General features: G+C 36.1%; 1 long non-coding RNA gene across 1 annotated transcript; it reads left to right on the top strand.

Moving 5' to 3' along the window:
• The first annotated feature begins 12,739 nt into the window (after positions 1-12,739).
• LOC119865136 lies at positions 12,740-69,620 on the top strand. Its single transcript, XR_005376027.1, has 3 exons — positions 12,740-12,958; positions 25,517-25,615; positions 67,250-69,620. It is a non-coding gene; the product is annotated as an uncharacterized LOC119865136 (long non-coding RNA).
• Positions 69,621-72,089: the final 2,469 nt, after the last annotated feature.

Raw genomic sequence — 72,089 nt, 5'->3', positions numbered from 1 at the left:
AGCATCTCTCCTGTGTTTATTATAACTTGCAAATATTTTCTGTGAACTATCTGCTCTTATCATTTACCTATTTTTCCCCAATAAATCATTTGAGTCCATCTACAGAAGCTCTGTTTTAGGAATATCCACAATTATTTTAAAAAATCAGTTATGTGGGGTATTCAATTTAAATTTGCGATATGCATCTCTGCATCTTGTATATGTAACTGTCCTGAGGTTGACACTCTTTCAATATGGCGAGGATACCCAAAATTTGCTATGAAGCTACTAGAGTTAATTATATTATCTCATCTTAATCACTATTGCTATTTCTCTCCATCTCTGCTGCTCACTGTTTATAAAAAGGAAGAGGAAAAGTAGGTAAAAGAACACAGAATGGAAAGATAAAAATTGTAGGCCTGTGGATATATGGATGACAGTTCATTGCTGATCCATATTACATCTCAGTCCTGTTTAATGTAAACTATCACTAAATTTAATCATCTGATGCATTTTATTAAAATCAAACATAATAAAGTCTTTTATTACAAAACATAAATTAGAAAGAATTATTCACATTGTACCAAGTATATACATCATTATGATGATGTTATAAGATACAATTTACTAGGGAATCACTATCAAGAGAGGTATGCCTATTGCAGAAGGTGATATGGAACTAAGATTAAGCATTAATTTTCCTTTACTTTAGGATACATTTTCACTGCAAAAAGTGGATAAGGATGGGTACATATTTCTTTATCCTTTCAACAACATATCTAAACATCTGGCTAAATTTTGTGTCTTTTGTGTAAATTCCTGGACTTGGGAAAAGAAGTTTAATTCTTTTCTCCCCCTCTAAAATAGCCATGCAGATATTTTGTTGGCTTTTACTACACTCTCCATAATTCTTGTTTACATTAGAGTGTCACTAGCATGCTCCTGATTCACAGATTCTATAATGATGGCATAATCTTCTGAATAATTCTCAACATTCTGTGGCAATAGTCTTATGCCTATTCATGACCACTGCCAGTTAAAACCATGGACTTATGATTTAAAGGAAATGTTCTAGTTTGAAAAAAAATATTGCCTTTTATTCTTGGGGGTAGTTTCCAAATAATGTGTTTAATCATGGCTCACATGGGTGAATCTCACATCAGTCACAACAGTACCATTAAGCATATCTGGAGTTATCCTAGAACACTGCCCATGTCAACTGGACAGCCAGTCCACAAAGCTTCTTCATTCTTATAATGAATAAAACGGAAGGCAGATAGAAAAACTGTTAGGACTGCAAAAAGAATTCTAATAAAGGGATGAAAAACGTCAGATGATAGTAGTAACCAATCATTGGCCCTATGAGGTAGATATTATTGGAGAGAATACAATTGTTAAGATAATCTTCCAAAGAAATAATTTGTTAAAGACCATGGAACTCAGAGGCGTCAGAGCCAGGATTCAAATCTCTGCTATTTCACCACCTGTCATGAATCCGGGTGTTAAGCTTTAAAAGATTCATTTCGGTTGTGCAAAAAGCACAAATTACAAAACAGATTGTTTTTTTTTTTTTCATTTTAATAGCGATATAAGGGAACAAGAAAGGATCTGAGAATGAAAAGATCTGAGCAGTGAGTCAGCATACTTGGATCATAGCGTTTCTACTGTGAATCAAGGAAAATAGATCTATGGAGATTAAGGTCTTGTGGGCTTCTCTCTACATCTGCTCATTTCCGACTTCAAAAATGATTGTGTTCTCTCATCTCATTAAGAGACCTAATTGGAACTTTGTGCTTATTATCGTTATATGCAGTCACTGACCTTCAAGCAACCAATATTTATTGAGCAACTATTATAAGTCAAACATTATTCAAATATACTTTAAGGAATTAATAGCTTCTCCGCATCAACAGATTAATATATTGTTTTCCATCATATTGAAAACTGAATCAATTCACTTCACAGGGAAATATGGGGAAGAAAAAATATATACTTATTCCTACCTCTGTAATCTTGAAACTGAAGTAAAAACCAAGACAATTTTTTCTCTTCTCTTCTTGTCAACCTATTTATAATATGGAGTTTTATAATATTTAGAAGGAGAAAGAAACATACAGGGATTGAGACCATAAGAATGAAGAGAAGAATCAGAATAAATTCTGTAAACTAGTTTTCACTTACTTAGATGGATCTAAATGGAACTTAAGTTACAAAAACCAAAAATGTTAATGACTATTTTCTTTTCTTCCTGTGTCTTCAGGACCACCAATACCATGTCCAACTTGACAGTGAAGATGATCTAAAATAATAGATGTACCCTAGTTGTGCCCAGTGTGTAAAAACATGTAAACACAGGCCGAGATAAGATGTAAGCAAATGTCTCCTCTCTTCTTTTTTCGTATCATGCACTGGGCATCACACTATGGGCTTTTCTGTTCATAGCCCTAGACTGAAGCCAGAGAAGGTGAAGAAATTGGATTAGAAACATGATTTCTCCACTGTCATATATGGAAAACACGAAGTAATGGAACCCATCTGGCCACATGAAAAGTTTTAAATCTCAAAAGGAAATGGAAAAATATTAGTTGGCAAAAGCAATGTTTTAACCAGTCCCAAAGCTTCCACTCAGGAAACAAAGAAGCAGCAGCCATTTCTTGTGTCAGTAAGTTTATTAAATGGGAAGACTGGCAATCTTGAGTAAAAGTAGACTGTCCATCCAATTAAATTACAGAATATTAAAAAGGTCAAAGCAATATAGAAGTCCTCTAATTCATAGAAAACACTAAAATTCTGATTTCTCATACTCCTGACAAAGATTGTAATTGCGATTTGAAAAGGGTAAAATATTTATCTAGTCCTTTGACAAAGATTGAAATGAGAATGTGACTGGTCACAAACGTAACCTCACCAATGTAATGTGAAAACTAATTTTTTTTAAACAAATAAGGCTGAAACAATATACCTATTTCTTTTGTCTTGCAAGGAAGATTACAAAAGTGGTTCTAACAAAATCATGTATTCTTTTAATCTTTTAATATAAGTTTAAAGTTATCTTGTTATGTAGGAAATGATTTATTTATCTAAAATATCCAGGAGTGTCTGTATCACATACGCATTAACTCTTCATCTATCTGTGGGTTGTTTTGTGGTTTTCAGCTAATATTAGGTTTCCTTCATACATTGTTAAAGACATCAAAGAAGGGGAGCCTGTGTGTGCACCAAATCTTTCTAATGGACACGGGATATAAACTGCAACGTGTGCACAATAATGGTGTGACTTTGTTTGCAATAAACATTTAAAATGACCGACTTTCTCATAAATACACTAAATAGGATGATCTATGAGATTTCTAATTTATTCTTGTTTAAAATTTAACCATGCTTTTTTAAAGCATATCAATTTTGTTAATACCATGTAATTAAAACATGTCAGTGCACAGCAAGTTTTAGTCTAAATTAATGACTATGAGAATTATTTTAATTAAATAACCAATTATAGAAAAATCACAAGCATGAGAGCTGACATTTAAATGAATTTCATTTAAATTGCTTCTTAACATTGTCCCATCTAGGACACTAATGCAGAATGAACTATTGTATCAACTTAGATTATCACTATTTTTGTATGCACATAATGTATTCATATTCAATCACTGGAACTGAGCAGAATATTTGGTATCGATCTAAAACTTCTATTAATAAAAACACAGCAGAATGAGCTAAATGAAAAACAAACCATCTTTCTTTTCTATTTCCTTTTTTAAAAAATATGGGCTTCTAAATGCTATTGTAATTCTCACAGAAAAAAAATGTTTATACACTTGGGAATTATTTAATATATTTAATTGTACCTAATTAAATCCGGAGACGTTTGAAATTCACTTTTAAGAGAATATACATATGTGACTTCAATGCCCTGCACATAGTGGGGCTCAATACTGCGGAATACATATATTTCTTTGTCTCTTTTTTCAAATGTGCTGTTGGTGCATTAGGCCTCCTCTTGGAAATTGGACATCTGAAGAACCTTAGCGGATTAGGTGGTTACCTACACTATGAAAATCCAGCTGGATATTTGTTTATATGTTTGCTCCTAAATAGCTCAAACAATACAGTGTCATTTTCTCTACTTTAATAAATTATTGCTATTATTTTTATATTATATAATTAAGTTTTTAATATTCATTTCATATTCATCCTTCCACAAAAAAATAGAATTTTCTTTTAGGAAAAAGCTAATTCATCTATTGTAACCACCCCCACTAAAATCTTTTAACTTTATAATACTATTTCTGGTAGATAAGAAGAATGCCTGAACACAAGGCAAATTTATCCCAATTGTGCTGTCTTATTAACACAAAATGTAAGTTGTAGAAGGAACTACCAAAAGAGCTGAAGTTTTATCCATATATGAATTGAAGTTGAACATATTTTGATTCATTGCCGAACTATCAATAAGTTTTTATTTTTATTTTTTAAATTAAAAAAAGTTTAATAAGGTTTTAAAAGAGGTATGCAATCCATATAAAGCAATTTCTCCTTTGTTTGCCGTCTAACTCAGTTTGATACAGAATTTATGATTTTAAATGGACAATTAATATTCTTTCAAATCATTTTTTCTAGGATGAATTTTATACATCCTTTTGGGGGGGAAATCTTATTTATTTAGTAGTTTGTAGTCTGTAATAAAAGGTGCTTTCACCACAGCTTGCTAGAAAAAATAGCAACCATATTTAGATTTGACTAGTTAATTGTTCTCCTTCATTAGAATGCACTAGGGCATGTGGTTTAATTATTATGTTCGTATTTGTAGACGTCACTTTTTTTAAAATCATCAAAGATTATTTAATATTGGAAAAATTGAATATTTTTCTGCATACTTCATCCTGCTATCACTTTAAAAATAAAGAGGAAAAGAAAAGGCTACTGCATTTGTTGTTCATTGATTAACCAGTAATGTTATGTATAAATAATGTATCTGACAGTATGGCAGCCCACTTGGGACATTATGCCATTTACTACAAAATAGGATGCAACATACAACTGAGCAGTGAGAACAAATTAAACATCTTTCCTTGGTAACTTTAGCATTTTTATTAGGTGATAAACATCACAGTGAGAGGAAAGCAGATGTAGTTATTTCAGTAATATTAAACTTAATCGAAAGCTAACTTGACATATAGCATAATACTTTTGCATTATAAAATTTTGTCCAATAGCAATAGAAACCAAAATTTCCAAGGTCATTATGAGATAATATCTGTATAAATTAATGGCTACCTTGTGTAAAATCTCATCTATAGCTACTGGATTGTATTATTAATATTGATGAAAAATTTTAAACATAAATCTAATGTCTTATAAGCATGAAAAATCCCCAAATATTTTTAATGTTGTATTATTTTTGCCTTAACAAATGTGTTCTATAGGGTTATTTGACTATGTGTGAATTTCCTTCCTCCAGGGCTGTGTTAATGTAATCTCAAAACTCTTCTAGAAGCATCCAAATAGTGAATAAAGTTAAGAGCAGTAATGTAATTAGCACTCAACATCCATCTTCCCTCCCTTCTCATTTTACTCCATCATTTACTCATGAGAATACAGAGATGAAATGCCCCTGTCCTTAAAGGAATTAACAATTGAGTAATTGAGAAAAACTATTAAAGTCCATTTAATATACAGGATGAATTGTTGTAACACATCCTTTTTTCCTTTCATTCAAAAATATTTATTGTGTCTTTACCATGTGTCAGGCACTGTCCTAGGATCTTTAGTGAACAAAACAAAGATTCTGCCCCATATCATTATTATATTCTAATGGGGGGAAATCATCCGCAAACAACAAACATTGTAAATACATAATTTGTGTTGCATGCTACAAGGTGAAAAGTGCTATAAAAGGGTGGGGGAGTAGATGAAAGTATAGAGAATGGTAGTCAGATGAGTGGTTGTCAGTGTAGGCCTTATAAATAAGAGGAGCAAAGGTTAAAGGTGAAAGCAGGTTAACTTCAGCTGGGAGAGTAGTAAATAAGAGGGAGCAACCAGTAAAATGCTCCTAAATTGGGACTCTGCCTGGCATACTCAGGAACTTCAAGCAAGTCGGTATATCTGGGATAGACAGAGTAAGGGAGGTCAGAGAAGAATTCGACAGGAACTGGGGTGCTAGATCATGTAGGTGTCATGGGCTACTGTAAGGAATTTGGCCTTTGTAAAAAAAAAAGGGGGGGGGGTGGGAGGAAAGGCCGTCATTGGAGGATGGTAAGCATGAGATTGACATGACCTGACTTATGTTTTATAGGATCACTCTGCCTTCTGTACTGGGAATTCACCATAGAAGATCAAGGGTAAAAGAAATGAGACCAAATAGGAGACTATTTAAGCAAATCAGGCAAGAAATGATGGTGGCTCACATCAGGATGGTATCAATGGAAAAAGTGACTTAATTCCAGAAATATTTTAAAGATAGACCCAAAGATTCCTGGGAAGGAAGGCATTGGGTATGAGAATGGAAGGATAATTCCAAGGTTTTGGGTCTGAGGTAAAACAAACAGAATTGCCACCACTTGGGATGGATTAAGCTGCTGAAGGAACAGATTTGGGATAAGAAGCAATCAAGAGTTCCAAACTGGACTTGTTGAGTTTAAAATGTTTATCATATAAAGCAGTGGAAATGTCAAGGAGGCAGTTGAATTTAATAGCATAGGGGAAGGTATGGAATGGAAGTAGAAATTTGGAAATATTCAACATCTAGATGGAATTTAAAACCATGAAATTGGAGATACCAAAGGAATGTGTATAGATGAAGAAGAGATATGTCCAAATACCTGTGCTCCACGATTAAGTGGTCTGGGAGGAAGAACCAGCAAAGAAGGCTGAGAAGGCAGAGGACCAGCAGAGTAGAAAGAAGACCAGTTCAGTGTACAAAAAAATCTAAGACAAGAAAGTATATCAAGAAAAAAGAGTGATCAATTGTTTCAAATGCCTCTAACAGTTCAGGGAGATGAGAGCTGAGAATTGACCCTTAGGTTTAGCAATGTGGCTTTTGACCAGAGCAGCTTCAGTAGATGCAAGTCAGATTAGAATGAGTTTAAGGCAGAATGGGAGCAGACAGTTGAGAGAAAATAAAAACAGATGACTTTTTCCAAAGAGTCTCGCCTCAAGTGGAGCAAAGACACAAGGTGGCTGCTGAGGGCAGGCAAGATGAAGAGAACAGTATAATCGTACAATAAGAGATTACATCAGGATGTTTACTTGCTGATGAGAATGATCAAGTAGAGAATGAAACATAAAGAGATAAAGAGAGGTGATAAAGATAAAGGGAGGGAGGACTCCCAGGGTGTTATTCTGGACAAGGGAAGAAGAGGTTGGATGTAGGCGTAAACTGCGGGGCTTGCTGTAGATAGAAGCAGAGACAGTTGGGTCTGTGGTAAGAAGCAGGAAGCAGATGTGGGTGCAGATACTGGTGGGTGGTCAATGTTGTAAAGTCTAAGAAGGTTTCCTTCCTATTGCTTCCATTTTCTCAGAAAAATAGGAAACTATGGGCATAGATTCTAGCCCTAACTATGGATGCTTTCCAAAGCACTTGACCTAAGGATTTAAAACAGTCTACTGGGGCTGGTCACGGATGTTAACAGCTAGAGAGAACATGCCTACAGAATGATAGTAACCTAGATTTGCATAGGATTTTGTATTCACAAAATACTTTAAAAAAAAATTTATTTATTTATTTATTTATTTATTTATTTATTTATTTATTTTACAGAGAGAGAAAGAGCGCAAGCAGGGGGAGGGACAGGCAGAGGGAGAGGGAGAAGCAAGCTCCCTGCTGAGCAAGGAGCCTGATGTGGGGCTAGATCTCAAGACCCTGGCATCACGACCTGAGCTGAAGGCAGACACTTAATCGACTGAGCCACCCAGGCACCCCACAAAAGACTTTTATATCCATTTTATCATTTACTCTCCACAACAGAAAAAAGTTATCAATGCTCCCATATTATAGAAGAAGACATTGAGCTTTAAGGAAAAAAATTCATTTGTTAGTAAGTAGGCCTCTGGAATCTGACCTTCTGGAAGGAATTCTTCCTAAAATACGTATTAAAGTTTTTTTTTTAGGTGGTAGTCAACCATACTCTTGTTTACCAGACAAGGTAATTTGGTATTCTGATAAAAACAGAACAAGTGTTACAAAATGGGAGGATATTTATTATTATTCATCATTATTATTACTATCTTACTAATAATTATTTCCTTGCCCAATATACTCTGACAGATCTTAGGAATTTTATTTCTCAGCAAAAGAAATGACAATCGTAAAAATGGCCATGGGGAGGCATTTTAAAGGTCTCTCCAGGAGATACCACGGAGCAATTAAATTCAAAAGTACAGGCTCTAAGGACTGAGAGAAAGCTGAGGAAGTGCCAGGGAAAAATAAAAAAATAAAGCCTGAGAAAGTGGCAAGGATGTGACTCATGTTCCTCCTGACTCTCTTTTGATTCAGTCATGATGATGAAACAGAGCATTTTTCAACTTTTCCTTCCGTTCCATTCCAGAACACCTTCTCCTTAAAGAAGAGAATGATAGCCACAACAATTTAGGGTGTAAATATTGATAACACAATCCTCACCAATAGGTGATAGGAAACAATTTAATAAATTTAATTCAGGACATCAGGGCAGTAAATAGTAACTAATGAGGCAGTGACTGGTGGTAACTGATCCCAGTCCCATCTAGGATTTTCTTTTCTATTAGCAATCCCCAAATACTGAGCATTCCCATTAGTGTAATGTTCCACAGGTTGTAAAGTGCATTCATACCCATTATCTCATTTCATTTTCCCTATAGGATGGTGAGTAACCACCAGTTTAATTGGTTAGATCCCCAGTTAGGATAGTTGGATGAGTACAGAAACTTACATCTATCCTGTTCATCAACACGCTGCTAGCACAAAGCCTGGGGTAGGGAGAGTTTCATCTGATAGTGAGAACAAGTAAACAGGCAAGTATCCTCCCCATTTCACAGATAACAAAACTAACAAAGCTTTATAACTGGTAAGTGGCAGTTTGAAGTAAGACCTACGAGTCTTAATCTAGTGTTATTTTCACATGTAGTGAGAATCAGCATCCCTAAGCCTCATATTTTCTGCAGAAGACTGCAAGATTGTGAGAAAGCAATAAGGAGAGAAGATATTCTTGGTTTACACTGTATTTAGAAATAAGGTAATGTGATGGGTTATGGTATCATACTATACATTACACGATTATACTCCCTCCTATGCTTCTTAAATGTATTTAAATAGATCTTTTTTTTTTTCTAGCAAAATGTGTATGTGTACACTGAGGGAAGAGTTAAATGGTTTATTACCCTTGGAAATTGTATGTATAGGTATGATGCTTTGAGAAATCATTTTATACAATTGACATAGTCTAAAGGAATCTTTTAAAACTTTTGTTTAATCTCACAAAACTAATAGGTATTTCTTTTGTTGATTAAAGTATAGAATAGTTTTGTACTAACTCTTCTTTAGATGCTTTTAAAAAGTGTGTTTATCCATGTTGGCCAGTGTGTGGAGAAAAGGGAACCCTCTTGCACTGTTGGTAGGAATGCAAACTGGTACAACCACTCTGGAAAACAGTATGGAGGTCTCTCCAAAAGTTAAAAATAGAAGTACCCTATTGCCCAGCAATTGCACTGTTAAATGTTTATCCAAAGGTTACAAAAATAGTGATTCAAAGGGGCACATGCATCCCAATGTTTGTAGCAGCAATGTCCACAATAGCCAAAATATGGAAAGAGCCCAGATGTGCATCAACAGAAGATATGATATATCTTTATTCTTCTATATTAGAATAAAGAAGATATGATATATATATATATATATATGTATATATATATGGGTATGTATATATATGTATATAATGGAATATTACTCAACCATCAAAAAGAACAAAATCGGGGATCCCTGGGTGGTGCAGCGGTTTAGCGCCTGCCTTTGGCCCAGGGTGCGATCCTGGAGACCCGGGATCAAGTCCCACGTCGGGCTCCCGGTGCATAGAGCCTACTTTTCCCTCTGCCTATGTCTCTGCCTCTCTCTCTCTCTCTCTCTGCGACTATCATACATAAATAAAAATTTAAAAAATATATTAAAAAAAACAAAATCTCACTATTTGGAGCAACTTGGATAGAACTAAAGGGTATTATGCTAAGTGAAATAAGTCAAAGAAAGACAAATACCATATTATTTCAATCATATGTGGAATTTGAGATACAAAGCAGATGATTATTAGAGAAGGGAAGGGGAAAGAAAATAAGAGGAAAACAGAGAAGGAGGCAAACCATAAGAGACTCTTAACTGTAGGAGACAAACTGAGGGTTACTGAAGGGGCAGTGGGTGGCAGGATGGGATAGCTGGGTGATGGCCATTAGGAGGGCACTTAATGTAACGAGCACTGGGTATTATATGAAACTGATGAATCACTAAATTCTATCCCTGAAACTAATAATACATTGTATGTTAACTAAATTGAATTTAACTAAAAATTTAAATAAATAAATAAATTATATCCCCTATATCTATAAAATTAAAAATAAGGAAATAGATGTAAAATATGTTTATCATTTTGTATGTTACCTTAGGATAAAAAAGCCAGCTAGTATCTAAAAGAAAGAATAATAATAATAAAAATATGTGAATTGTACTTATGTTTGTACTACTATTGACAAAGGTAAATCCTTGTTAATGTTTCCCACTGGAATATTTTGGGTATTGTGGACATTGCTGCTATAAACATTGGGATGCATGTGCCCCTTTGAATCACTAGTTTTGCATCCTTTGGATAAATATCTAGTAGTGCAATTGCTGGACACTAGGGTAGTTCTATTTTTAACTTTTGAAGATTAAGATCCTGATTGGGACTAATTACTAGCTAAGGTATATTGGACCCATGGAATTGAAATCTTTATGTTAAACACTCTTCTCAGGATAGAGATGTTCATGTTGGCAGTGTAACATTCTTTTTAAGGAACAGCTTGTCATCATTTTTACAGCTTTCCAGCTTGCATTCGCTGATCAATAATTGATCAGTTGCTGATACTGGGCAACATTTAAAAGGGCCCCCACATGTGTGTGTCATCCACATGGCCAATGTGACTTCTCCATATCAAGTTGTAGTTTCACAGCGTACCACTTGGTGGCAGATACAGTAAAAGTCATGCAAAGGGAGAAGCAAATCCAAAAGCACACAGCAGCCTTGTTGGAAATATGGAGTCCCCACACCTGTGGAGCTCTACAGCTTTCACTGTGGGGATTCAGAATTAATATGCCACCCAGAACACTGTGGGCCTGATGGGATAGGGGAGCAAGGCAGTGCCAGGAGGACCGGGAGGGAAGCAGAAAAGGGAGGAAGAAAAGGTGATGGAATTGGGAAGAATAGGTCTTGGATTTAGCCAGGGGTCATGGTATGAGATTCACAGTGAAATTATAACACTGGGCATCATCCTGTGTGCTGATATGTGTTATGATGGAGCATCTGTACATAGACAGGAGAAATAATTTAGCCTCTAAATATCTCTTTATAGAGCTTTCTCTCTGTATATAGTACTTCTCTTTCTCTATATCATATATATATGTAAAATACATAATGCATATATTATATATATATTATATATATAACAACGAATTACCACAAACTGGATAACCTAAAATAACAGAAATGTATATATGCTGTCACAGTTCTGGAAGCCAAAAATCCCCAATCAAGGTTTCCGCAGCATTGTTTTCTTCTGGAGTATCTGAGGGACAATCGATTACCTGCTTCTCTTCTGACTTCTGGTGGCTGCCAGCAGTCCTCAGGGACCTTGGCTTATAGGGACATCACTCCAGTCTCTAACTCTGTCTTCATATAAGCTTCTTCTTTCCACATCTCTCTGTGTCAGATTTCCCTCTTTCTCTTGTAAGGACACACGTCATTGGATTTAGGGCCCACCCTAAATCCTGAATGATCTCAAGATGTTTAACTTAATTACATCTGCAATTTTCCCAAATAAGGTCACATTCACAGATTCCAAGTCAAGGGCCACAGTTCAACCCATAACTCAACACACACACACACACACACACACACACACACACATGAAATCATGTACATACTATATACAATGTATATACTAATAGCACATATACATACATATATATATATAACATGTATACTTATGTATGCAAAAAAGATGGTTATACCTTTTTTATAAAGGATATTATAAATAGGTTTTACATGTTTTTAAAACAGTTTGTAACATATCATATCATAAAATTATTTTCGTGGCTAGATGTATTTACAGAGCTGCTTCATAAGTGAGAAAGTCTCTATTCCTTAAAGACTTTAATAGTCTTTGTTTTGTTGTTTCTCATGCCATTAGAATAACTTATACTCACTAAGATTAGAGAAAAATGAAATGGACATAAAAATATTTGAACTTGAGATTGTCTTATTTATTTAAGAGTCTTAAAAAAAATTTCCCCTATTCAGTTGTCAAAGGCAGCCTTGAAGATGTCCCCAAACTCCTTCTTCCTGCGGCCCTTACATGGTGTAATCCTGTCCCCTCGAGTGTGGGCTGGACTCAGTGGCTTACTTGTAACGAACAAAATGCAGCAGAAGATATGGAATGTCACTTCTGAGATTAGGTTTCAAAAAGACAATGGTTTCAGTCTTGCCAGTCTCTGGTGGTTCACACTTGCTCATTTTGGTATAATGCAGCTGCTCTTCAGAGAGCCTCAGCTAGTTAGGAACCAAAACATATCTTCCTCCAATAAGCAAAGGGTAACTCAGGCCCTCCTTCCAACAGCTGAGAGGAATTGAGCCCTCTCAACTCCCACAGGTAGAGCCCTACGAGGGGGATGAAATGGTTGGCCCATGGCTTGTAGCTTTGTGACAGACACTGAGCCAGAGTCGCCTAGCTCAGCCACACCTGACACCTGATTGAGAAGGTATGAGATTACAAATATTTGCAGTTCTAAGCTAAGTGATCTGTAATGTGAACTTTCCCACAATGTGAAGTATTTTAAGCATTTTGAAATTGAATCTTGTTTATTGATCATTTATTGTACTTCTCTGCAACAAGACTGTCTACAAATTTAAATTAATGTTACTTCTTAATTTTTGTGACCAGCTCTCAATATTTAAAATTATTTTGGATTGGATTAGCATTGTTTTTTGTATAATTACCCAAAACTATAAATTATATATCCTTAGAGGTAATTATTAAATACTCAAGGAAAATTTTTATTGAAAATGCAGCTCTTAAAGAGGAGAATGGTGCTATTTCTCCTACCCTTGGGTAACTATTGGTTTTAGAATGTGATAGTTTTCAAAATTAATTTCATTCCAATCTTTTATTTTTATAATTAAAAGCATGGTAAACTTTGTTTACTTATTCATGCATATAAAGAGGTAGATGGAAGTGGATGTTTTGCTAAAATAGTGTCCAGGGCCAGATAAATAATTTGTTGGGTCCAGTGCAAAAACAAAAATGTGGGCCCCTTGTTCAGAAAGGAGGAATAAAGTGATGTTACAGTTAGTAAAATACAAAGCTTTTTAATTTACTCCACAGACTCTCTCTTAACATATCATGAAGTTTTTTTTTATTTGCTACTTAGTGTCACTCTAAGAAAAGACAAATTAAAATCTTAAATTATTAGCCTGAATTTCACCATTAATCTTTATATTATGCAATGACAGTTTTGCATGCAAATATAAAAACATTTTATTTGTATGCCAAATCAATGAAATTATAGCTTATCTTTTGCAGCTCATATATACACATGTATTTTATTCTTACCAGAATGGTAGAAAAACTGCACAAATCACCTCAACTGTTTTTGTTTTCCTGCTTTGTTTTAATGTGCACACCTTTTCTACCATTGGCTTACAACTGAATAGGAAAGACTGAAAGGAAAGGCTACAAGTTGCCCTGTCTTTCCATTTCCTTCAATGCCATCACGTTCAGCATAAGCAACTGATCAATAGAAGGAAATAACACAAATAAGAAAATATATGATAGGGTCCCGATTTTGTTAGATTGTCTTTTCATCACCTCCCTTCTGCATCTGATGCAAGGTCTGATTCAAGTGGAAGGAGTGGCCTTCTAGAGACATCAATGCCGTCATCGACTCAGTTGTTGATGCAACACACTTAGAATGTAGTTGCTTTAAGTTTTGCTGAACTCCCAGGCATCAAGGGCTCCCCAGAATTCAGTGTTGATGGGACACCACAAACTCTGTGAAGAGGGGCCAGCAAGAAATGGTAGACACACATATTAAGTGAGGGTATCCTTTGCTCATTGTCATGCTTCATTGTCCCATCAGACTTCACTCGCAAAACACAAGTTCAAAGATTAAATTGCTTAAATGTTCAAGATATTAACAGCAGAGACAATAAACCAAGCACAAGGCCCTCTGACCATAGGGTCTGATGCAATAGTGAGGTTTTATACCCATGAAGCTGACCTTGGTTATATTACACGATTCTTTAAAATCATCCTGAGGTGCATTGCAAACTATTACACAGTGGCTCTCATTGATATTTCAAATGATTTTCAGCTGACTATACTACAAAATCCTTCTTAGATTTGTTCAAAGCCAAGAATTGGGCTCTATTTGTCTTGCAAAGTCTTTACCACAATGGTCATTAAAGCCATTTTCTTTCTGGAAGTGCATGTGTGTGTATGCAAGAGCCCACGCACGCACACACACATGCCCACACACACACACACACACACAGTAGTCCTAGTAGTCCATTTGTTTGGCTCCCTGAGGGTTTCACACCTGGGGGTAATGCACCTTAATTAGATTCAAGATCAGTGCCATCTATGCCTAACTTTATGAAGCTAGCTGAGGGGAATGCTGAAAGGGGAAATCCAAAAGAGAAATCAGCCCCCTTCATAGGCATTTCTCAGGCAAATCCACTGTAGAAAAGAGAATGTATACAAGTTGAGGCTGTGAAAATTGATACCCTTGAAACTATCTACAGCTTCACCCTTAAAAAGTCTTTGTACTATCCTCAGGATAATGCAGCTCTTCAGAAGCAACTTGGTTAGGGAAGCTAAAACAAATTCACAAATCATAAAACGCCCATAAAATAGTTAAGAAAATTTAAGTTGTACCAAAAGCTTCTGATATTAACTGGAAAGCTTAGGTATAATAAATCCTCCCTGGAGAAGCTAGATTTGTTTATTGAGATGAGAAATGATACAGATTCTTGGATTTTGTAGTCCATAACAACTCCAGTGAGTGTGATTAAGGAAGCTAAATAGGTACTGAATTCTCAGAAGTGAAATTTTTATTTTTCCTGGCTTAATAATGTAAATGTGTTTCCTTTATCTTTTAGATTCAGGTTGTTTGTTGATTGAACCTGTTCTTTATATAGAACATCTAATTTAAAAATTCAAATGTTTTATGGTAAAAATCTTCCTGCTTTTAGAATTATGAAAGCTACATATTCACTGATAGGTATTCTTGATCCTTTATCTATCTTTGTTTTACCCTGTGGCCAAGATCTCCCATAGATGAGCTTAACGTGTAATCTGTCCTATATTGAAAAGGGCTATCATTTGCTATTCTTCTGAAATATGTATATATATATATATATATATATATGCATAAATCTGTATATTTATATAAATGTAAAGCTTATATTAAGTTTTTTTTTTAAATTTCATTCCAGTATTCTCTTTGATAAGTTACAAATCTAGATTTCTCAAGATGCTATTCTATATAAGAATAAGTGAACTTCAGACTCCATGATCCACAATTTATCACAGAGCCCAACCTTTAATCAACTAAGTAAGACTGAGCAGTTACTACATGTCGGGTGCCTTACAAAGCACTTCGGGAGTGGTAACTGAATGTGCAGCTTGGATTGTAGAGAGCCAAAATGACTTAATAATGTTTGTAACTTTTATGACCTTCTTTTGCTCTTTGAATCAGTGAGCAAGTTAGCTGTAGATGCCCTTGGTAGAGGGATAGTTTGTTGCTCACACAAAATCTCCATATTAATATCCCTCAAATGACAAAGTCTGCTGGCATGATCGCTTGAGAGATAAGAAAAAAATGATTTCCAATGAGAAAACAACAATGTGTTTTAGATTCTATTCTTTGTACCTTACTAACTTCATTCTATTTTTGGATCCATTATCTACATACCACCCTGATATTGAGAAATAGGAGGGAAAGTATTCCTTTCTACATTGATGAAACGGTTTGATTGTCATGTACTAGAAATGACCTCAACACATAATTGATTCTGCCTTTTAATTATTGTCAGGAATAGTGGCATAGGATCAACTATTCAAAACTCAAATCATAAGTTTTGGCAGATGTCCTCCAGCCATAACTGGCTTATATCCAACACTTCTGTGTAACAGGTCAAATCATTCAGTTATCTATGGCTACATTTTGCCAATTAATCTATCTTGAAGGTTCACCAGGAGTTACATTGTTTAAAACGAGATATATTTTATAGATACTTTATGTGAGATGTTTTATGGTCATGGTGGGAGGCAGAGGGGGGAGAATTATCAGCTACCATTTTGGAAATCACCTGGGCTATCTGTCTATTTGTTGAAGCGGAGGCAGAAACATTTTTCAAAGAAATCTCTATCCTTCTCACAGTCACTCCTTTGGCTCACCTCCAAACAAAGGTGGTCTGACTAGTTTTGAGAAATATATTTCAGGTCTATCCTCTGTTAGTCAAGAGTCAAGTATATAACTCCACTTTTAAACTGCAACATAGAATTCTCATATTTTCCTTTTTTTTTTTTTTTTTTTTTTTTTTTTTTTTTTAGTCAAACAATATTAACCTTGAACTCTCTGGTGTCCAAACCTTCTCAAAGATTCATTTCAAGAAATAATATTCATGAAAGATATATGATCTACAGATTATTGCAGGTATTCTAAATTTTATCCTGGGGTCAGTCCAGCTACATATTTATAACACATTGTTTTGAGTTAATAAAGATTGCTCTTACTGCATTTTCTCAAGACAATGGTACTGACATCATTAGGGCACATAATAAGAAGTATATTAAGAAGCAACAATTATTAGCAGGACTAACCCTAGAGATATTGAAGACATTTTTACTTTTATCACACCTAAAGGAGATCACAACAATGCACTGTGTTTACTTTACAAGAATTGTGTTTCCCTTACAGGAACTGTGATCAAATTTTCCTCTTTGTTTTGGGCATCAGTTCATCTCTACCAACTAGACTTGGGGTGTATACTCATGTATACTAACGTTGGTTCTGGCCTTATTTTCTTTTCTTCACATTTATTTATTTTTTTTACTCTATTTCTTCCTCTCTCTGTTTTTTTTTTTTTTTTCTTGACTCAATTTCAATTTTTTTGGAAGATTAGAGTTTAATGATGGAATAAATCCAGAACACCCTCCTCTCCCCTCCCCCTCTTTAAGAAAACAGGGTAAAAACCAGACACTCTGCCTCATTAGAAAACAGGAAGTGAAGAAGTCAGAGCTGTGATGGTTGCTAGCAGCACATCTCCTGGATTTCCACAGGAGAGAAATGGCAGCTTTTGGACAAAGTGAAGAATAAGACAAGTTCTTTGCTCCTTTGTACTGAAATAAATGTGCAAGATGAGGCATGCTGTGGTCACCATGAAAGTGCCAAGGTCATCCAGGGCACCCAATCTATGCTACCTTGAAGAGCTGCCATGATTCTCTTCTCTCCACCACACTGGACTCTCTCCACCAGGAGTCTGCTGGAGGACCTTTCTGGATTAGTCTGACATTGATAGAAATCCTTTCTGGACTGACCGTGTGCTAATTCTGTGGAGGGACAAACAGTGCCCCCCAGATTTTCCCAGACTGTGGCTCTATGAGCTGGACACAGTCAAGCTCTACCTAAACTATGAGAAATGAACAATTTGGTTCAGGGAGCTAGTAATGTGATGCTCATTATCTCTTACCACCTCACGAAGATTTGGGTTCAGGGGAGGTTTGGGGTGAAATTATCTGTGAATGAAAGACCAACCTAACTCTCAATATCTGCTGCAACACATGTGTTTCTATATGGTTGAATCTGAGCCCTCCTGTCTTTTTTTATCCTATTCTGTCTCGTGTGTTATAGTAATCTGAATATTTAAGTAGTGTAAACTTTAAGTAAAAGATTTGCATAATGTAGAAGAAATAAACAAAAGAGTTCAAGATTTCAGAAATGATGTCATTTACTCTGTGATCAAATTCCCAAATGTAGACTCTCATAGGATTGAGTTACCAACAAAGAGTAGAGCTAAAGGTCTTTAGAGAGTCAAGAAATGATTAGGCCATGGCCTTAGCTTTGTGATGCAGATATTTAAATTGCTCAAAATGGTAACAACAGGTAGAGTAGAGAGAAACAGGATGAGTTAACAATCTCAGTGTTTGAAGACCATGGCTCATCACTGAGTGCCTAGAAAGTCCATACTTGGGAGAATGAGAAGATTGTGAAGACGAGTCATCCATGACATGTACAACAAGATGAAAAAGTATTTTGAGGAAAGATATTTAGGATATAGGAGTTGCTGTAGATAATAAGTATAGGTGAGGAAGAGCATATTAAAATGGAGGGAGAGGGATCCCTGGGTGGCGCAGCGGTTTAGTTCCTGCCTTTGGCCCAGGGCGCGATCCTGGAGACCCGGGATCGAATCCCACATCGGGCTCCCAGTGCATGGAGCCTGCTCCTCCCTCTGCCTGTGTCTCTGCCTCTCTCTCTCTCTCTCTCTCTGTGTCTATCATAAATAAATAAAAATTTTAAAAAAATTTAAAATGGAGGGAGAGTTGGGAAAAAGATTATGCTTGTGTGTGGAAGATTTGGGGGGTCCTAAATTTATGCATAAATTAGATGATAAGGGTAGAAGGTCTGGACCCAGAAAACTAGTGTCTGGTTCCAAAGGCACCAGTCCAAGTGGTACCAGGACCTGGTTCTGATAGGCCACTATCTTGAGTCTTGACCAATATCAGTTTGGCATATCCAAACTTCTATTTCTACTTGATCTGTGCTTACAAATGCAGAAGCATATATGTTACTTTCATCAACTCCCTAAGCCTCTCATTCTCTCCCATAAATTCACAAGCCTTCAGTCAAAATCAAGAAGGAAAATTCAGCCTGTGATGAATGCAAAACTTGCAATAGCAAAATATTTATGATAACAATTTTGTGTGTATCCATACAGTGCCTTTTACTCAGTCAGATCCAACCCTACATCCTGTAGACCGTGCCAGCAAGAGGGAGCTCTGCATATCCTCCGGTCTTGTTTTTGGCCAGTGCTAAGCCCTCTTGGCCTTATTCTTGCTCTACTCCTTACCTTTCAACTCCGCTCCTGAGTTTGTCTGGCTCCTGACCTTTTAGATTTCATCTTCCCCTCCAGACTCGAAATTAATTCCTTAGAGCTGATGACAGATTTCATGTGTTTAGTATGATCTTTTGTGTTTCCATCTCAAATATGATTTTATGCTGATCATTGTCAACATGTGCTTCTGAACACATACACACCAGATAGCTACCCTCCAGATCAGTTCTGCCGTGGGGCATTCACCCAGGTCAGAGTGAAACACTTCATCATCTTGAAGGTTTGATAAACAACTCTCCCATCCCTAATCAAATCCTTCATGTTTAACATTATATCCTCTAAGTGATGATCCTGCAATCTGAGAGTGCAACCTACCCCAATGTGTCATTAATTCAAATGTGCAAGTGGAATTTCTCCTAAGGGTTAAATGTATACTTTAATTTGATCTTCTCTAGATCTTGTCATAAACATGTTAAAAAATTTCTATTAAGTGGCAAGAGAACAAGTCATGTAGTAGTACACAGAACCTCTAGGGCTATTAAACCTTTCAGGAGGAGAGCCACCCCCTCCACATGCTTGGTGGGTTTTTTGTTTTACTTGTTTCACCATCTGCCATATTAGAGGAAGGTAAGTAGATGGAGAGTAGAAATAATAAGAAAAGACACATGACCAGAAATCAATAACATTGTTAAAATAGGTGCTGTACTCTTGCAAACACCATGTTTGTGAGTTTGAAAGTGGAGGAGTCTTTACAATAGTAACAATTACATTGCTAACATGCCTTTAACATTTTATACAAATAACAAATCAGTGTTATGATTTGAGAACAGAGACTGAAACATTTAAATAAACTGCTTAAATCACACAATCTACTAATAGTAGCCATAGGTTATCCTGCATTTGCCAGTCTAAGACTTAACTGCATTCACTCACCTAATTGGCACAACATTTCTCTGAGGTACACACTTAGGGCTCCTTATTCATCTGTAGATAAGTGGAGGAACAGAGAAGTTAAGTCACTCACTCATAACACACAGGTAATAAATAATAGTGCAGGGCTCCAATTCGGGAAGTTTCACTCGGAGGCCACACTTTAATCCTTCTACCCAGCTGCCTGTTCAAGAGCCCACAAGAGTCAGATACCTTCCAACGCCAACCTCCTGCTCCTTCTAGCAAACGTGAGACATTAATAGCAGTACATCTGTTTATATTTCTCCTTGGAGGGAAGCCCCACTATGAACTGAGAAAGGAAGGTGCCTTGTTGGTACTCAGATAAAACGCAGAAAAGAGTGAAAAATGACTACTAATAAAATTTAATCCCAGGAAATGCCAGTTGCCTGCTCTAAGTGTGTGTAACTCCTCCGTATCATTGAAAGATAAACACATAGCCTTCACAGGAAGCTATTTGGTTTGGGTAGCAATGATTCTTGACATTCAGGAAACTTGCTGTGCATACAGAAACATAAAAAGCTTCTATTGTATTTCTCAGTGGTGCTAAAATGTTGCATAAATAAATATTTCACTTTGTTTCCTTCTTAGTAAAATTATCTTTCTCTGCTTTGATAGATTTTCTGGTATTTAGGGCAACCTGTCCTAACCTCTGTTAGAAGAAAATAAGAAGTACTCCCTATATGCAAGATAAGACAAATCTAATAGTTGTGTTTGCAAACATCAAATAGCAGTGGGCTCAAGAAGTGTGATATAAAGCTATCAATTAATTTTGTTGTAACTGTATGCACCTGTGAACAACTGCTTAATTAAAGAGGCAAACAGAAATCTCTCACAATAATACCTCACATTACTTGCACTTATGTGACTGTCAATTAGCTGGAGTGGATAAACACAATTGGAAGCATGCCATGTGGACTTCTGGTAAAGGAAGAAAAAAGATATAACCAGGAGATATGTGAATAGAGAAAGGAGGACCCATAGACAAATATGGACAATTCTCTGTGGGAGAAATATCCGTTCCAATAAAGGAAATAAAAGTAGATGCTTTATACTGAAAGAACCAAACTCCCTCAATCACTGGAACAAAGAAAATGAAGCTTTCATACACAAATATACATCAAAAGGAAAAAGAGCCAGAGCATCTGGGCTGCTTGTGAACACAAGCATAGCGCTGGTGTTTTATTTCTATATAAAAGAAAGCAAGACGAATCTCTAGGCTACTTGTCTCCCAAGATAATAATATTCTACCTCAAGGTCTCTCCTCACAATTTTACTTTGTCCACAATTCTTTAGTCTTTCAAAAAACAACTTTGGCAAAGGGTTTGGGAGAGAAGCTTAAAACTTTCGAGAGAGTATGTCAAGGTTCCCTCTGGAAAAAGAGATGGATTGTACAAGTTGGAAATTTCCAGTTGTCAGCTCCGGCTCTCCAGTGATTTATTTTGCTAATTGAGGGGAAAGGACTACGGAGTTATGAGATTGAAAATTGAACAGGCAACATTTGAATTATGATGAAATTATAGCCTACCACTAAAAGCCTCCTTCAACCTTTGTCATCAAAGAGGGTAGTGAAGTTGTCACTGCTTTTATCCACTAGTGAGGCAAGTTTTAGTGATTTCTCAGAACCCAAACATTTGCTGTATCACTAGAGAACAATCAAGACAGCCCTCTGAACCGATAAAGGGCCAGGAGCCCCTTGAGGGTTGGGGTTGCAGCATACCCTGGGTTTTGTGAAAGTCCGATGGAGTGGATGGCACTCAGTTAAAACGAACTTGAATGAAAATGACACTTAAAAAAAAAAACAAAAACTGTCCTATCCCTACCCATCTAGTTCTTGAGTTTTTGAAGCAAGGAATAGGTCACATTTTATGAATAAAAACACAAAAATGGAACTGAAAGAAAGCCAGACTCACTTAACATAGTGGTTTGCTGCTAAGTCCTTGCTTGTCCTGAGAAATAAATCTAGAAGAGAAAACATTTGAGCATTTACAGGTGGGGTCCATGTGTAAGCTAGAGATGCTCATATCACTATATACTTTTCCTGACTTATAAAAGTACATTTCTTTGTCTTTTCTTTCACCTGTTTTCCTCACCTCTCACTCCCTGCCTCAGGCAACCAACAGTCTGTTCTCTATATCCATAAGCTTGTTTGTTTTTCATCTTTTTCTGTCTGACTTTTTTCACTTAGCCTAATACCCTCAAGATTTATCCATGTTCTCACAACTGGCAAGATTTCCTTCTTTTTAGTGGTTGAATAATGTTCCATTGTGCATATATATCTCTCTATATATGAAATATGTATGTAGCATATATCACATCTTCTTTATCCATTCATCCACTGATGGACATTTAGGTTGTTTCCATAACTTGGTAATTGTGAATAATGCTGCAATAAACATTTTTTTATTTTTAAATTTTTAGTTTTAATTTTTAATTTTTAAAGGAATCTTCATCCTGTTTTCCACGGTGGCTACACCACGTTTGCATTCTCACCAGCAGTGCACAAGTGTTTCCTTTTCTCCACATCCTCACCAACACTTGTTGTTTCTTCTCTTTTTGATAATAACCATTCTAACAGGTGTGAAATAGTATCTTATTAAGATTTGGACTTGCATTTCCCTGAAGATGAATGATGTTGAGCGTCTTTTTGTGTGTCTATTGGCCATCTGTTGTCTTTGGAAAAAAATGTCTATTCAGGTCCTCTGCCCATTTTTTAATCACATTTTTGTTTTCTTTGCTATTGAGTTGTTTGCTCCTTTTTATTAATTTGGATATTAATTTGGATATTAACCCCTTTAGATAGTTGGATATTAACCACTTATTAGACATGACTTGCAAATATTTTCCATTCAGTAGATTGCCTTTTTTTGTTGTTGATGATAAAAGGTATGTTTCTAAGGCAAACACAAAGTAGTCTCTCAAAATAATGCCTCAAATTACTTGCGATTATGTATCTGTGATAATATGTGTCAAATCTGGTTCATTATCTGTTTTTATAAATAAAGTTGTGTTGGAATACAGCATGCAAATTTGTTCATGTATTGTCTCTGGCTGACTTCACACACAATGGCAGAGCTCAGCCGTTGTAGTGGAGACAATATGGCCTAGAAATCCTGTCATATTTATTATCAGGCCTGATGCAGAAAAAGTCTGGTGACCCCTGATTTAGTTGATATGATTGTATTCTTTTTTAAAATGCTTACCAACTATCAGGTACTATGATGTGTCTCATTATCTTGTTTACATGCTTTATCTCGTTAAATTGAGCCAACAAATATATGCAGTTAATTTGATTTTTATCTTCATTTTCATAGTTGAAGTTTAGAGAGGTTAAGTAACTGGCCCATTGTTCAGAGGTTAAACCCTCTTAGAAACCCTCTTTGAGGCCGTGCTGCTGGGCTGGTGGGTGAAGATTTTGTTCACTCCTCTTTTATATTCCAATAACACTCTGTAATTACCTGTGAGAAAATTATCACACCATTGCTGATTATTTGCCCTGCTACCTGCCAACTAGACAGGCCTATGTCATCTTCATCTCAATTCCTGAATGTGTCACAGTGACTACAACATTGCAGGTGTCCTAAATTCTTGTTAAATGAGGGAATATACATATTGGTGTATAATGCTGTGTTAGTCCATTTGGGCCATCACAACAAGATACTCTGGATTGGGGGGCTTAAGCAACAGAAATTTATTCTCACCCTCATGATCTGATTTAACTTTAATCCTCTCCTTAAAGGCACTATCTCCAATACAGTTAAGTGGGGGTGGTATTTAGCACTTCAACATATGAATTTTGGGGGATACCATTCAGTTCATAGCAGTTAGTAGGGAAGACATCATTAGTCATCTGATCTCACCTCCATCTCTAATCCCCTTCTGCTCTGTAATCTTTATTATGAAGCTAGAAAAGTTAAAACTTCTAGTAGAGACTAGAGAAGGCCATATGACTTGAGATCTGACAAAGAGGTGACATCGGCTCATTCAGCCCATTTCTCTCCTTCCTTCTTCCTGCCTGGAACAGGGACATGATACCTAGCGGTTCAGCCTTCCCACTATTGTAAGGTCCAAAACCACACACTAACTAAGGAAGAGCTGGCAGGGGCCTGGATTCTCAAAGTCATTGGTAATTTACACATCAGGGTAGGACTGCCGATTTCCAGACTTCTTGGTACATGATGCAATACTTGCTGCCAAATGCAGTCCCAATTGATTTAACTTGGAATAAACAGAATGATTCCACCCTAGTTAGAAGGACCAGCACCAGTTCTACCACTAACAAGTGTTACAAAATTGATAAGCCCTTCATCTCAAAGACGTGGGGCTAGATGACTGATGACTTTCTTCTTGCTCTAAAATTATAAGACTTGATGGTTCATATAGTGAAAAAATCTGCAACAAGCCAGGATTTTCCCAGATAATTCAATAATAATATTCTTAATGGAGAAGTTTGCTAGAAAGGTCTATATGAAATAAATATAGTTTAAAAATATTTTAGTTATTCTTGCCTGTAAAACCTTTTTGCCCTGGTGTTTTCCGCTGCAAGAATTATTTTAAATTTGTAATGATTTATTTTCTTAGAGAGAACCAGTAAGGACTGACAAAGAATGACACCGTCTCTCCTGTCCTGCCTATAGATGACTCTGTCCCTGTGACTCCAATTGACCCCTAAATATACTGTTAAGCACATATTTTAAACCTGACAAGATAATCAATAAATCTCATAAATATTGATGTCTTACAGAGGAAATGTATCTTCTCCTCGAGATCAGCATATGGAGTGCAGTACCCCATCCAGTCATTCTTCATAAGTCCTATAGAAAGTCATTGTCACATTATTTTTGCTTTCTTACTATGTCATTATAGAGTGTGTCAAGGATGCCTGTCAGGCACTTGTACCAACAATGTTTTGAAGCCATGACATCATTTTGACACTAATTTCCATTTTTCCATTATTCCATAAGAAGCCCCTAACATCTCCTATTTTATGGCAAGCTTTTTACTGTCTAAGAACTCAGACATCAACTGTGACTATCGTTTCCATGAAAAAAAAATTTAAAAAGACAGGTTGGTTGTTAATTGATGTGCTAAGGATTAGAGTAATCTTTGTATATCCTGGTAATATGATATACAGTGATTGGACTGATCCCCCCCTTTAAGTCTCTGCCTAATGACACCCCCATTTTTCAATTCCTTAATAGCTGCAAGCCTTATGGAAGGAAATCCTTGGCCTTACCAAGTATTTTCATTTTCAGGAATAACTCCAGTGTGAGTGAGATAAAACAGTGGGAGCCAGCGATTTTTCAGAGTACTTTACACTGTCACCCACCCCATCCAAGTCTGTCGCACTTACAGTAAGTGGTTTCACTAAAATCCTTCAGTTTATTGATGCCTCCTTCATCCTTCATTGCATGTTTGCATCTGGCTCTGTTGGGATGGGCTGCATGTAATATAAAGTGCTCTTCACCCAGCGGGGAACCAGGCCTGATTCAAGGCAGTGTGAGCTGTGTACGTCCTTGGAGACCGAAGACATGACAGACTTGTTCTGGTCTTTGAGGAGCATTTCCCTAACTAAATGGGCTCACTGTGCCCAGACAAGTAACAAAATATAACAGTCTACAGTTTGCGAGGGAAAAAATTAGAGGGGTTTAGTTAAAAAAGCAAAGATGAGCTCTAATCCTAACTAGGCTTCTTATTACATAGGAAATGGGATGAGTAAGTATTATAGTCCCAAGAATTAGAGCTGAGTTAGGACATCACAATTTTGTTTTGACAAAATTTAAAAATGCAGGGTGGACCACCTGGATGGCTCAGTGATTGAGCATCTGCCTTTGGCTCAGGTCATACTCCTGAGTCCTGGGATCGAGTCCAGCATCAGGCTCCCCAAAGGGAACCTGCTTCTCCCTCTGCCTATGTCTCTGCCTCTCTCTGTGTCTCTCATGAATAAATAAAATCTTTTAAAAATAATAAAATAAATAAAAATGCAGGGCTTTTTTGATGCTTCAGCATAGCATAGGGGTAAAGTTTATGGACTCTGGAGCTATATTCTCTATACTCACAAATGCCTCTGTCACTTACAAGCTGTGTGACTTTGAGCAAGTTACTTAACGTATCTGAAAGTGGGGATAATTATTGGATCTTACCTCATAAGATTGTTATGAAATTTGAATGAATACAACTAAAGTATTTAAAGTAATACCTGACATAGTAAGTACTTATTCAATAACTGTTAGTTAAAATTAACAAATGGTCATTTTTTTTCATCACTGTTTATGAGCATTTGCTTACTGAGGATAAACTATAAGCACAAATACTCTCAGTGAGCTAAAAAAGAAGTATCTGGTCAAACCTTATCCCTTATAGACTGTGATGGCTTTGTGATATGTCCACTTGGCTTGGTTTAGCCATGGTCTCCAGAATTTTCTTTCTGGTGTGTTTTCAATTAGGGCATACCAAGAGGGACATTTTCTCAGAACTGCGAGAGGATGGAAGGGAAGCAGCAGCCATTTTGTAGTATACACACCCAGTTATTCAGTTATAGGCTAACCCAGGTACCATTAGGGAGGGATTTTGTAGGTATAATTTCAGAGCTCCTGATCAACTGACCATAAATTAATTCAAAGGGCTTGACTCAATTTTATGATCTCTTCACGCTGACATTCTTTCATTATAGTTTTTGACAGAATATTTCATAATTTGTGCTCTATTTTTTATTTTCCTGCATTTGTCCCATCTCTTATGGCTTCCTTTCCTCCAATCCACAATGTTTAAATAAAATAACACCCTTTAAAAGAAGGTTTAAGCTTCCCTGAAATGGAACTCCAAGCTTCCACGCATGCTCCTAGGATTTCATCCCGCTGATGATCTTCCCTTCTTGACTGCCTCTCTGGGAGTCCAAGCTTCATCTTTTGGAGATTCTACACTATTCATGGTCTCATCGATGTGGATGCTCATCCTAGACCTCAGGCTTGGCTTAGTTCTGCATTTTTGTGAGACTATTCCTTATAATAAATACATTTATCTATCTAAGCCAGGTCTTAGTTATTCTGCTTCTCTGATTGAACCTGTACTTACACATAGGTTTACTGGAATGGAATTTTGGCCAAGAATACTACATATTTGAGTCACCTTAAAATTCAAATCCAGTCTTTGACATACCTGAAATATTTAACAGTGTAGGTAACCATTATAAAATCTTATTAAAATGATTATGTCAAGGCAAGATAATTCAGTTGCTATATTAGATATGACTTAAAATACACTATCAGTGGTGAATTATTTGAACACTGGAAATTGTTAGTAAAGAAGCCATGAAACGTGTGATAAGTATAGGAAAATAAAAATTTGAAAATAAATTATGGAATGTTATGTCAAAAATTATGAGGGTTGGGGGCGGGGGTGGCACCTGGGTAGCTCAGTGAGTTAAGCATTTGACTCTTAATTTCAGCTCAGGTCATCTCAGGGTTGTGGGATTGAGCCCCATGTTGGGTTCTGTGCTCATTGGGACATCTGCTTCTTTCTCTCTCTCACTCTGCCCCTTCCCCTGCTCTCTCTCTCTCTCTCTCTAAAATAAACAAATCAATCTTTAAAAAAATATGAGAGTGGGGCAGAATGTGGAAATGGTAAGATTTCAAGAAGTGTCAAGTTTGGATGGAATATAATATAATGCAAAAGCCAAAAAGGCAAATAATAGTAATAATAATAATAATAATAATAATAATAACCATTTTTAAAGTATAATTAAAAGAGGTAGAACAAAAATGACCAGGGTATATATAACATAGAAACCCTTGTGAGGTCATGAATTCATACTATACAACACTTCTGTATTAAACGAAAGAACCAATTAAATGAAAGGCATCCACACAAGTGTCTTTTCACTGTTTTCTGTAATTCTCTCTCTCTCTCTCTCTCTTTTAATTCAGTCAGATACTACTCTAATATAAATTACTCCCTGGAAACAAGTTAAGCACTTTCAGGAGATGAATTAACTCTCAGTACAGGTTAATAGAATTAAGCATATTAGAGCCTCAGTTTGATCCCTATGACCTTAGAGTCCAAAAGAACTTCAAAGCAAGTAAAACAAGGGGAACAAATATGTGCACCTTCCCCTTTCTGTATATTTTATGTGAGACCTGCTTGCTAGATCTTTTGGGAGGAAGAGAAAATGACACAAGCTGAAAAAAGATTGCTCTAACCGAACTTATAGGGAAGAAAGAGAAAAGGAGAAATGGGTAGAAAAACACAAGGTGGGTAAGCTTTGGAAGGCAGCAATCAAGGACAAGAGCCTGATTTAATAATTATATCTTCTCATTATAACTTCTGACTATAAAGAAATATCACAATATTAGGAACGTTTGGGGAAAATAAATCCCTAGGGCCCCAGGATGCAATTCAGTTATCATTTTCTTGCTTTTGATTTGAAGTTGAGTTTTAAAATCTATTATTTTAAACTTGGAGACAAGAAAATAATATACATTGGATTCCCTTTTTTATTCTTCAGTAATTGAAAAGAAAGAAATAGAAATCGTCCTTTTGTCCTAAACCCCTATAACTCTGGCTGGCTGCAGCCTGGCTCTCAAGAAAATAGGGAGTCACAAAGGAAAAATTTGGCCCCAAGAATGTGAGAATACCATGTGGAAGATTTACTGTCAAATGATAGTTACCCATAATTGCCAGTCATTAGGGCAACTTTCTTAACATCAAAGCATATGTTTTTGCTTTATGTACCAAAGCAAATAAAACTTTCATATGCTGGTACGAGTTTACACTCTGGCATGTGTGAGTTTTCCTTAAATAGACTTTTTATCCTTTAGGGAAAGCTTTATATTTGTTGAAATGCAAGAGTGTAACATGATGGCTTAGAAAGAATAGTAGAGGATTGAAAGTCATGAGCTCATTTTTCGGGCCAGGAAAGCTTATTTTGCCTTTTAAAGTGATACAAAAGCAAATTGTCAGTAGAAGAATCACTACAAAGCACCAAAAAGTTAAAAATAATCTTAATCACACTGCAGCTGGGTCAGTCAACAAACTGAATATGCAAGCCATGGTTCATCCTGTACTAGGATCCATGGAAAAATACAAAATAATGATGGTATTAATAATTAACCTTTGGTACTACTTTATAATTTAAAAAAAGACTGGCATTTATTATCTAATTTAATCCTCAAAACACCATATGAACCATTTTTACCTAAGCTTCAAAACTTTGATGAGAATTTACAAGATGTACAGCAAATAAACTAAATCTCCTACATGGCAACAAACAAATATAAAAATGTTAATGTGTAGATAGAGCGAACTGGATGCACAGGTGATTATAAAGTGATGATTCTACACTATTACAACTTTCTTCCCCACCTCATCCGACCACCTCCCCAAAAAATCCACACACACACCTAAGTTTTTCTTCCAAATTGTCAAGCTAGAAAGCTATTTACTTACTATGGTGAGTTTTCATATCACGTAACTTGTGGGTACTCCCCTTTTGCAATTGTTTTCTGGGCTGACTTTTGAAAGAAAGTATTTTCATTGCTTTGTAGTTGCATTTTGTTTTGAACAAAATAACTATTACTCAATGAATTTTGGCTGTCTCCTAAAAATTCAAATTTGCCCTCAAATGAATGTATATTGGGTACTTTAAAAAGATGTCTTTAGTTTTGAAAGAAAAAAAATAAATATAATTAAATATATATGTAAACATATTAAAATAAATAAATAATAGATAGATTGATGATAGAGATTGATTCTGGAGAGAGAAGAAAGCGTATAGCTACTTGAGTGAAAGAACTGTCTAATCCTTTCTCTTGTACTTTGCATTTAAGAAAGCTTATCCTAGGATTCTTAACTACAAGGCTCTGATGAGCTCCTCAAAACCAAACCCCTGGGGTGCCTGGGTGGCTCAGTGGTTGACAGGCTGCCTTTGGCTCAGGTCATGATCCCAGGATCCAGGGATCCAGTCCCACATCAGGCTCCCTCAGGGAACCTGCTTCTCCCTCTGCCTGTGTCTCTGCCTCTCTGTGTCTCTCATGAATAAATAAGTAAAATTTAAAACAAACAAACAAACAAACAAACAGAAACACCCAGAAAAGATTATGAGAAATCAGAATTAAGTAACTAGACCAAATTTAGAAACGCAACGACATGGTGCAAAAGAAAGGTCACAAACTGAGGATTTGGGTGTCACTCTATAGAAAGGCTGTCAGGGGACTCATCTCTTCCAAATGTGAAGGACATTACTACAGCAAACATTCCATGTGATAACTTTACTACTGATGTTCTCTTAATTGTCTACGGTTCTTTTTGTCTTAATTTTCTTAGTTATTAAAATAATTTGATATTATTCTCTTTATAGCCCACTGTAAATTCACCTAAGGACAAAGATGGATATAGATAAATTATACATAAATTGGTTTCAGTGGGTGGATGGTGACAAAGTTATACCATCAATCTGAAATATGTGGAAATATACAATTTAAATATACATTTAAGTTACCTTGGCTGAAAAATGAGGTCAAATAAGATGGGATGTATTTGCATTAGTTTGGGTCTCTTTCTCCCTTTGTCCTCAAAGCCAAGTGAACCTCTGCTTTGGGTTCAAGAAAGCCTATACTAATTGAAATTGAATGACAATGAATACCACAAAATGAATACGATGTGCAGAGGTGGCAAGGAGATAGACTGCAATGGGACTCTCAAAGGTGACAGCAGTAAACACAACTTGCTTATTTAGTTATTCACCAATAATTAAGGAGCTCCTAGTACATCCCAGACACTTTCCCAAATAGGAGACAGAGGCAAATGAGAAAATCAGGAGCTCTGTCCTCCTGAGGTCATTGTCTGATAGGAAGGGCACAAGGGATCAACAAATGCTTCAAAAAAAGTGACTTTAGGGAAAGTGTTTATCAAAGCAAGATGTAGAGTAGAGCATGTCAGTCTGGGGATAAAGTTGTGAAAGAGAAAGAAAGAAGCTTTAAAAAAGGTCTTAAGATTTTCTAGTGTTAATTTTAATATCCTTTCAAATATTTAACCTGAAGACCTGGAAATAATTAGTAACTTAGAAATGGAAGACGTGAAAGATATTGTGGTGATCATTTTGCCATATATACAAATATCATATTATTATGTTGTACACCTGAAACTACCATAATGGTATATGTCAATTACAACTCAAGTTAAAAAAAAAAAAAAGAAAATCTTTTAACAATAACAACAAAAGATGAAGTGGAGGAAATGGGAGAATTATTTGTGGCTGGGAAGGTGGTAGATGAAATAGGACCACCTTTTCACACAGGAGGTTTCTGTGCAATAGGCAGAAAGAAATTTGATAGTGGAATACGGGTAAGAGAACGAGTTTATGGACAATATTAAATTTAACTATCAGAGGCAGAGGAACATTCCGTTAGTCATCAAGAAAACCATTGAATTCAGCAAAAAAAAAAAAAAAAAAAAAAAAAAACCACACACACACACTTTTCACCCAAATATGTACTTATCCAGAAAAGCTAATTTCGCCACTTGAGTACAAACCATTTACCTTGTAAATATACATACTTGATTTCTTATGCAAATAGTAAATAGCAAAAGTCACGGAGGCCAAATGCAGATATTTTATTTCTTGGATATTCTTTGACTTTGTTAATTAAGAAGTTAAGACAGATAATGAACCTCTGTTTTCTGTATCCCCGAGTAAGTAAGTGTGAAAACATTTGGGCCACTGAAAGTATTGAACAGGATCTGTTGCTTATTATTCCCAAAGCAAGCAAAGGGGAAATTCCATTTTAAATATTGATTTATGCATCCCCATTCTGATTGCTGCCTCTGAATTATCACTGCTCCTATCATCAGGAAACAGAGTTCTGTGAATCAGAACTGTGCGAAGATGCAAAATCTCCATCCTGCAAGGACAGGAGGAGTGCTACTGCCAATGCAGGTCAATCAAGTTATAATGGGCTCTAATTAGCACTCCAAAAGCTGTTAAATTCTTTACCTGCAGCTGAATGGCAGTTAAAAAGGTGTGAAATCCTTTCTTTCCTTTGAAAACATCACAGAGTTTAAAAATTTTCCCCAATCTCTTTCTTATATCTTAAAGTCCAGAGGGAGAACCAAAATGGAAAGAGAAAAGGTGGTTTCGATTCAAAAGTTTATTATTATTTTTTAATCTTTTGAGATCATAGTATACCCACTTGGCTTGTGTCCCTCAGTATTCTGGTCTGTAAAATGGGATGGGAACAAAAATACCTACCTTGCAGAAGAATTGTGAGGAATAATTATTTAATGTTCATAATGTTCTTTGAAGATGAAGAAAATGATTCATGTGGCTAAGTGTTATAATCACCAACCTAAGCCCAGGCAGAAATATCAGAAAAATTAAAGCTCACTTTGAGTGAAGAGAAAATTTCTTCTCGATGCCTGTAGTTTTATATTTCTGATGCTAACACAAAATCCACAAAATTCAAGATTTAAAGCAAAATTATATAGAGAAAACTTCTCTCATGCTGCTTCAACTCATATCCCTTCTGATCCTGAACTAGATAGCATAAAGCAATCTGGGCTTGCAGTGGAAGAGTATTTCTCAGATGGTATTCATCATTCCTTACTCATCCACATGGAAAAATTAATTTAGTACATGCAGGTGTAAGTGTAATTGTGCATGAAAAATTATTTACAAAAGAAAGCAAAATGATCCACTAATCATATTTGTGTTTGGTGTCTCTTTTCACTTCTTTTTTTGTGTTATATAATTATAATTACAATCTTAGAAAATTTAAGTCATATTGTATTTCTTTCGGTGTCTATTTCAACTTGGAAACACTTCTACGTTAAAATTGTCATCAATAAATATTTGAATGCCCACTAAATGCTTTACACTTTAATAGATTTGGTTTGGAAGCAAATAAGAAAAGAAAAACGTGTTCCAACTTTCATGGATCTCAAGTTTAATAGAGACAATACAAATGCAGCAAAATATGTCCAGACTTAACAAATATTGAAAATAATAGACATAGGTTAGAGAAAAATGGTGTAGGCCAAGAGATGAGGAAAGAAAATGAATTGTTCCAATCTATGTTTATATTGCTTATCTTACGGATATTTTTTGACTCTAAATGTTGAGACATTAAAAACAAAAACACCGGGCAGCCCGGGTGGCTCAGCAGTTTGGTGCTGCCTTCGGCCCAGGGTGTGATCCTGGAGACCCGGGATCGAGTCCCACGTTGGGTTCCCTGCGTGGAGCCTGCTTCTCCCTCTGCCTGTGTCTCTGCCTCTCTCTCTCTTTCTTGTCTCTCATTAATAAACAAATAAAATCTTAAAAAAAAAAAACACCCATGTAAAAGCAACTACTAAATAACAGTTAAGTAATTGAAACTCAGCAGATGAGAAGAGAGAACTATTTAAGAACTGAAAGTGTCTGGTCATTTGGTAGAGTTGTCTGCTGAGTTTGTGCCCCTAGAAACCTGATGTCAGCTTCTATGGATGAATACTTCCACAAACCCTGCCCAGGCTCCTATCCTGAATTTCAGATCTGTATTCAAATGCTTATGGATCACTTTCAATTGGATTTCCTGCAAGCACTTCAAATTCATTTGTCTGAAACTGAATATAAAATAAATTCCCTATCCAACTTTCTCCTGCTGTGTCATATCTCAGTTAAGGGTTCTGTTATTCACTCAGTGTGCTGCATTGGAAACCTGAGTTTACTGTTGACTCCACTCCCTAAACCACCCCCTTCTAATCCATCACCAAGTCCTACCGGTGTTACTTCCAAAGCTTGCTCAATTTCATCCACATTGCTTCAGTTCCCCACTTCTGGTTTATGTCACTGTCATCTTTGGGCCAAAGGAGGATGTTTCATTTGGGCGTCTTTATTGTCAGCAAGAGAAATGTCTTCAACTTTCTTTAAAAAAAAAAAAAAAAAAAAAGATGTTATTTGTTTATTCATGAGAGACACATAGACATAGGCAGAGGGAGAAGCAGGCTTCCTGTGGGGAGCTGGATGCAGGACTCAATCCCAGGACCCTGGGATCATGACCTGAGCCAAAGGCAGACACTCAACAACTGAGCCACCCAGTGGCTCTGCCTTCAACTTTCTTTCTTTTTTCTTTTCTTTCTTTCTTTTTTTTTTTTTTTAGATTTTATTTATTATACCTGAGACAGAGAGGCAGAGACATAGACAGAGGGAGAAGCAGGCTCCTTGCAGGGTGCCCAATGTGACACTTGATCCCTGAACCTGGGATCACACCCTGAGCTGAAGGCAGATGCTCAAATGCTGAGCCACCCAGGCATCCCTGCCTTCAACTTTCTTAAGCAAAGACTATGAGTTTATGGAGAAGATCCCAGGTAGCTCCCAGAATTTCAGGACTGGTGGAGTAATTTGGCTTGAGAAAGAATAAGAAGATGGATGGAGGTCATGGGAACGAATGGTGTCTCTGCTGACTTGGCAAACACCAAAATTTTGGAATTTTTTTTGTCATTTATCTCAAGGGTAAGAGCCCTTTGCCCAACCCTTGGCTGGATCTGGGTGCAATACATTGAGGGGAGATCAGATGCTGAGCTCAGAGCCACCAGAAAGTGTGAGGGACTCCTTCCTGTGTCTCTTTATGTCCAGTCTTGCCTCTCTTTTTCTCCCTACTCTGCACACAGCCAGAGCCACCTTCCTGAAACACAAATATAAACAGAACTATGGTTCCCACTCAAAATCCTACTATGGCTGCCTGTTTATCTCAGGAAAAAGGTCCTCACACCTTTATGAACTGACCCCTCCTTTCAAAACAATCTTCGTTTTTTGCCATTCAAATCCTTCCTTCTCCAGATGCTCTCATGAGTTCCCACCACACTGAAATTCTTGAGAACCGCTCTACCTTCTTTCCTTTGGGTCTTTGAAAATGCTCTCTGCCTAAAATGCCCTTCACTCTCCTCCTCACCCTTCTCACACATCCCCATATCACCTCTCCCAGCACTACTCTGTATTGAATTGGCTAGCATGTTGCTTCCTTTGTGTGGAGGATTGACTAGCATCCTCCAAAAATTCATCTCCACTCAGAGCATCAGAAGGTGAACTTTTTTTAGATATAGGATCTACGCAGCTGTAATTAGTTAAGGATCTGGAGAGGAACTCATCCTAGATTTAGAATGAACCCTACACTCAATGACACCCTACACTGGTGTCTTTATAAGAACAGTAGAGGACAGAGACACAGAGGGAAGACAAGGACAAATGAAATAACAGAGGTCACATGCACATAGAGGCAGAGGTTGGATTTATACTGCCACAAGCCAAAGAGTACATAGACACTAGAAGAGGCAGGGAAGTATCCTCCCCTAGAGCCTTCAGAGGGAGACTGGTCCTGCTGACCTTTTGAATTCAGATTTCTAATCTCCAGAACTATGAGAGAATAAATTTCTGTTGTTTTAAGTCATTGAAGTGGGGCATTTTTTTTTTTTTTTACCACAGCCTGAGGAAACTAATACACTTGACAATATGCTCTGTTAGGTACAGGAAAGACATTTATTGTGCTTATTTTTGCATCCCAAGAGCTTAACCTAATGCCTACGTATAATGGGCTTTCAATATATAATTGTAGAATGAGTGAATAAAGGCAGGTCTTCCCCACATCCCTAGTACACTAAGTCTTGGCTCTGTCCCAACCCACCCCCCATCCCTGTGGTGGGTGTTATCATCTCTCTGTTTTAATAATCCATAGACATAGTAGATTAATACCTATTAATATCTACTCTTAAAATAGTATCTAGGGGTTATTTAAGCTAAAGTGCATGTGGGAGAATATACCTCTTAAACAAGATTTGCATTTTATCTGAAGGGGAAAAAAAAGCCTTAAACTAAAGAATAAATCTCTTGTTATAGAATTTCACATCTCAGTAGAAAATATAGAAGATATTGTCTTGGGCAAAGGAGATAACCTTGGGTTTCTGAAACTTACTTTTTTCAGATTCTGTAGATTATGTGAACTTGTCTGACCCTAGTCTTTTGCACGTTGATGTTTTAGTTAAAAATTGTCAGATTTTACCAAGAGGACACAAATATCTCAAATTTCAGAACATCGTCTTCTCAAGAAAAGATTAGTAATTTGATTAAATGAAATCTCGAAACCCAAAACAGCGTGAATATGGTCTAAAGCACAAAGGTAAAAAACTGATTATAGACTCTGTCCTGGAACCAGACAGATCCTCCATTTTGAGTGCTTCTCCGTAGGACGTTGGCAATATTGATTGAATCAATCTGTTTTCAATATTCATATGCCAAATGTATCTCAGTTCATTTTGAATGAACAATCACATAAGCAAACCCAAAAAGCAGATTTGCATGTGAGTGCAGACATCCTTGACCTTTATGGAGCCCATGTGCACACACACGTATACATATACACAGAGATACACACATGCACACACTAAATGTTATAATAAGGTATTTCACTCTATGCACATCAGTTAGGATTAAGAAGGGAGCTGAATTTCCAGGGTTATTAAGAGCTCTTTCTCACCAGCTCCATCAGTCATTGTCCAATCCCACAAATGGAATAACAAAACCTTGTGAAGGCATTAGCACTCACCCTGAAGAGCTATGTGCTATCTGTCTTAATATTCCAATTTTGAAGATTTCTTAGATGACACATTTTAAGATTGCCTTCTATGTAGGGTTTATGCTAAAGCCCTCTAGCACCTCCTAACAAAAATTATATCTCTTATCACTTATTATTATACATCAGAAAGTGCTGAAAATTGCAGAAGTAGACATCTAGAAATGTAGTCTATAATACACAGGCAACAAACTTTTGCTAACTGGGTAAAAATGCTTTATAAATTCTATGAATTAATGATACATTTGAATATAAAAATGTAGGCTCTAATTGCCTGCCTATGCCAAAAATAAATTTCCTATAACTCCAACTATATAGTACTATAGAAAATAAAATAAAATTTTGGATAGAAAGAAAACTATAAATCTTGGGCACCTTTCAAAAAATACAAGTATCACTTACCATTCAGTTATTTTTCAAGAGATGCTTAATTGAAGAAACTGAAAATGTATTTTTGATGACTGAAGGAAAACAGATTGACCTAGAAAGTTGACTGAGCACTTGGGAATATTACAAAGGAATACTATTTCAAATGTACCCAGCTAATGGAATGAGAAAATTGCAAAGCACTAGACACCAACATTCTGCATATGCCCAGGGAAATGATAGGCATTGACTTTCTGAGGGATGTTTGGATTATGGAGGAGGAAGTAGGTTTATGACCCTTCTTCTGATTCCTGGCTGAAGCACTGAAGGTGCCTTCCCTGCGCATGCCTCTTCCCCACATTTGGTATGTCAAGGAATGTTTCTGAACTCATTAAGCAAGTGAGCTGAAAAATAGAATGAAAGCCAAGGAGTGAGTGGATTTTTTGAATCAATGCATTTGGGGAAAACTCCTCAAGAATATTGCCACATTTGACTTGGGGTGCATTATATCCCCAACCTAGACGGTTTCTCTCAATTGTTGGACCCAGTCCTTGGGAGCCTAGCGCTGTCCCATCTCTGCCGACAGCTCACATCCCCAAATTGATTTTGCTTTGTACAAAAGATGACTTTTCTTAACATACCACCTCAGCCCCTCTTAAGTTTACTGTTTTATCTGCTTACTTTCCTAGGCATCATCTAATTAGTTTGCCAAAGGAAAATTTCCATGCTTTAAGCAATATTTTCACAGCAATTCTGGTTTGGCATCATAAAATATCCTGGTTATAAAAGCAGGGGGCAGGGAAGGTTAATAGGTAAGGGACACAATTTCCAAGTCACTTGGTCCAAATGCTCTACAGAAATCTGATTTACTCAGCTCAACCTTCAGACTGAGTTTCTTGAGCCCAGTTTTTATTGCTGCTCCAGTAAACTATGGTAGGGAAAGATAAGGTGGGATTATTTGGTTAAAACGAGAAAACTGAAGCTGTTTTTGAAGTAGCCTCTTTTATTAGCTTAAATGGGCAGAGAAACAAAACTTCATTTGGGATTTAAACCAACTAGCTCAAATCCCATGCTCCTTCTATTATATCATGATGGTTGTTCTTGGCTCACTATTTTCTTTATTTGACGTACATTTTGGTGATTGCATCAGCTCTCATGGTTTTAACTACCACCTACACACAGTTCTGTATCTCCAACCCTGACCTGTTTCCAGAATCTTAAACTTGAAAATCCAACTACCTATTGTATAGAGTCATTAGACTGTCCCAGAAATCACAACAAACTGCATATGCACTTACCTTAAAGAGACTTACTCTCGGAATCAGAACTAATCCATTTAAAGCATTGGAAACTTTGCCTGTTTAGTTCAATAAAAGAGTGTGTTTATTTATATTGTTTCCATAAGGAAGCTCTTCATCCACCCCTTACCAATCTGGCCTTCCTTGTAATCCACCCATTTAAGGTAACTCACTGCTTTTCAGCCAGTTGCTCACACCAGAAACCTGGGAGGCTTGCTGAATTCTTTCCTCCCACCAAGCCACACATCCTACCATTTATATCTACCAAATAGTTCTTGAATTTTTAAGTCCCTAGTGATCACTATCACTACTGTTTAAAAGACACATTCTAAAAAAAAAAAAAAAAAAAAAGACACAGAAGGAGAGGAAACATTTCTAAAAAGAAGATAATAGTGGCAGTAACACCTTCATTGATAGCAGAGGTGAGGAAGCTAGAGGTGGAAAAAGGGGGAAGAAGAAAGGCTGGCAGAGCCAGGTGCTTTGCCTGGTGGGCAGGCAGTGAATGAGTTTGTGGTTCTGCAAGTGGAGGCTAGATGAGCACAACTTGCCACATCAAGCCCCAGATGCCCATAAGGAGCATTGGGCAATTGAACCTCAGCCCTGTGCATACCAATGGAGGGGAGAGAAGAAAGTGTTGACAAATACGATACCTTAAAAAGGAGGTCTTGACTTCGTGACTTTTAGTTGCATTTTCTTGTTATAATTTTCATTTCAGTATCGTAAACATGATCACACGTCATCCCTAGAATTATGCTGCTTCCCTTTAATGCCTGAGCCAAGCATGGCAAAAGAAAACAAATGAAATCTCCCTGGGTTCTCTTTTACACTGCTGAAACACTGTAATTTCATGTGGAATTTAACATATGCTAAATAGGAACAAAAGGAAAATGATTACAGAAAATGCAAACATCATCTTCACAATTACTTTTCCAAATTATAGGGTTTTGATGCTACAATTATTAAATTTAGGACCCAAAATACCGGTATAGCTTGCCTTTTCTCCCAACCGCAGACTGTCTTCTCTTGGGAGATGCAATCTTATCTTTCACCTGCCTAAGATAGTCTCCCAGACAAATTAAATCCTTCTTTTTTTTTTTTCTAATTTAAGGCAAAAATACAAATTCTAGGGAGATTATTTTGACCTCTCCATTCCTCCCTGGTTCCTGATCTGTAGTACCCGACTCTTCTGGAGATTATTGGCAGGAAGATTCCATTGGCTGATGCCACAAGTGATGCTGCTCTGCTCAGTTCAAAAGGAACTTAGAGTCTCCTCTTTACTTTGGTCTTGTACTTTACATACCATGTGAAGCCTCCTCAGAGTTTATCTGTTTTTGAAATCTGAATATAATTCAACCTTCATGCTATAATATTCATAGAAACTAATTAAATCAAAATATCACACTGATACAGTATCTTCACAAAAACTCTGAGGACTGGCATTTGGATCATTTCCACGAAATCATTCTACACAAAGGATATGTTACACTTGAAAGCAACTTTAAAGCCCAGTCAGTCCAATACTTTGATCCTAAAAATAAGAATTCTCAAATTCAAGAGATGGACTATTCACCCTACCTTGTACTTCCTACCCTGTTTAATCTGTGCTTGTACCATATCTTCTGCATCCAATAGATCAGCTATGAGCTGATCTGTTGACAGCTAACATCCCAGGCTCCTTCAACTAATTTCTTTTCATCTTCTTCATTTTTATAGCTCCATCTGTAAATGCATTCTTACATCTCAATTGGTCTTTTTCTCCAGAACCCTGATATACGTCTTTGCCCTACTTTTCCAACACAAGAGTTTTAATTGTATTTAGGTGTGGTTTCTGTCCTGAACCCTGGCCACTGCCCTGACACTGCTCTGGTTGTGGATCCAATTTTTTGTGTCAACCTGCACTGCCATCCTAAGCAGGTGCTCCTATGACATACTTCATGTAATCTGGTATCTTCCAAATCTAGTTTCAAAAAGAGTTCATTAAGTTGATGTATTTATTTTTGTATTTACTAACTGTGAGGGGAAAGGAAGACCTGTAGATATACTGAATAAAACTTTAATGTCTATTAAATCTGGATATGCTGTTCCTTTTATTTTTGTATTATATAACAACACAAGCTTGGTGTGGCACAATGGGAAATATATATTTGGTCTTTATCCCTAGTCCCTGGCACTTGGCTTCTAAGACCCTCAGAATATGCTGTGATAAGAGTGTCTTTGGTATACTAATGGGATGACTGGTGGCTGGGGGACCCTAAATAACTTCTAGATGAGCCTGGTCACCAGAAAAAGCAAGGCATGATTAGAGGGAACGACCTTTCAAGTCCCGAAGGGCTGGAGATTGAGTTAATTACCAATGGCTAATGATTTAATCAAGCATACCTACATAATGAAACCTCCATACAAAAACCTAAGTAAACGGGGTTCAGAGAGCTTATACATCAGTGAATGCATTGAGATACTAGAAGTATGGTACATCCAGAGGAAGTATGGAAGCTTCTCACACTTGCCCTATGCATTTTTGGCATGTGGCTCTTCCTGAGTTATATCCTTTATAATAAACTGGTAATAGTAAGTAAACCATTTTCGTGAGTTATGTGAGCCATTCTAGCAAATTACTGAACAGAACGTAGGGAGGTCATGAGAACCTCCAACTTGTGGGCCAAATCAGGCAAAAAATGTGGGTAGCCTGGGAACCTAATACTTGCAATGACGTCTGAAGTGAGGACCCTCTTGTGGACCTGAGCCTTTGAATTTACAGAGTTTTATTTCTAACTCTGTATAGTTAGTGCTGGAATTAAATTGAATTGGAGGATACCCAACTGGTATCCAAAGAGTGGAGAATTGGCTAGTGTAAAGAAACAAATGCACGCACACACACATTTGGTGTGAAAAACTGAGTAAAACTGTCTTACCCAGACAACCAGAGTTAAAATCCAGGTTTTACCAATTTTCAGCTATGTGACCTTGGACAAGTTATTTAACCTCAACTGTGATCATCTGTAAGACAGGGTGACAAAAATACAAGCACCTACAACACAGGGCTATAGGATGACATAGGTTAATGTATGAAAATTAGTGAAAACATTGCCTAGTAGTCAACAAATACCATTTATAAAATCTTCATATATTCGCTTTCTCATACTAACCTATTGCTCTTCGCTGCTTTTTACAATTCATAATTTCCATTCATGATTTTCCCTTAAAAAAAGCACTTTTTTAGAATTGTCCTTAGTGAGGGCTTGATATTGGTATATGCTCTCATTTTTGGTTTATCTGAAAATATCTTTATTCAGTCCTCATATTTTAAAGATACTTACACTTGGAATAGCTGGGTACTTCCTTCCTTCTATCACATTGAAAATATAATTTCAGTCTTCTGACTTGATACGGTTAAGAAGTTTCTGCTTTTTCTCTTACATCTCTTTATTTTTGTTATTTTGCAGTATCACCATGCTGTATCTGAGTGTGCATTTCTTTTTCTCACCTTGGGACTTGCTGAACTTCTTGAATCTTTATTGGTTATGGAAAATTCTCATTCATTACTTTTCATTTCCTATTTTCTAGTCTCTCTCCTTAACCTGATGCAAATCTGATTAGATAATTGGAGGCTCTTTAACTTTAACCTTTAACTTGGTTATTCAATTTGGTCTTTTAATCTCTCATATTTCTGTTCTACTACATTCTGGAAATTTCTTTCTGACTTATCTTCCTTTCTACCAAATTTCTCTCCTTCTGTGTCTAATCTACTATTAAAGTTAAACTTTGAGTTTTAAGTTTTAATTACTGTCTTTTTTAATTTCTAGGAGTTCTGTTTCATTCTTTTTAAAGTTTGCCAGTTCACGGTTTTTTTTTTCATTTGTTTTTTGTTTGTTTAGCTTATTGTTCTCTGTAGATATTTTAATCTTTTATTTTCCAAGTATAATGAAGCATAATTATTACAATGTTTAACCTCTCTGTGGAATTCATTCTGTTTTTATTTCTCCCTGTTGTTGTTAATTTCAGTGCCATGCTTACTGTCTTACATTATCTTTTATAGGGAGCTCTTTTTCTTAGAAAATAATTGTAAGGATCTTGAAAACATGGATAAAGACTTATTTCTTTATAGAAGGCATATTTGTATTTTTCTTTCCTGAGGCACCCATGGGCACTATCAATCATGTTTATTTAAGCAAAATTCACAGCTTAGTTTTTTTTTTTTTTAATCTCCTAGGTGTGCAGTGGTTTAAAGCTTGAAACACTCTGGAGAGCTGATTTGTGATTATAACTTCAGAGAAATGGTTCTTATTCTCCTCTCTCATCCTGCTCTGTTCAGCTGCTAGGTAACTTTTCTATAAGTCTTTGAGAAGAGGGCATTACTTTTGATTTAACTTAGCTCCAGAGTGTAAATCCATAGTCTAAAGTCATCGACATTGTCAGGTGAAGGTGTCCTGTTAGAACACCATATTGGGATGGAGTTAGGTTGTGATTTTTGACCTCCTGTGCAAAAGACTATGAAAATTGTGCTTCAAGTTTTTACTTACATGAATGCCCTTAGGGAAGGAGGTGAATGATGATAATGATGATGATGGGTGTGGGAGAGGGTGGGAAATAGGGAAGGAGGCTTTGTCCACTTATTTGGGTGACTGCTTTCACTCATTTTTTTCCCATAATAATGCTTCACAATTTTGTCATCTTTTCAATGACTAAAGCAATGTACTTCACCTTGAAAATTTATGCTATCCAGGTATTTTATTTTTTCAACAGGAAGGACAGTTGCTATCACCCAGGAAAGAAAACCCTAGCCTATCAAATTATAGGCACATTTGTCATGCCAAGTGCTATTGACAAAATCAAACACCTCCTAAAATTGATATTGAATTTTTAAATATTTAACTCAATTTTTTGCAAAGCCTAGCTCATTGCAAGAATTTAGCAAATATCGGTTGACTAAAATTGTCTACTGATTTACATACTCAGTAGAAGTTAAATGGTGTAGCTTACTTAAAAGCATAACTTTTAAAGTATACTCTTGAAGAAATGAAATGACTGAACAGGAATAGATTAGAACATATAGAGACCCAAACTATAAAGAATTTAGGTGCCCCTTTCCAGTGAGATTTCATATAGAACATTTCCAAACCATTAAAATAACTCTGAGGATTACTCCAATGCATGTGAAAAAAAAAAGTTAAACTTGTTTCTAATGATTCATCCTTGTATTTTTTTCCTTGGATGGTGCTTTAAGCATGTCATTTGGCCTACTGAATCTTAGTCTGCCAAAATGAAATCTAGGGGATCCCTGGGTGGCTCAGTGGTTTCGCGACTGCCTTTGGCCCAGGGCGCGATTCTGGAGTCCTAGGATTGAGTCCTGCGTCAGGCTCCCGGCATGGGGGCTGCTTCTCCCTCTGTCTGTGTCTCTGCCTCTCTCTCTCTCTCTCTCTCTCTCTCTGTCTATCATAAATAAATAAAAATAAATCTTTAAAAAAATGAACTCTACTGTTAAGAGTCACCTTCCCAAATAATTTTTTAAATATTTTATTTATTTATTCATGAGAGACACACACAGAGAGAGGCAGAGGCATAGGCAGAAGGAGAAGCAGGCTCCCTGGGGGAAGCCTGATATAGCACTCAATCCCAGAACCCTGGGATAATGACCTGAGCCAAAGGCAGTTGCTTAACCACTGAGCAGCCCTGGAATCCCTCCCAAATAATTTTTTAAATATCATTATTCTTACACTCTTCGCTATCTTCAGCCCTCACCAACTGTGACCTTGGTTATACCATCATTATAGTCAGATTCTTTCATGTATCTTACATATACTTGATATTTCAGACACTGCTTCCCAGTATTTTGTTCCTGGCCTTGCCTTGGTGGTAAGTGGTAGTAGACTTTATCTCTCACATGAACTGTCAACCCATCCTTGATTTTGTGTTTTTTGCTTCCATTTTAAAACCAGAGCTTATAACAACAATATTCTTCTGGTTGGCTGAATTTGAGAGTCTACAGCAAATCAGAGCGATGTCTTTGTGAAGTTAATACATTGTTATAGACCACCAATTAAGACATTTTGTGGCATGGCTTTGCCAACGAGAAGATGCTTCCTAGGTATTTAAGAAGTTATTGACTTCTAAGCTTTTGTTACCACATTAAGATGAAAATTGACTTTGGCATCTGTTGCTCTTGCTTGCTCAGCTTTCTACAAATCCTTGTGGTAGCACTGGGACTGTCAAATACAGTCTTGCCAACTCCTACTCCTAGCCTTAGTTAAGGTATAAGCTAATCAAACTCTTACCCAAGAATCTGAATTTCTAATGAAATTACAGTGATGAACTTACACCATTACAGTTTATAAAAGAAACTATCCACGAGTTCCTAACTGGGATCCCCAAAGACGCTTGTCTAAGTCCTTCTGATATGCAGTTTTAGTTGTTAAACCTTCTCTTTGAGTATATGAGTTATCCAGTATCCTTTCATTAAGCCATTTTCACTTTTATTTGTTCCATACAACCGAAGAATTCTTAGTAAAACAAAAGAGTTTTCATTAATTTTTACCATGGGTAGATTTCCTTCGAGTGTCAAAGCTAATGCTTAATCTTCAAATGCCAATGAGCATTGAGAATAGTGTCAACATTCAGAATAGGTCAATGAGCATATTGACAAAGAAGACTTTGTAGTTATCTCAGGAGAAGAAGTTTCAAGATCACTTCTATACTTTGTCCATGTAATATGTGTATAGACAATGATCAGAAGTCTCTGGGGATCTTTCTTTATAGGTAATGTCACCATTCTAATTATACAATTGTGAATGCAATGATGGATTTATTAATATATGGTATGGTACAGCACAAGATTTGTTTCCATGCTTTTGAAAGTCTTGTACTATCTACAACATGACAAATTGTGTTGTTGTTTATTCTCCATAAGCAATAGAAGTAACCAGAATTAAAAAGATCAACAGATTTAACTACCTAAAACTTTTAAAATCTGAATATCAAGAGAAAATATTCAAGCCTTTTGATTTAGTAATTCTTCTCTTGGAAACCTAGTCTCTGTTCATATTTCCAAATATTAGGCAATGTTTGCAAACAACCATAAGAAGGGTGGGGTAGTCATTGAATGGAATATTGCATAACCACTCAAAATGCTCATTTTCTGTAACAAAGATTCAGAGAGCTGGAGTTAACATTTCAACCCCATCACTTTCTTGAAAGATCTTAAGCAAATTCCTTAACAACCTATGTCTTATTGCTTTTATTTGTAAAATGTGGATAACAATAATGCATATGACATCATGTGATAAGATTTAATGTTTTACTGTAGATAAAAGTATTAAAATAGTATCTGGCACAGGGGCACCTGGGTGGCTCAATTGGTTAAGCATCCAACTCTTAATTTCGGCTCAGGTCATAATCTCAGCATTGTGAGATAGAGCCCTTCATGCTAGGCATAGCATGGAGCCTGCTTAGGATTCTCTCTCTCCCTCTGCTCTTCTCTTCCTCCTTCCCTTTCTAAAAATATATATATGCAAAAATATATATATGCAAATATGGCACAGCATTAAGGAGGACACAAAATCATAGATGTTATGTGATCATAAATTTGTTTAAAAAAATAGAATACATTTAAAACCCTAGGGACATTAAGTAAGGTTTAACAATTGTTTAATGAGATAATGGAATTCCTCTACCAGGTTTCTTTATCTTAAAAAAAGAGAGAGAGAGAGAGAGAGAGGAGAGAGAGAGAGAGAGAGATTTTATAATGAAAAATAATTTTTCAAAATTAAGTCTTTCCTGATCAAATTATCTGATTAATTGCACAGAATTACATATATGCTCATGTAATTTCATTGGGAGTTGAAGGTATCAATCAGACAAACTTAGAATTCAAGCCATTCCTAATCTAATTCAAGTCGTTCCTAATGACTTTGCTTTCTAAAAAAGAGATCTTTTTGGAAAAACATATTGTTATTATTCCCCAGCGTAAGTATGTTCTTTCCTTCACGTTAGACTCTATTCATACTTTCACATGAAGGCATTGGTGAAAATAAACGTTTGATGACTTGAAGTTAATTTCAATTCAGAAAACATGTGAAGGGAGAATAGCACATGCCAGGCTACTCAGCATAACTTAACGAGGATAACACTTCCTTGGGAAGAGACCAATCATCCTTGGTCAAGATCCATGTTAATTTTCAGAAAAGCTTTTAAGAGAAAGATTTTCCGATTTGGAAAACACTTCAAAAGAACTTAAAGTGCTCTTGGGTCTAGTTGAAACCTCATTTGCAATGATCAGAGCTGTGTACCAGCTATACTATGATTTCTGATAATGGGTTCTGCATTAATTTCTGTTGTTTCAGGAATTTATGTAGATAAAGCTCATCTAAGCTTGTCAGTCTTATCATTCTGAAATGGTTAGAGGGTTAGATGCAGACTAATTGGGATGGCACAGGATCGGCTGTAGGAGGAGAAAGTCCCACACAATTTACCCAGTAAAAATAGCTACCACTCAGTGAGTGCTTAGGTGTCCAGCATCTTACCTGCCCTGATTGGTTTGATGTTAAAAGCCCCAGTGAAGGTTTACTAATTTTCTTTGTTTCAATCCACTTGCCCCAAGACTTCATAGGGACCAAATAGGAAGTCACAATGGTACTGTTTTTCAAAGGTTATTTGCTCCTTCCTTCCTATCTCTTCTCACACAGAAACATCAATAAAAAGAGATAGAAATCAGAGTAGGGGACCTTCTATTGTGCTCATTGGCTCAAGGGCAGAGATTACCATAGATTAAAGGGGCTGTTGGAGAAGTGCCTGGGAGGCAGATAATGTTCACCACCAGTGCCCTGTGATATTCCTCAGGAGCATAGAATAATACAGTATTTCATTCCAACAATGTGTGCTAAATCCAGGAGCCTTACCTTATGTGCCCCTCCCTTTCCTCCATGTGTCTCAAATTACATAGTTGGAATTTCTTTTTTTGTTTGTTTTTTCTTATTTCACAAACCACTTCTGTGAATCTGAATGTAGCCCAGTCCCTTCCTGGAGATGGGAAAATGTGAGAGAGCCTATGTTAATTATATTCCTAAAACTGCAGTCTTTTTCTTTTCTTTCTGGTTTTACTTCACTCTTATCCTACAAGGGATCCTTCCTCTCCCCCACAGAATCCCTTTTCTATCCTAAATATCACCTCTAGCTTCTTATTAATATCATTGGCTCAACTGATCCCCTTTCTTGGATCATCTTTCATCATTTCAGTTGTTTGCATGGAAAATGAAATTCCTATTGAACACTTTGCTTTCATACTAAATAGGATCTAATTTTCAGCCTTTAATTTAGATCAGTCTTTCTGTATTATCAAACTGATCTAGGGTAGCATCCTAGCTCTTCTTCAGCAAGTTGCAATCAGCTAAATTTCAAATCCCGAAGCTTGAATTTAATACAATGACATATGTAAAATGGAATTTTGCAATAAATTTAAAGAAATGGAACTTAATGTATCTTAATAGCTTCTCTTGAATCTATATCTTCAATTGTTAATAAGCCACATCACTGAGGAAATTATTTCAGTGATTGATTATGTATCTTCTAACTCAATTTTAATTTGTTAAAATCCATAAATAAGAATCTTTTAAAAAATATATGCATAACAGCTTCTGAAGTAGTCATGTATTTCCTTTAAATCAGAAGAAAAGTATTATTATTGAAATATGTGCATGTAATTTAGATTACATACATCTTAGCAAATTAAACATATTCATTATAAGAAATACTGAGTTATTTTATATCCTTCAATAGAAATTTTGTTAATTGATCTCCACTTAACCAATTCCCAAGCAACAGAATTAATGCTGGCTAATTTAAAGAGAAAAGCAATTTATTGGAAGCATATCAAGTAGAAATTTGAATAGCCAGGATCTGCAAAAAATGCAGAAAAGAGAAGTTTGGAAGTCAATCAACCAAACTAGGATAATATTTCAGGCATCTGGAACTCTGCTGCTGGACATTCATGTAGACAATGTTGCTCAATATCATATGTATTACCTCCTTCCAGGCTCAAAACACTGCAGTCTTTACTGTGAATAATTTCTCAGTTACCTGTAGTCTTGTTATTCTCCTAAAAGCTGAAGTCCTGAACAGGAGAGTTTGATTACCTGATCTTGGGTCACTTTTTCCCTGGCTCCCAATAGGTAGAGACTGGAGCTTGCTCTTTGGCTTTCACTGGGAGAGGTGGAAGGAGGGATTTTTCCTTTCAACAAAATTTACACAGAGGGGCTTTTCTCAAATAAGAAAAGCATTTGGATGTTGGGCTACAAAAAAAAGCAATTGCCCATTCAAGTAATTACATTTATTTACTCCATTCCTTTTTTGATCAAATTAAGCCTTCTTCCCATTTTATACCCAGGGGATTTAATTCTTTAAAGATCATAATTATAATCCTTAAATATTTTAATATCAGTTCTCTAGATAGAGAAGAAAAGATATATATATATTTTTATATTTAAATTCATATATTTATATATAAATATTGAAAAGGAGTCTGGGGTAGAAATGAGTTTTCAAATCTACTTCAAGGACATTTTAAAGAGGAGAATATGAGAGAAATTCTGTCTCTGTTAATAGCTATTAGGTAATTCAGAAATGTTTCATCAAATTTGTCTGGAAAACATAATTTTTTAATTTACTTGAAAGCATCAGAGAAGTTATAAGATAGTGAAAAAAAGCAAATGAGAGCCAAGAGGACAGAAGCCTGAGAGAGAGGGTGACACTGGCATTGAGGGTAATCTTTATTCAGCAGGTATTTGGCATTCGGAGATGCTGATTTGAGACTGGGAAGATGAGCAGTAACGGTGAAAGCTTGTGTAGCTAAGAGGCAGGGATTGGAGTCTGGAACCTGTCAAAAATGGAGACCAGATAAATCCAAATCATATTGAGTTGGGAATTCTAAAAGACTCCTCTTTAGTAAGTAGATGACCCAAAAAAGATAGGCTTTCACAGGAAATGTGGCTAGGCTTCAAATTATTTCATTCCAAGAAATTGCCTTCAGGTGATCCAGATAGCTCTGTATCACACATGTCCTTCACCAAATCAAACATAAATGATCTCTGGAGGACTCTCCTGGACCTCAGAGTATTTCTACATGTATTCTTTGCAAATACAAAAATACAATGTTTATAACAGAATTTAAAAAGAAACAAGGTGCACAAAGAAGCTAGGCATTATAATTTAAAACTAGTAGAAACAAGAAATAATAAGAATGGCCCTATATAGTGTCCCAATCATGAAGTAATCAGATAAAGACTTTAAAATACCAATATTTTATTTAATAAGAAAACAAAAAAGCAAGATTGAGAATTTTAGAGAGGTCCGGAAACAATAAAAAACAAAGAAAATCTAGGACTGAACTTTAAAATAACTGAGGGGGACCTGGGTAGCTCAGTGGGTGAGCATCTGCCTTTGGCTCACATGGTAATCCTGGGGTCCTGGGATTGAGTCCCACATCAGGCTCCCCACAGGGAACCTTCTCCCTCTGCCTGTGTCTTTGCTTCTCCCTCTATGCCTTTCATGAATAGATAAATAAATAAAATCTTAAAAAAAAAAAACTGAAAAACTTGTCAGTTGAGTTAACAGCCTATTAGACAAGAATCAAGAGAAAATTTGTAGATTGAAAGATAAGTCAAAAGAAAATATTTGATAGGGCAGAGACAAAAGGATAGAAAGTACAAAAGATAGAGTAAGAGACCAAAATATACTTGAAGAAAGTCTAACCTACTTATTAACAAAGTACAAAAGAAAAAAATTAGAATAATGCAAAAGGAATATTTATAAGACAATGAATAAGTACTTTCAAAAAAATAATGAGGGACTTGAAGCCACAGAATTAAGAAGCTCTACCAGGGCGAATTAGGATACAACAATCTACACCTATTATATACATCACAACAAAACTTCCAAAATCTAATGCCAAAGAGGGAAAAATTTAAACAACATGAAAAATGATAACCTGAAAAAAAGCTACAATTAGTGAGTTAAAAAACAAGATTACACATTTTTCTCAAGAGTGAACAAGAAGATTGAGATTTATTGATTTTTTTTTACACTGGCCCTGACTTCCCAAAATTAGCCTATTCAATGTGATCAACTTTTTTTTTTTTTTTTTTTTTTTTTTATTTTGGGAGGGGTGGGACAGAGAGGAGGGAGAGAAAAGAATCTCAAACAGATTCTACATTCAGTGGAGCCAGACTCTGGGATCATCCCATGACCCAGAGATCATGACCTGAACCAAAACCAAGAGTCAGAAGCAGCTTAACCCATTGGGCTACCACACCCCCAATGTGATCAACTTCTCATCCAGAAGACAATAATGAACATTAGAAAGCTTTTCTTTTTCTTCTTCTTCTTCCTTTTTGTTTTCTTCCTCTTTTTTCTAGTGATGAAAGATTTTAAAGATATATTTTAGAGAGAATAAAAGTGAAAAAATAGGATAAAACTGTAAAATTGTGGGTAAATCTAATTGATGGTATTAATAATTAATATTAATATTAATGTCTAATAGGGTTTTAAACATAAAAATGTAGTAAATGATAGCAATAGCATATAAGTTAGGGGAGGACAAATAAATTTAAGGTGTTCTGAAGTCCTTGCATTATCTAAGAACAGGAAAAAATTACAAATAATTTTAGGCTTTATAATAAAAAAAATCTTAGTCTGTAATTGCTAAGGAAACCACTACAAAAAAAGGAAAAGAATACATAACTTTGCAGCAAATGGGAAAAAGATGGTAAATGGAGTAATAAATACAATTTGTCCAAAAGGAAGCAAGGACTAAGAAAAACACAGCATAGATGAAAAATAGAGATCACCGAGTATGATTATTTAAACTCAATTATATTAGTAGAATTAGATAAAATATACATGATATAAATCCTCCAATTAAAAATAAAAAAATCACAGTAGATCAAAAATAAAACCCAACTAAGTACTACTTACAGAAACACAACAGAAATAAAGGAACAAAGAGTTTGAGTAAAAAGGTAGAAAAATATATAATGTGTAATTCAGATGAAAGCTGGAATAGCCATGTTAAGATCAGACAATATTTATGACTATTATAAATATATTAGTATTAATTTAAAAATTGATAATGATAGAAAGAGGCACTGTGTAATGAAGAAATACGCAAATCACTAGGGAGATATTTTTTACAAATCTAGTAACAGACTCAAAACCAAATTAATAGAATACAATAAATAGAAAGGCCAGAATTTTGAGAGATTTTTAACAAAGTTCTCTCAGTAACTGACTTAACAAGCAGGCGCATATCAGTAAGGGTCTGGAAAGTTTAAACAATGGGGTTAGTAAACCTCACTGAATGTATACCTACAGAACCTTGCATCCCAACATCTGCAGATAATACGTTCTTTCCAGGCATATGGAACATTTTAAAAAATTAATCAGACTCTGGCAGTAAAGCAAATCGCAGCAAATATCCAATTTGTACTCTGACTATAGTAGATTTAATTCACAAATCTATTTTTAACAAAAAGTAACTAGAATATCTCACATGTATAAATATTCTTATAGCAAATTCTATGAATTCAAGAAGGAAATCACAACGTAAATTAGAAAATGCAAACAATGCATCAAATCTTGGATGATGCAGCTAAAGTTTAGAGGAACGCTGACAGCTTTAAATGTGTGTATCAGAAATGAATAAAAGGTTATAAGGGGCAATAAAATAAGGAATAAAAGAAAAATAAATATGAACAACTTTATGTTAACAAAATTGAAAATACGGTGGAAATTCTTGAAAAACACAATGTACCAAGAGCAGCAAAAATATATTAAATATATGAACTGTCAAATCTGTATATAAACATCTTGTCCCAAGAAAATTATAGGCCCAGATGGCTTCATTTTGAATTCTACAAAATATTTAATAAAGAAACAATTATACAAAACATTTTCCATAGAATAGAAAATAAGTCTGCAGAGTAGGCATTCCTCAATTTTATATGAGGCTAGAACAATCTTGATCACAAAACCTGAGGACAATATGAGTAGGGAGAATTACAGGAAAATCACAATAACGAACAAGCAAAGGTGCTAAACAATGTATAGAAAGGGTAATGTGTCATGACTAAGCTGAGTTCATTCCTGGAATGTGGTGTTGATTTAACATTCAAAACTCAATTGATAAATATCATCACATGAACAGAATAAGGAAGAAAATAATTAGATCATCCTGATAAATGCAGAAATACACTGATGAAATTAAGCAATCGTTTATGTCAAAAATTCTTAAGAATCAAGGGAGATTTTTCTTAGTCTGATAAAATATACATACAAAGATCCTAGAGACACCACACTAATACTCAAATATGATAAGTCTTCCCTTTGAAATTGGGATGCTGGGGACAAAATAAAAATGCCTGCTATCACCACTCAGTGATATTCAACACTGTCCTAGAGATTTCCATCAGGAAAGTCAAGCCAGAAAAAGAAATAAAACATAAGTGGTGTAGAGAGGAAGACATAAAATTGTCATTTTAATATGATGATTATATTTGTAGAAAATCCAAAAGATTATAGAGATAAATTACTAGAATTAATAAGTGAGTTTAGCAAGACAAAGTCATATAAAAAATCAATTGCATTGCTATAAATTAACAACAAATGGAATGTAAAAATTTAAAATATAGATATAATTTATAAACTTTCAAACACCTAGGAACAATATATGTGCAAGACCTTTATACAGGAAACCATAAATATTATTAGAGAAATTAAATGGAGAGATATGCTCTGTCTAAACCCTTGCTACCCAAGGTATGCCCAACTGACCAGCAGCATCAGCATTATCTAGAAGCTTATAAGAAAATCAGTATCTTGGGCTTCATCCCAGACTTATTGAATCAGAAATTGTATGTTAACAGGAATATCTTGTAGACTGTATGCATATCTTAAAGTAGAGAAGCAAAGTCCAGAAAACCCAATGTGGAAAGATTTTGGTTCTCTCCACACTAATATGTAGATTTATGTCATCTGTCAAAATTCCAGCAGATGTGTGTGTATGAAAGATGATAAAATGATTCTAAAATGTATATAGAAATTTTGAAGGCCAAAAAGAGCTGAGACATTCTTGAAGCACAATATGGAAAATTTACTATACTGAATTAAGATCATCTTATGGTTCAGAGAAGCACGGAGATGTAGATATATACCGGTGTAGATATATAGATGTGTGCATGAGTGCATGTGTGTAGTTGGTACAGAGATTTCAATTTACACAATTGTGACCTAGTAAGCCTCTGTAAGGCTGTTGTCTCTGCACCTGATGCTAGAGCTTGAAGTCTGTAAGGTTGATAGTTGGAAGGGACAAGTAATGTAAAGTGAGGTAGAGCGGGGTAAAGCTGAACCTATTAGCATGAGCAAAAGCCCAAGAAGGACAGAATGAAATGGTGTCAGTTCACACTGCCTCCAATCCTGATTAGGTAGGAGTCCTTCAGAAGAAGCTGGCACCCTTCATCACAGACCCAAACTCACCCGTGATCCCAGAAAGACTGAAGACAATTCAGAGGAAGTAGGAAAATTGCATTCTTGGCTACCACCCCACACCAAGGTGAGCCAGAGCTATGAAAGTGTCTGGCAATCCTGTCTTGACCTTCTAAGCATATGAAAAAATATGGTTGCCACACTTCAATTCCACCCTTTATATCTGACCCCCAAATGTCTCTTGTGGTCCACATGGCCTAAAACACACAGGAAAGGGGATTCTGGGAAACAATTTAGCCTAGCCAAGTGGACGCATTACCAAGCCATTAGTAAATGCATATTGGTGCAAAGATAAACCAGATGAGCCAAGTGAAATAGAATTGGGAGCCTAGAAACAGATCCATACATTAATGGATCCTTGGTTTACAGTAAAGGTAACACATCAAAAAGTAATTAAAATAAAAAAATAAAATCTAATCATGAGGCATCTATATATTTTTTTTAAATTTTTTATTTATTTATGATAGTCACACAGAGAGAGAGAGAGAGAGAGAGAGAGAGGCAGAGACACAGGCAGAGGGAGAAGCAGGCTCCATGCACCTGGAGCCTGATGTGGGATTCGATCCCGGGTCTCCAGGATCGTGCCCTGGGCCAAAGGCAGGCACCAAACCACTGCGCCACCCACGGATCCCAATGAGGCATCTATATTATTGAATGTTCTTTGTTGAGTGCTATAATGTGAAGAGCCCACCTAATTCAGTAGTTCCTAAACTTCTCTGTACATTGGAACCATTTGGAGAGCATCACAAACTACCCATGCCCCAAAGATTTAATTGGTCTTAGGGGGTGGCCTGGATTTTGGAATTTTCAAAAGGTGATTGAAATACAAGGTGATTCTAACGTGCAAACAAGTTTGGGAACCACTGACCTATGCCATTTAATGCACATGTCCTGAATGTCCTTGGCTTCAATTTGTATTCAGAAACCAAGTGTTTTGAAGTAAGCATCTTCACTTAGGGTCTATATTTATGACTTAGCACATACTTCTCAATAAATCAAAACAGTTCTTGCTAAGGTCACTGGGATGATTAATTTTACATGTCAACTTGGCTAGGCCATGGTATCCAAATGCTTGGTCAAATGCTACTCTAGATGTTCCTGGGAAGATATGTTTTAGATGAAGTTAACATTTAAATCAGTAGACTGAGTAAAACAGATTGCTCTCCAAAATGTGGGAGGGCCTCATTCAATCAGTTGAGGATCTTAAGAGAAAAAAGACTGACCTCCCCAGAGGAAGAGATTTTCTCCAAGCCATGTTCAGACTCAGGCTTTTCCTTTCAGCTCCAGCTGGTCATTCTCCCTAAAGATGTTGTACTTGCCAACTTCTACAATTATGGGACCAATTCCTTAAAATAAGTTCTCTCATTATATCTCTTATTGTTTCTATTGATATATATTATATGTGTCAAAATAAATAATATATACTATATTATACATATACATATATACTTTATATATTATATATGTGTGTATATATGATATACCTGCATATTATATATACCACAGAATATTATCTGTGTGTGTGTGTGTATATAATGTGTATATTTATTCTATTGTTTCTGTTTCTCTGGAGAACCCTGACTAATACAATCACTGACATCCATGTTGCTAAATCCTTTCCTTACTTGGCCTTACAGTGGCATTTCCCTCCATTAATGGTTCTCCAATTACTTTTTTCCTTTGACTGTTGATTTTCCTCCTTATCTAGTTGCTTTTTATCAAGTTTTAAAAATACTGATGCCTGTGTCCTATCTCCGGCAATTCTGAGTTCTTCGGTCTGAGATGCAGCCTGGAAGCTAAGATTTATGAAAGTCCCCCAAGTAATTAAATGTTTGGAGTCAAGGTTCAAAACCACTGGTTCACAACCCCATGAGGCCTAACTCTGACCTGGGTTCATCTACTCCTGCTTATCAATGGAGAGTCTTCAACACTCCTTTCTTATTTTGATGCTTCACCTTTCCCTGGGCTCCAGAAATGTCTCTATCTGCAGCTTCAATGGCTAAAACTTAGCTCCAATCCAGAGGTCACTTTGACAGCTTAAATATAATATGAAACTCCAGTCCCTCTTTGTTGAGGAAGGCAGTAATATGCAGAAAAGACCTAGCTATCCTCTAATTGTTCTTATTGAGCTCAGGGCAGACAATGCGAACTCCCCTGTTTTCTCTTTGATACAAGATGGTACCACTTCCACCCCAGGTGGAACTCCCACATCAGCCATCTATCCTGAAGGCTTACTTTCAATTTTCCTAATGCAGAAGGAGGTCAGAGCTCAAAATCTTTACTCTTAACTAAACAGGGTCAAAAAGGCAAGAGATATTATTTTTATATCATTCTCTTTGAAAAGAGGATGATAGAATGAGTTATAATGCAGCTCCTTAATACATGGAGTTACGTGTGCTGAAAGTCCAATCGCATATTCTGAAGCTGATGAAAGGCAGGACAGGCTGCTGCTCCCCCAGTTAATTCCAGTCCTCTACACATGGCTCTCTTATGGGTGTTTTGCTTTGTTTGCGTGCTACAATTCACTTTATTATCCTCCTTAGGTTTCCCACTGTTCTTATTTTAATCTTTCAATTTGCAAAGTACATAAAATAAAAAACTTAGTGCTCAAACAAATTTTTTTATCTGAGCTCACACGCCAGCCAGATGCATTTTGTCACATTGTGCTAGTATATGCCGTTTGATGTTGTGCATCCTAGTATTTTTTAAATTATTCACATATTGAATTCAAATTTATGCAATAATGTGAAATAGAGAAAATGCTCTCTTAGATGGCTTTTTTGCCCCTATTTATCCATATTACTTTTTGATTCAAATGGCAAATCTCCAATTTTGAAGTTTTATGCTAGTGCCTGAAATCCAAGGAGGGTGAGTGTTGTTATTTTCATTGTTTGGGAAACAAAAATGTACCTCTGATAATTTTTGTCTTTGATTACTGCTTCTTCAAAGGATTTAAACCAGAATGAAAGCCTTTGAAATCTTCAGAGATAAGGAGACATGAGAGTTATTCTGTATGCACTGGATAAACAGATGTCTTAGCTTTTCAAACCAAACTTGAAAAATATAATCACAAGCTTCATGTGAAACAGAACAATTTTTGCAGGTGTATAGTGTTTTATATTTTACTAATGTGAAATGGAAGAAATAATGTCATTTTATTCCTTTTTCTTGTCTGAGAATTTAGTTCCAATTAACATTTCAGAAAACTTTTTTTCAGCTCAGGAAGAAAGATACATTCCATAAGAGGGGAAAAAATCTCTTTTCCTTGTCATTTTGGGTACAAATAAGCACAATTAGAAACATATTTATAAGTTGCTTGGGAAGTTGAGATCCTAATTGAGAAATTCCAAATTAATAAAAGCCAAATTTCATTCATTTACTCAATGGACCAAATCTTGTAATCAAATTTCTTCTGAGATATCTATCGACTTCAGTGAGAGTTTCTCACATGGAATAATTGTAGAATTAAGCTCAATGCTGTTAATAGGAAAAAACAACAACAACAACAACAACACTAATAGACTTTGCACTGTGGCAACTGATGACCTCAACTGGATAACCTATTCTTTGGATGTTGATGGTGTAGTTGCTTCCTGATTCACAGCAGTACAGAAATGGACCTAATGATGCAAAGAAACAATCTCTATCCATTATGCGTTCAGCCTTCCCAAGATAAAAGTACTTCTTACTTACGTACTTATGAGGGTAAAAGAGGAAAAGAGAATCATGCTGTCCATTGACTAGAATGTTTCCTTGTACCAAATAAACATGGGTAATTTTGAAGTTTAAATCTTAAGTGAAGACTCAGCTAATAACACAACTTGGAATTTAAGCATCTTATTAAATATCCACTTTGCTATATTCAAACTACTTCTTGAGAACCCTGCCAACAGCTATACTGTTGGATAAATTCTAATTCTTTTGGAGACCGTGAGGGAAAAATGGAGCCGACTTGCCTCCAAGGGGCAGGATTCAGTTTTGTTCAACCGTGTGTCCTCAGGGTCTTAGCGTTGGCTTAATTGGAAACTTAAACTTGAAGATAGTCATTTTGAAGTTTGAAGATGGTAAATGAAGTAAACTACACTGGCAAAAATGTGCTTCAGAGGCCAAACTGGCCCTCAAAAACTGCCTTGTGAATTGTGAAAACTGAAATGGATGTTAGAGACTATTTAGTATATTCCCTTTATTTTAACCAGTGAAGAAACTGATACTAAACAAGGAGATAGTGACTTATAAAAGGTCTCACATCCCTCAGGGCTAGAGTTTGGCTCTGTTACAGCTTCAGTGATGTGCTACTACAGTTTTTACTCTTTTGCCCTTTACTGATGGTCCCCGCCCTCCGCAGGGTGCCACTAACAATGTTGTTGCTAGCCTGGCCTGCCATTGATTAGATACCACACAGGGCCCTAACACTTTCATCTCCTCTGCTCCCTTCCCAATCCAACAACTAGATCAATGTGATTTTAGGAGCCGAGGCAAAAAGCCACTCTCTCTTCTCTCTCAAGATACCTCTCTGTCAGCAAAGGCTTATTAAAATAGCAATCCTTTGTGAACTCATTGACATGGTTTACTTGGGAATAAAAATATGTACATGGATAAGTCATACTGAACTGTACGGATTATTACATATTTTAAGCTACATTCAAAAGTCAATGTTTAACCCTGAATATACCTATTACAATTCTTACTCCTCTTCTGCCATGAAATGATCATGACAAGTCCCTATAAACAGATTGATTCTTGGTTTTTTTCTTCATTTCCCAAAGTGAAATAGCCAAAAATAAAAATGTGATACATTTCACATACAATCAACTGAAAAGAACTTTTAAATCTGCTTTTAATATAAAAGTATCGATTTTATATTTTGTTTGAACATTAATGTTAATAATAGCTGTTACTCTACTGGTATAATGTGAAGAGGGCCTGTCAAGTTAATCAGGTGAGGAATCTTTTTCTTTCTTTTTCTCAACTCCATTCAATGTCCATTTCAAGCCCTATTCTGTGCAGTGATGGAAATATTAATTCAACTCAATGTAAACTCAGTTAATCTAGGGTTAGTTTTTTTGATATTTGTTTCACCTGCAACTTTGAGATTTTCTCCATTCTCACTTCCTTTCTCTTGCATTGTGAAGTTCCAAGGGGTTTTAATAGAATTAAAACTTAATATTCTGGGGATCTAAGGTACAGCATGGTTACTATACTTAACAATATGTATTGTATATTTCGAACTTACTAAGAGATCTTAATGTTCTTACCACCACCACAGAGTGATAATTATGTGAAAGGTGTGGGGTTTTTCTTAAGATTTTAATTATTTATTCGAGAGAGAGAGAGAGAGAGAGAGGCATAGACACAGGCAGAGGGAGAAGCAGGCTCCATGCAGGGAGCCTGATGTGGGACTCATCCCAGGACCCCAGGATCACGCCCTGGGCTGAAGGCAGGTGCTAAACCACTGAGCCACACAGGGATCTCAAAAGGTGTGTTAACTAACCTTATTGTGACAATCATTTCACAATATATACACATATTAAATCATCACATCATACAGTTTAAACTCACACATTGTGATATGTCAATTATATCTCAATAAGACTGGATTTAAAAAATAAAGCTTAATATAATCATCATCTTTTTACATTTAAATCTGCTGAATTCTCTGTATTAGTTTTCTATTCTCCTATAACGAAGTATCACAAACTTGAACACTTTAAACAACACCCATTAATTATTACAGTTCTATAGATCATAAGCCTGGGTGCCTCAACTGGATTCTCTTTTTCAGGTGTTCCCAGGACAACATCAAGATATCAGCCAGACAAAGCTCTTAAACTGAGGGTCTGGAGAAGAAACCAGTCCCCAGCCCATTCAGGTTATTGGCAAAATCCAGTTCCTTGTTGCGGTAGGACCCAGGTCCCCATTTCCTTGCTGGCTATGGACCAGGAGTCACTCTTAGCTCCTAAAGTCACTTTCTTGTAGCCTCATCCAACTTCAAGCCAGTGAATGCACATTGTGTTTCCAGTCTGTCTGACTTCCCCCTCTGCTACCAGCTAAAGAAAGCTCTTTACTTCTAAAGGACTCATGTGATTAGATGAGGTCAGCTAACTTATTATTAGGAAAAGGTGTAAAAACTTAAGTGCTAGAAGATGGCTGCTCAGAACGTATATTCCTAGATAAAGGGGAAACCTCCCTAGTATTCAAGGACTCACAGTGAAATCCTTAAGTTCCTTTAAGACACTTCTTTTGCCACTTTTAAGGAGTTTGTTTCCTTCTTGGTTCCTCCCAGTTTTTGGAGAGATGTTGGTTATGAGCCTACCCGCTTTCTGGGTATAACTACCAGGAGCAACTTCAGGATGTTCCTGAGTGCATTCAGTGAGACTGGGTGAATCAAGGCTGAAATTCTCAAGCCTGTTCTTGCTCTTTGTCTTCACGTATAATGATTTTTATCTAATGCTGAAAGCTACAGGTAATATGTTTTTCAGATCCAGCATTATGCTATCTTCTACCAGAGAGGTTTTACTCTCATTTCTCCAAACAGTTCACATTGTTGACTGATCATCCTGAATTTGTGTGAGCTTGGTTTTAAACTTTGTTAGTGTGAATCTGGGGAAAGCTAACACTTTTTTCTCAAACCTCTCCAGTGCGGTAGGACTCAATCTCTAAACTTCCTGTCTGTAGAATTTGTTAGGCTCTGTTAATGTGGGTTTTTGTGTAGGTCTTCCTTAGAGTGGTCCTTATTTCTAAGGCAGTCTCTTTGGTATCTCAGTTGGGTGCCAGATCCACTACTAAGGTGTTAGCATTATATCTCCACTCTGGCAAGACTAGAGCTTCAGTGCTGCCAGCACCTTAGCACTCTCAGCCTCTAGTATCTTCATTCCAGTCTCAACGTCTGAGGAGCTGCTATCTGGTAACCCTCAGGAAAAGTGCCCTGCTCATAGACAATCCAACCCTCGGACATCGATGCCTGGGAAACTCCTATTTGGACTTCTGTGGCTTTGAACAGTTATATCTTCACAAGTACTCCTCCCCAGGTATATCTTCAGGGGAGGCTTCATCTGGCCCATACTCTGATCTCTACCTCCTGAGCTCAGCAGGACTGCTACCTGTACCCTGAATGCAACTCTCTTCCTATAGTTGGATAGTTGTCCCTTAGCTTAGAACTGGATGATTTTTCTGTCAGGAACCAAAGTTCACAACCATTTTGTGATACAAACCTGAAAACTCTTATTTTATGTATCTTTCCATTTCTGTATTTGCTTACAAAGAGAGGGCTAGTCCAAAATCAGTTACTCAGTCATTGTTGGAAGCAGAACTAGAAAGGATGCATTCTTGTATGAATAATTTAATCCCTAAGGACTCTATCATTCTTAGGCATAAAATGAGAAATCTTGCCTCTAAGTGACCTTGTTGTTTTAAATATCTGGTCAAAATGCAGGAGATACTTTAGGTTTGTTAAGATACGAAGATATCAACTTGATATTTTAGTCCATCTCTCCAAATGCAGTGGTTTTCAAATTACTGGGTTTTAAGTCCTTATTTGGCAGCTCCTGAGTTATGGAGCAATATTTGCTTTAGTATTAAAGACCACTGTGTTGTTATCCACTAATTCAGCAAATATTTACTGACTTCAGTATGTTTCAAGAACCGTGATGGTTGGTATCATGCAGTTTTTCCTCATAGTTTTTAATACTCTCTTTTTTAATATCATTTTGTATATTATTTTTTTCATTTTGTATATTATAAATAAATCTGCCTCTTACATTCCTCAGTGTTCACTTTTATATATTATTTGGTATTCATTACTTAAAACGTCATTTATTGTCCACTAAAGATGTACCAGACACTGCTGCCTGCTGTGAATGTAATGAATGACTGAAGCCTAATACCTACCTCTAAGGAGCTGTGTCTATTAAAAAGACTTAGGCATATGAATAGTAAAAGTTTACTAATAAGACTGCTCAAAATATTTTGGGGCCACAGGTGAGAGTGATTAACTCTGCCAGAGGCTTCTGTTGTAAGTTCCTGGAAAGAGTTGGCTTTAAGCTGGCAGACTAGTTGAGGAAAGGCAATCAAGGCCAAGTGGTTTAGGGCACCTGGGTGGCTCAGTAGTTGAGCCTTTGGCTCAGGTCGTGATCCTGGGATCCTGGGATCAAGTCCCACATCAGGCTCCCTAACGGGAGCCTGCTTCGCCCTCTGCCTATATCTCTGCCTCTCTCTCTATGTCTCTCATGAATAAATAAATAAAATCTTAAAAAAAAAAAAAAGGCTAAGGGATTTAACCTTGATTCCAGGATTGACTGGCTAAGAGGTCACTGGTACCTGTGCATACTTCTCTTGGTTTCAGTTTGTACTCTTTTCACAGCTTCACTCTTCTTTCCTCTTAAATGGGATAATAAACTGATTTTTCTGTTTTGTTGTGAAGATTAGAAATCTGAAGTTTAGAAGTTTAGACATGTTTGTTTATGTATACGTAAAGACGGTATTCATCATCATTTTGTTATACACCATAACTGTTTGACTGTTGATGTGCATATTTCACTACAGTGTGGGAAATTTTCCTCTTTGCATTCTTATTTGAAAATGTTTCCATATAAACTGTGTGTGAATGATCAAATCTTAGAAAATGAAAAAAATCAGCAAGAATAGCATTAAATTTTGTACTTTGCTTCATTAATTCAGGAGTTACACTAACATTTTGCAGATTTTCAGGATACCACTGTATATTTCTATCCTCCTTCAACATTGTTGTAGGTAAAGGAGTTTGTGCTGAAATTTTCTAAAACCTAGAGGGAATCTTGGCATTTGTCTTATGGGTTATGTAATAACATGTACCTTTTGTACTTTTTTCAGAAAAACTCAGCCTATTTTTATGAAATTGTCACATTATTTTTAACAAATCAATCTTCCTTTCCCAAATTTCCTATTTCTGAATTTCTATAATCATTTTTTTTATCTTTCACATTTCATGGTTATTTTCCTTCAAAGTATCTCTTCAATTAAGGATTTTTTTAGAAGCAGTGGATTGTTTATTGTTCTTATTATGTAATCACCCTTACTAAGGAACAAATAAATACAATGAAAATTACCTATTTTAAGTGCACAGTTTGGAGTTTTGACAAGTGATCCTAGCTCAGTAATTTCTAGAGCTCTCTCAAAGGCTGTCAGTCTGAATTCCAACAAGCAGAGTATAGAGTCCTTATGAAACACCAAGGCACAGTAGAAACCCAGAAGGATCATGTCTTAGCAGAACTAAAATAGCCCAGAATAAAACTATTCTACCCTAATAAAGCTTAAAAACCATCTTCAAAATGTTCAGGCTAATCTTAACATAGCTGGTAGAACAAAGTCTAACACCCTGAAAGAAGACCACAAAATCTAGTATTCAACAACATAAAATTCACAATATCTATTATCCAATCAAAAACAGTTTGGGGGGAAGCAGAAAAATGAGACCATGATTAAGAGAAAACTCATTAAATAAAAACACTCAGAAATGATAGAGTGATAAAATAATCATGCAAGAACATTAAAAGAGCCATCAGAATATGCTAAAAGTTTAAAGGAAAACATGATAATGAGATAAATTGAAGCTTTTAAAAAACTAAATAAAATTTTTAGATGTAAAAAATAACATCTAAAATGAAACAAAATAAATGTATGGGATTAACAGAAAATTAGATACTTTGGAAGAAAATTCAGTGAACTTGAAATCATAATATAAATTATCCAAAATGAAGTGCATGGAGGGGAAAAAGATTGAGAAAAGAATTACTAACTTATTAGGAACTTGTAGTACAATATCAAGTGTAGTCACATGTATGCAATAGAAGCCCAGAAGGAGGGAGTGGATATATTTCAAAAATTAGGTCTAAGTTGCTTTTTTTTTTCAAACTTTTATTCTCATGCAAGAAAAATGCAAACAAAACCACACCAGTTTACATCATAATCAAATTTCTGAAACCAGTGGTAAGCAAAACAGAACCAGATGTGGGATGGGGGAGAAATCATAGGAAAAAAGACATATCATATACAGAACAACATAGGTGAGAACCTCTTCAGAATCCTCATTTCAAACTATGTGACCCAGAAAACATGAAATAACCCTTTTAAAGAGCTGGAAAGGGAACAGACATGGAAATCTCTTTAAAATGGACTGCTACACCTCCCAAAAAAATTCCTTCAAAAATGATGGCACATAACTTGTCTAATTGTGAAAAAATCATCAGACAAACTCAGATTGAAGTACATTCTAAGGGATATCTGATAAATACTTTCTAAGACTGTCAAGGTCGTGAGAAACAAGGGAAAACTGAAAAATTGTCACAGACCAGAGGACACTGAGAAGACATGGCAATCAGCTCTAAAAATTACTGTACAAGGATCTCTTTCTTCTTGTGTGTCTCTCCGTGTCTCTTTCTTGCTGCTCTCTAGCCCTTTGCATTGCAAATTCCAGTAGTTTGGGATTCCTCCAATTTAATCTCCATTTCCTCAATTTAGTTTAGAAACCATTACTCTGGATTATAATCAAGAAATTACCCAGTTAGAAATCCAGGTCAATTATAGAAACACTGCCTTTACTTTCTGTTTCTCAGATATCTTAGGTTTGTACTACTTGTAATCTAACATAAAAAAAAAATATATATATATATATGTAACAACTATGTTTCTTTTACATATCTAGTGTTTTCTTTTGTTTTTGTTTTTTTAGGGTAAAAGAGGAGTCTAGTTCCACTTAATCCCAGGCCTGGAAGCACAAATTCATCTCTCTTATCTGTACTCTCTCCATTATCAAGAGCCTAAATTCTAATTACTTAAAATCTGTATTCCTTCAGTGGCCTCTGAAATGATCACCTTGACCATCTAGCCTCCACATGCCTCCCCAAAGCATCCCTCAAACTACTGTCAGATTAATCTCCTGTTAGTATCCCTTTCTTCACACATTCCACTTTAAAAGAATGTTATTGATTCCCTCTCACCCATCACATTTGTGCCTGGATTTTAACATATGTGTAAATTGGCTCCTCTCAAGCATATTTCCTTCTACTTCCTGTGTGTGCTAACTACTCTAGAACAATTGGTCAATTTGCTATCCTGATAGACACCATATACACTCTGACCATATTCAGAGTTTCTTAATTTTTCTTTTAATTTATCTCCTTCTGCTTAGTTTTTAAGGCTCAGCTACTTTCTCTTTGTCCAGGACCCTGTTACACTGTCAGGAAATTTTTTTCCTTCCTTGTCATAGGAGAGAATGCATTGGTCCTTGAGTCTCATACATAGTAGTTTTATTAGAGTCTCTCATGCTTAAGTATGACCCAGGAGGATCAAAGTCTGCAGGTCCATGAGATTCTGCTTCTCTCCCAGTGGACTGAATCATTTTCTCAGCAAAGATGTTTCCCTCCCTACTAGAAATGCTCACTCAAGCTGATAAGAAAATGAAATTTACTCCATACCATTTTTATATAAATAGGTATTATCAAATTGTACCTATTATGGATTCAGTCTCATTGAGAGATCATAGCTTATCATCAAAAAAGTTACACCCTAAAATAAAATATAGGTTTCAAAATACATGGAGCAGTTAGAGAACAATAAAAGGAAGTTTACAAATGAACATATATATGAATATATACAAAGAACATATATATGTTCTTCAAAAAAATGGAGTATCTTGGATATTATCCAAAACTCTGTATTTGGGGCACCTGAAAGGCTCAGTTGGTGGAGCATCTGCCTTCGGCTCAGGTCACCTGGGTTGGCATGGGATCCAGACCCATGTCAGGCTTCCTGCTCAGCGGGGAGCCTGCTTTTCTGTCTGCCCCTCACCTTGCTCATGCTCTCTCTCACTCTGTCTATCTCTCTCATATAAATAAGTACAATCTTTAAAAAAATAAAAAATATATAATAGTCTGTGTTCATGAAATATTTAAACCTTGTGCTTCAATAAAACCTGATACCAATTTTGGCAAGATATGGTCTTCTATGGTTTCAAGTGCTTTCTGTAGCAAATCATGACAGAAATACCACAGGGGCAGCTCTTCTTCTGCCAGTGTATACAGCATTTGGAATTGAGGATATATAAGAAAAATAGAGAAGAGTGTGCATGTGCAAGCATCCTCTTTCAAAGGTTTCCAGGGCGGGATATGGAAGAGTCAGGAAACTCCTTCTCTTCAGTCATTGTGATGAGACTCAAGGAAGTGTGGCTTTCTCATTTGGTCCCTAGGCCCCTCTGATTAGTGATTCCTGCTCTCATAGTTGCTGGATCTTCCCCAAACCAGTGCTTTTTTCCTGTGGAAATTCTCCTTTCAAAGATTGCCATAAAATCTAAAATTGTATTCCAAATAGGTTTTCCCCCCTCTGGTGGCAACAACACTAAAGCATTATAGTCTATGTGTGACGCTGGGTGTTAATTTATGTGTATTTTGCATGTATACATGTGTGCATGCCTGTGTGCGTGTGTGTGTTAAGAATCAATCACTAGCTTTCATGAAGAAAGGAATGTTGCCAAATAAATATGCATATAAATTCCTATTTATTGAAAATGTAACTATTATAGCAGCATTAAAAAATCAATGTTTGTCCAATTATTTTCTGCAGGCAGTATCATGCATTGCAGCCTAGTTTCTCATTAGATTAAATCAAACTGTTCTTAAATGCCATTTTACCAGCTGTTACTGGATAAAGGGTGAACAGAACAGTTTGTAGTGGCAAATATGTAGCTCTCTGGCAAGTGTCCTTGCCAACATTGCTACCAGCTGTGTATATTGTTTATCAAAAACAAATGCCCTTAGTGATTTTTCTTAAATTTTATGGAAGTGTGTTTTTTTTTCCAGGTTATTTTACACGTTTCTTAGAAAAATGTTGCCAAAGCCTGTAAAATAAGTCAAATTCAAATAATAACTGCAAGTATTTTCAGCTTCAATTTAGAGTAAAATGCAAGAATTCAATCAGTAAAAAGCTAGATGCATCAAAATAGAGTCAACTAGATTTCTCAGTTCCTCCATATAGGCTTTTATGTCGTGGCTTTAAAAAAAATTCTACATTTCCAATAGTCTCAACTGGGATCTAGTCAAATAGTTAATAGCCAAAACTTCTTAAACACCATCCCAACATGAAATGGAAAGGGACATAATGTCCAACTTTTTGCCTTTTTTCCTAGTTTTAAATATTTTTTCTTAACCTGAATCAGACTTTTTTTTCTTTACAGATAAGATATGAAAAGACCCCAGATGCTGAAGATTCTGGCCAAGATTATACAACTTATTAGTAGGCAGGACCTTCAGAGTACATAAATTCCAAAGATACCATTTATGTCATGCAAATGGAGTCTTGTTACTGGAGGTATAGACTGCAACATCTGACTTCAATTCGAATTCACTTTGCTTTTTCCTGTTGGACAACAAAGTTTTTGTAAGTTATAAGGCACAAGGGAAATACTAAATGTTAACATTCTGAACTATAACAAAAATGAAATTTTACTATTAATTTTTATAAAGACATCACGAAGAGCATTCAGATATCCAACAACCAATAAATCATCCTAAGTATGTAAGTATATATTAGGTGATATAGAGGAGTAGTTATTCCCTTATCTTATTATCAGCCTTCTCCTATTTTTTTTCCTACCATCCTCCTTCTAACATTTTAGTTTCTCTATGAACAAGCACACACACACACACACACACGCACACATACACAAACATACATACATACATACATGCACATATACATTATTATTTAGGGAAGCACAAGAAAGTGTTTGCCTGGCTAAGTAGAAAGGTAGTTTATATTACTCTCCTTCACAGGATTAATTCTCAGCTTCATATTCAGATATATTTTTAACATTGAAATCATTGTTCCTTCTGTGCTTCCCTATAAATTTCACTACACACCTGAACCCTGAATTAAATCATTCTGATTATTAGGCTGAGGATATTTTTGAAGAAAGCAGCAGTAAGGAAAATAAGCAATGTGTCTGCCAAAGTTGCCTTATATATCAATATTCGGTTGGAACCGAATAATGGCTGCCCTGCCCATAGATGCCTATCTCTACCAGAATCGCCACCACTCCTTAGTGTATTAAGCCAGTCCACTTCATGCACTTGCTTAACTGATGGACCTTGGGTAATTACATTTGAAACTCCTGGAAAATATTGAAAGTGGCTGGAAACATTTCCTCCAGAGCTAGAGTAGGAACATAAAATAGCACATCCTATGTGGCTATTGAGAAGATCATATTTGAACATATCTATAATGTATTCTTTTAAGGTTGTTCAAACCAGACATTTTATTTTCCCGCTTAAAAAACTTCAGTGGCTCTCAAATAGGTCTTCAGGATTCTACTTAACTTTGCAGTGTGCTCTCTTACCACTGACACTCACTGTTCTACAGCTTTTGCACCAAAACTAGACTGGAGGACTTCTGTAGGACACAGGAAGGCAGGATCCATGACTTTTTCACTGTTACATCCCTAGTGCCAGCAATGCCCTGGAAAAATAAGACAATTTGGCAATTTATTAAATGAACTGTGCATGAATTAATTGAAAGGATTTTGAGTAGGCCTGGTTTTCTGGGAGAGAGTGGGTGGCTGGTTAATGTTCCCACAACTCTGCAACGAGGAGCAAAAAAACAGAAAAAAATGTTCTGTTATTCATTCTCTCCTACTTTGGCCTAGTTGCCTTGTACACTCTGTGGCAGTATATTAGATTCACTAAGAGTCACGGCTTGATGAAGTTTTTATCTTCTCTGTTTGTTGAAGCTACTTGTCTCCAAGAGATACAGTTTCCATTTCTCATCCTTTCTTTACTCTGGAGATCCATCTGCAGCAAGGTACTCATTGACAATGACAGCACCTCTGTCTGGGCTTTCACCTCCAGACTCAGCTCCCATTGGTTTCCCTGAACTGGCTTCTCCATCCGGACCCAGTCCTTTTGCTCCTTCCCTGGCTCTCTCCTCTTTGCCAGGTCCTTGGAAGAGCAATTTGCCTCTTTACAAGTAACAGTTTGGTCTTCGTCATTCTTTTGCCCCCAAATACTGTCTTCCACAATACCTCTCAATCCCATGCCTCACCACACCTCCAACTCAGCACCAGAGCAACACCCTGTTTGCCTTGGAGAGAAGGCTAAGAACAATCCTACATAAAACTTCCCATCCTTATTTGCCCTGAATTCTTTTGCTCTCTGCAACTTTCCTTCCAATCCTTTTCCCAATCACTGTCTATCTCTTTTTACCAGTTTTTTCCAATGATTTGGGGGTAGATTTGTAAATTCACTATTTCGAAGTTTATATTTGAGATGTTAATTTTGAGGCTAATCTAAGAATTAGTATCAGTATGCCTTGGATTATTTGGATGACCACCTTATAACTAGATTACTGCCAAACTGTGCTGGTGTCCACATTCCAGTTTGGGTTTACTAGACACTAATAACACTGCTTTAGTGACCCTAGGTTAATGGAAAAATAACGACAGCAGAATAAATATGTAAGTGATATGACAAGTCAAATGAAGTCTAAATAACATCACAGAAAGAATGTCATGTAAATAAATATTTTTTGCAATAATTGCTATAAAGACAAGTGTTGGGAAACTGAGTCATCACAACAAAATCAATATTAGTATAAGTATGATGAACTCAAAGTGCTTTTTTTGTGGTAGCAACTGGCATCATGTGAACCAACATTTTGTTTTTGAAAAACAACATCATTTGTCACGTAATATTCTTAATTTGAACTATTTGGTGTTGTAGAATTTGTATTTTATTTCTAAATTCTTTTAGAAAAAATTCTTTTTTTCTAAGAGTTGTGTGTGGATATAATTCATGGATAGCTTTATATTTGAAGATATTTAAGTAAAATACTAATAAATATAGTTTGGGGAATTCATGACTAAAAAAAGAAATTTAGGACAACATTGACTTCCTCAGATGAACTTCAACCACTGTTATTCCCTCTTAAAGTTTTTCTTAGAAGGTTTATCTCCAATTATGGAATGCAATTAAGTTCACTAATTCATTTGTGACAAAGATACAAGAAAGATATTAAATCATAGGTGCTTGCAATCTGCAACCTCCCCTTGCCTGCCAAAGGTAATTCTCCATCCCTTACTCCACTCCCTACTCCAAACTCCCCAGCTGGACTTCCAAGAAATAGTGAGTATCTAACAGGTAATATGAAAACTGAAAAGCTGAAGGAATAAGATAACTTTAATGAGTTTTTTAAATTTAAAAATGAAAATAACCCTGAAAACAAAGCTGAAAAAAAAACACCACAAGAGAAGAACATTACGGGTCAGTATCCTTTATGAACATGGATTCAAAAATTCTTAACAAAATACTAGCAAGACAAATTCAATAGTATACTAAAAGATTATACACCATGAGCAAGAGGGATTTACTCACAGAATGCAAGGATGATTCAACATACAAATATCAGTCAATGAAATACAACACGTTAACAATATAAAAGAAAAAAAATGATCATCTCAATGGATGAAGATAAAGAATTTGCCAAAATTCAATACTTTCTCATAATAAAAGCACTCAACAAACTAGGAATAGAAGGTACTACCTTGACATAACCAATGCATACATGAAAAACCCACAGCCAACATTATACTCAGTGGTAAAAGACTTTAAGTCAGGAACAAGGCAAAAATGCCTGCTTTTGCCACTTATACTCCACACAGTACTGGAAGTCCTTTCCAGAGCACTTTGCAAGAAGGAATAAGGGGAATCCAAATTGGGAAGAAAAATGAAATTACCTCTGTTTACAGATTAACATCTTAATGATGTCAATTCTACTCAGAGCAATCTAAAGATTTCTGCAGAAATAGAAAATTTCATCCTAAAATTTACATAGAATCTCAAGGGACTGTACATAGCCAAGACAGTCTTGAAAAAGAACAAAGTTGCATATCTCATATTTCCTGATTACCACAAAGCTACAGTACCTAAAACAGTGTGGTACTGACATTAAGGCAAACAGATTAGATTGACAGAATAGGAAAGAGAACCCAGGAAGACACCGCGGAATATATAGTCATGAATTTCAATGAAAGAACTATGACAATTCAATGGTAAAGGATCATCTTTTCAACAAATGGTGTTGGGAAAATGGAATATCCAGATGCAAAATATGAAGTTGGAGTCTTCACACCTAGTAGGACAGCTAGCATTTAAAACAAAACAAACAAAACCCAAAATCAGAAAAGAGCAGGTACTGATGAAGATACAGATAAATTGAAACCCTTGTGCACTGCTGGTGAAAATATGAAATGGTACAGCTGCTATGAAAAACAGTATGATGGGTGAGGGATATTAAAAAGGGCACTTGTGATGAGCACTGGGTTATATGTAAGTGATGAATCACTAAATTCTACTCCTGAAACCAATATTACACTATATGTTAAACAATAGAATTCAAATAACTATTTGAAAAAGAAAAACATTGTGACAATTCCTCAAAAAATAGAGTTACCATAGTATACAGCAACTGAACTTCTGAGTGTAATTCCAAAAGAACTTGGAAGCAGAATTTCAAACAGATATTTGTATATCTATGTTCATAATAGCATGAACAGATGAATGGAAAAAATAAATGAAGCATATACATTTAATATTACATATGATGCAATATTATGCAAGCTTCAGAAGGAAGGAAATTCTGACACATGAATGAAGTTTGGAGACATTATGGTAGGTGAAATAAGCTGATCACAAAAGGACAAATATTGTATGATTCCATGTACATGAAGTACCTGAGAGAGTTAAAGCCACAGAGACAGGAAGTGGAATGGTGGTTACAAGGGGCTGAGAGGAGAGAGGAATGGAGAGTTACTGTTTAATGAGTACAGAGATTCAGTTTGGGAAGATGAAAATGGGACGTTGGTGATAGTTGCACAATGATGTGAATGTACTTAGTGTCACAGAAATGTACACCATACGAGTGTATGGTGTAAATGGTAAATTTTATATCATATATATTTTCTACAATAATAAATAAAGGGAGAGTAACTGTTTGCAAGGAAGAAGAGGATAATAAAAAAGGAA

Source organism: Canis lupus, chromosome 22 (assembly GCF_011100685.1).
Source record: "Canis lupus familiaris isolate Mischka breed German Shepherd chromosome 22, alternate assembly UU_Cfam_GSD_1.0, whole genome shotgun sequence".
NCBI lineage: Eukaryota > Metazoa > Chordata > Mammalia > Carnivora > Canidae > Canis > Canis lupus.
Note: the sequence above shows the minus strand (reverse complement) of the source record. Positions and strands in the feature narration are given on the sequence as shown.